The 69,699-nt window shown below is 40.0% G+C and overlaps 6 protein-coding genes and 1 non-coding gene across 16 annotated transcripts; 3 read left to right on the top strand and 4 right to left on the bottom strand.

Annotated features, from left to right (window-relative positions):
* The first annotated feature begins 11,478 nt into the window (after positions 1–11,478).
* LOC122047222 (prostatic spermine-binding protein-like) lies at positions 11,479–13,704 on the top strand. 3 transcript variants are annotated; one of them, XM_042608363.1, is made up of 4 exons: positions 11,479–11,617; positions 11,725–11,843; positions 13,097–13,155; positions 13,218–13,704. In XM_042608363.1, exons 2-4 carry the CDS (start codon positions 11,727–11,729, stop codon positions 13,549–13,551), a joined length of 510 nt encoding a protein of 169 aa, XP_042464297.1. In that variant the 5' UTR covers positions 11,479–11,617; positions 11,725–11,726; the 3' UTR covers positions 13,552–13,704. The 3 variants fall into 3 exon arrangements, with proteins under 3 accessions (XP_042464297.1, XP_042464296.1, XP_042464295.1); XM_042608362.1 differs by having other exon boundaries at positions 11,485–11,650; positions 11,703–11,843; XM_042608361.1 differs by having other exon boundaries at positions 11,489–11,650.
* Positions 13,705–14,447: 743 nt separating this feature from the next.
* LOC122047221 (flowering time control protein FCA-like) lies at positions 14,448–30,485 on the bottom strand. 5 transcript variants are annotated; one of them, XM_042608358.1, is made up of 20 exons: positions 30,008–30,485; positions 29,246–29,316; positions 28,907–28,985; positions 21,734–21,816; positions 21,604–21,655; positions 20,801–20,868; positions 20,183–20,249; positions 20,020–20,099; positions 19,888–19,952; positions 19,733–19,795; positions 18,727–18,886; positions 18,577–18,651; positions 17,922–18,488; positions 17,467–17,670; positions 17,219–17,392; positions 17,085–17,120; positions 16,307–16,350; positions 15,078–15,696; positions 14,852–14,949; positions 14,448–14,776 (listed from the first exon to the last, which is right to left on the bottom strand). In XM_042608358.1, exons 1-18 carry the CDS (start codon positions 30,423–30,425, stop codon positions 15,678–15,680), a joined length of 2,325 nt encoding a protein of 774 aa, XP_042464292.1. In that variant the 5' UTR covers positions 30,426–30,485; the 3' UTR covers positions 14,448–14,776; positions 14,852–14,949; positions 15,078–15,677. The 5 variants fall into 5 exon arrangements, with proteins under 5 accessions (XP_042464292.1, XP_042464293.1, XP_042464290.1 ...); XM_042608359.1 differs by having other exon boundaries at positions 14,917–14,949; XM_042608356.1 differs by having other exon boundaries at positions 14,448–14,949; positions 15,078–15,220; positions 15,302–15,696.
* Positions 30,486–31,629: 1,144 nt separating this feature from the next.
* LOC122047220 (ESCRT-related protein CHMP1B-like) lies at positions 31,630–40,506 on the top strand. 3 transcript variants are annotated; one of them, XR_006130496.1, is made up of 3 exons: positions 31,630–32,339; positions 40,172–40,229; positions 40,336–40,506. XR_006130496.1 is itself a non-coding variant. In XM_042608354.1 (3 exons), exon 1 carries the CDS (start codon positions 31,726–31,728, stop codon positions 32,335–32,337), a length of 612 nt encoding a protein of 203 aa, XP_042464288.1. In that variant the 5' UTR covers positions 31,630–31,725; the 3' UTR covers positions 32,338–32,339; positions 40,172–40,197; positions 40,336–40,506. The 3 variants fall into 3 exon arrangements, 2 of the variants coding, with proteins under 2 accessions (XP_042464288.1, XP_042464287.1); XM_042608354.1 differs by having other exon boundaries at positions 40,172–40,197; XM_042608353.1 differs by lacking the exon at positions 40,172–40,229.
* Positions 40,507–41,153: 647 nt separating this feature from the next.
* LOC122047219 (E3 ubiquitin-protein ligase KEG-like) lies at positions 41,154–45,021 on the bottom strand. Of its 2 annotated transcripts, XM_042608352.1 has the most exons (5): positions 44,778–45,021; positions 43,113–43,519; positions 42,932–43,023; positions 42,379–42,852; positions 41,154–42,221 (listed from the first exon to the last, which is right to left on the bottom strand). In XM_042608352.1, exons 2-5 carry the CDS (start codon positions 43,479–43,481, stop codon positions 41,267–41,269), a joined length of 1,890 nt encoding a protein of 629 aa, XP_042464286.1. In that variant the 5' UTR covers positions 43,482–43,519; positions 44,778–45,021; the 3' UTR covers positions 41,154–41,266. The 2 variants fall into 2 exon arrangements, with proteins under 2 accessions (XP_042464286.1, XP_042464285.1); XM_042608351.1 differs by having other exon boundaries at positions 43,113–45,021.
* A 1,040-nt stretch (positions 45,022–46,061) lies between these two features.
* Positions 46,062–47,422, top strand: LOC122047218 (syntaxin-124-like). The gene has a single exon (XM_042608350.1). It carries the CDS (start codon positions 46,474–46,476, stop codon positions 47,398–47,400), a length of 927 nt encoding a protein of 308 aa, XP_042464284.1. The 5' UTR covers positions 46,062–46,473; the 3' UTR covers positions 47,401–47,422.
* A 70-nt stretch (positions 47,423–47,492) lies between these two features.
* Positions 47,493–50,821, bottom strand: LOC122047216 (probable phytol kinase, chloroplastic). Its single transcript, XM_042608349.1, has 6 exons — positions 50,368–50,821; positions 48,460–48,527; positions 48,253–48,384; positions 48,062–48,177; positions 47,854–47,968; positions 47,493–47,782 (listed from the first exon to the last, which is right to left on the bottom strand). The coding sequence occupies exons 1-6, from the start codon at positions 50,713–50,715 to the stop codon at positions 47,596–47,598; spliced, it is 966 nt and encodes a 321-aa protein (XP_042464283.1). The 5' UTR covers positions 50,716–50,821; the 3' UTR covers positions 47,493–47,595.
* Positions 50,822–61,317: 10,496 nt separating this feature from the next.
* LOC122049791 lies at positions 61,318–61,423 on the bottom strand. The gene has a single exon (XR_006131048.1). It is a non-coding gene; the product is annotated as a small nucleolar RNA R71 (small nucleolar RNA).
* Between the last annotated feature and the right edge of the window lie 8,276 nt (positions 61,424–69,699).

Below are 69,699 nucleotides of genomic sequence, written 5' to 3'. Positions count from 1 at the left end.
TCATCTACATCCTCCTCCGAGTCTGATGATGAAGGCGGATCATCATCAAGCGAGATGGCCAACTTCGTGAGGAGAATTATAAGAAGAAGCCGAAGATACAAAGGAAAAGGTAAACCTAATGATCAAAATATCGATAAGACTAATGTTACATGTTATGAGTGTAGCAAGAAAGGTCACTACCGGAGTGAGTGTCCAAAACTCAAGAAGGAGGAACGGGCCAAAAAGAAGGAGGAAAGAGCCAAGAAGAAGAAAGCTCTCAAGGCCACTTGGGATGAATCTTCCTCAAGCTCATCGGAGGAGGAAGAGAAGAAGGAGAAGAGTACTCGGCAATTGGCACTCATGGCAAGGGAGGAGTCCGAGTCCGAGAGTGATGACTCAAGCACTTCAGCCGCAGCTTCATCATCTTCGGATGATGAAGAGGTAACCTCTTCTCACTTAGAAAAATGCTATAAGACTATTACACATTTGTCTACCTTGCTTAAAAAATCAAAAACAGAAAATAAATCATTAAAAGAAGAAGTAGAAAACTTGATGGCCCTTAGGGAAGATGAGGTTGATGACCTACATCTAGAGGTCCTTGAGGATGAGAACAAGGCCTTGAAGGGTGAGGTTGAGAAACTCAAGAAAATGCTTGAAAAATTCTCAACTAGCTCTAAGACCCTAGACATGATTCTAAATGCCCAAAGGGTGGTCTACAACAAGGCTAGATTAGGATACCAACCTAAGGAGTCTAGCTTTATTTCTTTAGTGTCAAGAACCCAATTTCATAGATCGCATGTTTCTAGGGTTCATGAGACTAGGAAGAAGGTAACAAAGGCATGGGTGCCTAAGTCTTTCATTGTAGATGCATTAGGTCCCAAGATTTGGGTACCTAAAACATTTATCTTTCGTGTCTTGTAGGCATTGGTAAAGGGGGAGCGTCTATCAACTTGGTTTGTTGATAGTGGATGCTCCAAGCACATGACCGGGGACAAGTCACTATTTTTTACCATTCAAAATAAAAATAGAGGTAATGTGTCATTTGGTAACAATGGTAATCTTAAGGTTATAGGAGTTGGAGACATTCATATATCCGAAGGCCTCCAAATCAAGAATGTCCTTCTAGTCAAGGGGATGACTTTTAATCTCCTAAGTGTCAGTCAATTGTGTGATACGGGTTACACAATTGAGTTTCATTTGAGTCAATGTCTAGTCAAAAATATTGACACACTTGACACGGTACTAGTAGGCACAAGGGTAGATAACATTTATCAAGTTTCTTTTAAAAGTGCTACTAATGCTCTTGCTAAGTGTTTCATGTCAAAAGAAGAAGAATCGTGGCTTTGACATAGGAGGTTGGCTCATGTGAACATGAAGAATATCCGGAAGCTGGTCAACAAAGGGTTAGTGCGAGGCTTACCAAGCATTAAGTACTAAAAGACCAAATTGTGTGATGCATGTCAGAAGGGTAAGCAAACTAAAGCGCCTCATAAAGGTAAAAGCGCTGTAAGTACAACTACTGCCTTAAACTTATTACATATGGATTTGTTTGATTGCAGTAGTGTTATTTCATTAAATGGAAGTAGATACTGTTTAGTGATTATTGATGACTTTACTAGGTATACATGGACCTTCTTTTTGAAAACTAAGGATCAAACCATAGATATTTTTATTTCCTTTTGTAAAAGAACTGAAAATGAAAAATCAACAACAATTAAAACCATTAGAAGTGATCATGGTGGGGAATTTCAAAATCATAGGTTTTTAGAATTCTGTCAAGAAAAGGGATATAGGCATGAGTTCTCTATTCCAAGGACCCCACAGCAAAATGAGGTTGTGGAGAGAAAGAACCGAGCTTTGCAAGAGGCTGCACGAAGCATGCTCAATGAGTACTCACTACCGAGCTACTTGTGGGCTGAAGCTGTGAATACAGCTTGCTATGTGCAAAACCGAGTCTTGATACATAGGTTTTTAGGAAAAACTCCTCATGAACTTTTGTTTGGGAAACCCCCTACAATTAAACATCTTAGGGTGTTTGGTTGTAAGGTGTTTATCTTGAACACCAAGGATCATCTTGGAAAGTTCACGGCTAAGGCTGATGAAGGGATATTGGTCGGGTACTCTCTCTTCAGCAAAGTCTATCGAGTCTACAACAATAGGACTAAATTGATTGAAGAGTCCTCAGATGTAGCATTTGAAGAAATCCCTAACTTAAATGATCAATCAAGGGATGTAGGAGAAATTCAATTTGAACTTAGAAGGCTAAGTTTGAATGATCGAAACATAGAAAGAGTCGAAGTTGACTCTGATGATGATGAGCAAAGGCAACAAAGAACTCAATCTAATCCTTTGCCTGATATTGAGTCCTTGCCTGTGCCTAGTGAGACCATTCATGAGGCACCACCAACACCAAGACAATCTAGGATAGCCACTAGTCATCCCCAAGACCAAATTGTGGGAGACATCCAACAAGGGGTTAGGACTAGGTCATTCTTTAGAAATGAGTCTAATGAAGTCGCATTGATTTCAAAGATTGAACCAAAATTAGTTGATGAGGCATTGCACGATCCTGACTGGATTATAGCTATGCAAGATGAGTTAGGTCAATTTGAAAGGAGCCAAGTGTGGGACTTAGTTCCTAGACCTAAGAAGACCACCATTATTGGAACTAAATGGGTCTTCAAAAATAAGTTAAATCAAAAGGGAGAAGTTGTAAGAAACAAGGCAAGACTTGTAGCCAAGGGCTATAGTCAAGTCGAAGATCTCGATTATGATGAGACTTATGCTCCCGTGGCCCGATTAGAGTCCATTCATTTGATGCTAGCTTTTGCTGCACATAGAGGTTTCAAGCTCTATCAAATGGATGTTAAATCTGCCTTCTTAAATGGCTTTATTAAATAAGAAGTCTATGTTGAACAACCACCGGGGTTTGTGAATACCGAAGCTCCAAACCACGTGTACAAGCTCAAGAAAGCACTTTATGGGCTTAAACAAGCACCACGAGCTTGGTACGAAAGGTTGTCAACATATTTACTAGAAAAGGGTTTTGTAAGAGGCCAAATAGACCCAACACTATTTCTGCGTAGAGATGGTGAAAACATTTTTGTAGCCCAAGTGTATGTCGATGACATAATTTGTGGCTCAAATAACAAGGACTATTTGAATGAATTTATTTCTCACATGGAAAGTGAGTTTGAGATGAGTCTAGTAGGAGAATTGACATTCTTCCTTGGACTTGAAATCAAACAAACTCGAGATGGAATTTATGTCCATCAGACGAAATACACTCAAAAGATGCTCAAAAAATTCAAAATGAGTGACTCTAAGGAAGTATCCACTCCAATGGCGACAAACACTCGTCTTGACAATGATGAGAGTGGGAAACCAGTTGATCTAACGCAATATAGAAGCATGATCGGTAGTCTTCTATATCTCACAGCTAATCGACCATACTTTTTTTGTGGGCATGTGCGCTAGATATCAAGTTTGTGCTAAGGAATCTCATTTAACTGCAGCTAAGAGAATTCTAAGATATCTCAAGGGCACAATTAGAGTAGGACTGTGGTACCTCGCACGGAGTCTTTTGATTTGATAGGCTATACCGATTCCGATTATGCTGGATGCAAATTGGATCGGAAAAGCACTAGTGGGGGTTGCCAATTTTTAGGTTCATCGTTGATTAGTTGGTCAAGTCGGAAGCAACATTGTGTTGCTCTCTCCACGACCGAGGCTGAATACATTGCCATGGGAGAGAGTGTATCACAATTGTTGTGGATGATTCACACTCTAGAAGATTATGGACTTTCATATAAAGGAGTGCAAGTGTTGTGTGACAACATTAGCACAATAAACCTAACGAAAACTCCAGTCCATCATTCAAGGACCAAACACATTGAAGTGCGTCATCACTTCATTAGAGATCACGTAGCTAGGGGAGACATTGCACTCACATATGTTGAGTCAAAGTCAAACTTAGCCGACATTTTCACCAAACCCCTTTCGAAAAATGAATTTAGTCATTTAAGGAGAGAATTGGAGATGTGTTTGGCTCAATAGGCCATTAGGATTTCATCATGATCAATAAGGACAACTAAAACTACAAGAGAAATTGGAAAATTAATTTGGGCAACTTGGGGACATCTCACACAAACTATAAGGTTTAACAAATTGTTTTTGTTTGCTAAATATGGGGTGAGATGCTAGGATCAACCAAATTATTCAAAATGTATCATGCATCCCTTGAATAATTAGGTTGAAGAGACATAAATTGAGTATGGGGAAGGCCATTACATAATTCATATGTATTTGGCTCCTAGATCTTACTCATATATTCCAACCAAGGAATCTTGGTTGGACCTGTGTCTAGAAATCATCTAACCTGGTTGATGTGTTGATTGATACCCTTGATTGATACCTTCCTGATTTTGATTGAAAATAGGACAAGTTGGTGAAGAAATTTTGACATATTTTGACAAACTTGTAACTACTCATAGCAAGGATATATTTTGAACCGATAGCCTGAGTCAGATTTATTACCTTGGTTCACTATAAATCATAGTTTCAGCAAACAAACAAAACAAACTTCTCTGATTTTGAAACTTTGAGATTCAACACATTTGATATGAAGTGTCTGAAACTTTCGAGCCCTAAATAATTCCAAATCATTAGAGCTCATCATTAGGAAATATTCATTGGTATCACTGAATATAATCTGTGGGCTCTTCAGATCCTAGGTTCTGAACTTGGAAGTTGTTGAACCAAGTTTCAGAGCCTTCGATACGAATTTCAGAGACTGAAATCACTGATTATCAGACACTGATCGGTCCAGGGACCGATTAGGAGAGTTCCACCTCTCTGTTCGATATCTGATCGGTCTGCAGACCGATCAGGGGTTCTGGCACGTATCACTAGTTACTGATCGACCTCTGATCGGTCCGGGGACCGATCAGGAGGTTCCCTGATCGGTCTCCACGACCGATCAGGACACTCCCTGACCGATCAGGACGTTCTCTGATCGGTCAGGATTTCTCCTGTTCGGACAGCTGTCCGATCTTATGATCTGATCACCCTCTTTAACTTCCCTCAATCCTTCGTCCTCTCATTTCACGCCGAAAACCCTAGCCGAACCACTCCTCAGTCCCGACTCTTCTCTCCATCTTCTCCGAAAGCCTCAAATGGCGCCCAGGTAACTTCCTTTCTCCCCGAAATCTGTTCATTTTTGGCACTTTAGTTTCTTTTCACAGTGTATCTCTGTGTGTTGTCTCGGTTCTCGACTCTGTGGTTCCCGTGGACTCCCATTTGCCCCGACCATGTCCCATTTTTGACCTATTTAGGAAGAAATCAGCCGGTGAGGGTACGTCTAAGTCATCTGCTGAGAAATGCAAGTCCCAGGCACCCTCCCGACCTCAACCTTCCTCTTCTTCGAGATTCCCGAACCGACAGTTTGAACAAGTGTTTCAACAGAGGACATTCAAGCTACTCCCATGTCGATCTGTGGATCGAAAGTACATGGATGAGTTTTGTCCCTCTGTATCCGAAACCCTGGCATATTATAAACTTGACTAGTTAGTCTACCTAGAAAGGGACATCAACTATGACCTAGTATCTGAATTCTACAACAATCTTCATCAGACCAGTGATGGTGCTTATAGAACCAGAGTCGCTAAGAGAAATATCGATTTCTCCGTCGTAGAATTCTTTGGGTATCTAGGTTGCCGAATGTGTTCAGGAGATCCTTTTCCCATTTATCCTGATTTACCCGATCCTTTACCTCCTCCATTTGATGTCTCACCTGATTCCATCTATGAGTACTTCTTCGGTCATCCTAGACCAGGTGGACTGGATGAGTTGGATGTTGATTTTCCCACCTTTGCCGCCATACGACTATCTGCCCCTGACTATATTCTTTTTAAGATAGTCACAAACTATCTTCTTCCAATCACATCCAAACCTCTAGCAGAGATCCGACCATACCACTGCCTGATGCTTTATGGTTTGCGTCGGCGTCTCGATTTTGATATCATGTCGAGCATCTATTTTTCGATCATCTCATATACTCAGCCTAGCAGCTCCACTATTTATATGTCTTATGGGCATATAATTACAGATTGGCTCGAGACCCTTCTAATAGATGTGTCTAAGGGTAGGATAGTGAAGATGGTCAGACAGGATTGCAGACTTGGGAAATGGGCATTTTCCAAGTCCGGTATCTTGGGACAGAATGGGATTGTTCGATGGAAGGATGGGAGAGGTCTGGGAGAGTTACCACGGGCACTTCCTCGACAGGTTGTTGCTCCTCCTCCTGCTGCTGATGAGGCCGATCTTGATCTGCGCTGGCAGATCGCTGAGCTAGAGAGCCGCTTTGATCAGCACGATGAGCTGCTGTCTGCTGAGCTCCATGGACTGCGTGTTCGGATCGACCAGCGCTACGATGACTTACGCAGTCAGCAGTTGGTGACGCAGCAGCTGCTTCTGGGCTGGATGGCCAACTACCCACCTCCGCAGCATTTCTCGGGCCATCCACCTTCGAGCTCCAGCATGCCGCCTCAGGGTTACATGCCTCCAGCAGATGATGATGGTGTTCCTCGTTGTGAGGATATTGATTGATACATTCTGTGTGTCACTTTGCCTGTCTGTGTTTTGGATGTTATTTGTTGGATATCTTTGTCTGACCTGGATACTTATGCTACTCATATATTTTTGCTATTCATTTGTCTATTTCTTGCTTTTCTTTATGCTTCAGTTCATATTAATATGTTGTTCCTATGCCATGACTTGATTGTATCTTATCTCTTTCTTACTGTCATATAATACACTTAGAGGGAACTCTAGGTGCATTAAGAAAAAGACAGTATGGGTTAAGGGGGAGTCTTTTGAGTTTTGTCACCTCATTTGCACCTTTTCGGTGTTTGACAAAGGGGGAGAGGATACCTAAGTTTAGAGATGTATGAAGGCTTGATTTTAGGGGAAAAGATAACGGGAAGGATCTTGATTCCCGTTATTGACTTAGTGGTGTATCCATCTTAGGGGGAGGATCTTGATTCCCCTAAAATTATGAAAATAAGAACATTTCTGATCTAAACTTAAATCGTGTTGTCAAACAACAAAAAGGGGGAGATTGTTGATACAGTCTGACCTGGCTGTTGTTTTGATGTTGACACGGATTTAAGTTTGTATCAGATATTAATTAAACTCGGTTTGATTAATGATCAAGGTTGATCAAGTGGAAGGGAAAAGTCCAAGTTGGAAACTTGGCACGCGAAGTCAGAGAGGGCTCGGTAGCTCGTTCTCTGGACCTGACGAAGTCGGAGAGGGCTCGGTAGCTCGTTCTCCGGACTAGGTCAGAGAGGGCTCGGTAGCTCGTTCTCTGGACCTGACGAAGTCGGAGAGGGCTCGGTAGCTCGTTCTCCGGACTAGGTCAGAGAGGGCTCGGTAGCTCGTTCTCTGGACCTGACGAAGTCGGAGAGGGCTCGGTAGCTCGTTCTCTGGACTAGGTCAGAGAGGGCTCGGTAGCTCGTTCTCCGGACTAGGTCAGAGAGGGCTCGGTAGTTTGTTCTCCGGATTAGGTCAGAGAGGGACCTAAGTGGACATTCCATGGTACATTGGATCGGTCGGCAGACCAATCCAGTGATACATAAGACAGTGGATCGGTCGGCAGACCGATCCAGTGAAACTAAGTTTCCATGGATCGGTCTGGTGACCGATCAGGAAACACTCAGTAGCACACTGAGTGTAATCTGATCGGTCTGTAGACCGATCAGGAAACACTCAGTAGCACACTGAGTGCAATCTGATCGGTCTTGGAGACCGATCAGGAGATGATATTGCGAAGAGAAGAAGGCAGGGGATCGGTCGTGGAGACCGATCCACCTGCAGTCTGATCGGTCTCCACGACCGATCAGACAAGCTGCGGACCGATCAGGATATGTCCTGATCGGTCCATGGATCGGTCTGGTGACCGATCCACACACAATCAGATTTGTTCGCTGTTTCTGCGATTCCTCCACTGCATTTGATCTGCCTGATTCATGTGATATAACCCTCTGTGCTGTTAGCTTTTGAGTTTGCAGGATCACAGGTATCATTCCAAGCCTAATTTCAAATTAAGTCCATAAGAGGAATACGACAAATGGCCTTTCTGCTGTGATTCGCGGCGCATGGTGCATTTGAAGCATCAACGGCTACTGGTGTGATCTGGCTGCGATCCGCTTGACTCCTGGTGATTGGTTCGAGCTCAGAAGACACCAGTGAAGACTGTGATTTCATTGGTGTGAGTTCAGAGAACCAGGTAAGGAGGAAGAGGGATTGGCTGCAGCGATGATTCTGTGCAGTTTGACCACGATCTGTGACAGCAGAGAACATGGGCTTAAGAAGCAGTAAAAAGCGAGAGGAAAGAATAAGAAGAAAAAAAAGAAAGTGAAAAAAGAAAAAAAAACGTCCTGTTGATCGTTGAGGTGTGCTAAGTTCTTGAGCTCTCAGGTGAGAAATTGCTATCTGTGAGTTCTCTGTTTCCACTGATCCTCGCGTGGTTGTAAGCGTTAGTTCATTCTTCTTTGCCACCGAGCTCTGTAAGTCTTGTGCTTTAACATATATATTTCTTGAGACTTTGTGGAGAGGTTACTCCACCGAGAAGGAGGATCTTTAGCCGGAATTTATCCGGGGTGCGATCTACCGAAGATCAAGGGGTCGTCCACCTTACGGACACGCCGAGGAGTAGGGGCAAGTTATCCCCGAACCTCGTAAATCCGTGTATTAGTGTGTTTGTTTCCTCTTTGTTTTAGTTTCCTAATTCCGCTGTGCTAACAAGTTTCTTTGTAGAAATTTGTGTTTAAGTTTTTAAGAGGTTATTCACCCCCCTCTAGCCATCTAAGATCCCAACAAGTATGACTCCCGACAAAAACCCGGTCAGCCCTAGATGTGGTCGGATTTCTATGGCTTAGTTCTCACTCCGTATAGGCATGACTCCCAACATAAACCCGACCGACCCTATAGCCAGTCGGACTCCCTCTAAGAGATAGCCTTGTCAGGGAATCACAAGCACCTATCAGAGAATAATGGCTACTCACCAAGGAATATTCCTCTGTTCTGACATATACATGCAATAAAACCTTCCTCTGCTTAGGAGAAGGCGACTTTACGTCCTCCACTATCCGACATATTCTGACACCTGACATTCTCTGACATCTCATTATTGCAGAGGTTATGAGAAATAATATAAAAGGGAAGACCTCTTCATTGGCTAGGTATGAGTATACACACATGCACACACATCTATATTACGGTTCTACTATTCATTTTTTCTTCTCCATTTTCACTCGGCTGCCGTTCTAACTTGAGCATCAGAATGCTTGTGTCAGAGACCCCCTCCCTAGCTTTTGCCTAATGTTACCGTTGCCCCTGTCTATGATGTGCGTAGGTTCACAACTTCTAGCTCCAGGTTCAGTTTCAGACGGGATCAACCACCTTTTTCCTCATCCGTTGCACTGCCAACCTCATTGGAGTTGCAATGCATTTGTTATAACCCTTGAAAGAAGCAGCGGAGGCCACGCACTTGGCAAGGCAGTCCTTCGACCTCTTCGCCGCTGCCGCTCTATCATCATCAATTTAGAAATGTGAATGATAAATAGGTGGAAAGATAGAAGAAGACTTCACTGTGAATGGAAGTTCAAGATCTTTTGATCGGTTTATATTATATCACAAGCATATATATTGTGAATAATTATACAAGAAAAGACTTTCTCTCATACATGAGCCCGTAAGGTCTAGATTACACTGAATCAAGTTGACTCATGTGTGATCACGATCTAAGCGTATCGAATGCCAGACTAGTCTGGATAAAATTTTCCCAAGTGAAGAATGAACTAACGTGTTGCCACATGAGCCTTTTTGCTGATTGCTTAACTGTTAATGTAGAATCTAAAATCAGTAATTGGTTAAATGAAACATCGACGTTTTGAGCTCGGCAAGTAATGGTGATAAATGGTCATTAATAGATCATCCTATATAAAAAGGCTACGACTACATGTAAAATACACACTACAAAAACAAAGACTCATAAGCTTTCCACCTATGTTTCTCTCATCTTCTTCTCTGTCTAGTATTCTTTCCACTTGACAATTTATCCATGATAACAATCAAGTATTTTTTAAGTTTACCACAAATAATTCGTGCTAGGTTGTGATCGTGGTTTCTTACCGTTATATTTTGGGAGATAAACGTCCTACATAACTCTGTAGCACCACTCGAGGGGGACAAATCTATTTAATTTAAGGAAACTGCATTTAATGCAGACCTTAACTTCTATGTTTTTGAGTACTCGTAAATCCACTCAGACTCAAGACTACTTCCCAAGTACTCTACATTGCTTTCCCGACTGGGTACTCAGAAACCCATTTGGGCATGAGTGACACTCGACAGCTTAACCGACTTTGCTTGACTCTGCAACTCGATAGCTCGACCGACTCTAGAACTCAACAACTTGGCCTTGCAAAATAACTCGGTCATATAAGACAGCTCAGCCCTACATCTCTATCTCGGATGATAAGATTGTCCAAACCGCTTCTTCGCTGCACCTTGCTTAAATTCCTTGCTTCTCGATGAGCTTGAGGATCTTAAGGCGGTGCTTGGCAGCTGAGTTTCTTATGCTCCGGAGGAATTAGTGGCTGGAGTAGAGATGTCGACGTCCTCCAGCTCGTCGACGAGGAAGATTTGATCGTAAAATTGAAGCTAAATTTAGATAATAGAATTGAGAGACACTGAAGCTGACAATAAATTCATCTTCATAAAAGGATTTAGAAATGCTTTGTCTTCTGCACACCCGTGAACAAAAGATAAAATAACTCTAAGTCGATTTTTTATGGGTAGGATGAGGATTACCAGATCTCCTAGTCTATTAAAAAGTGAATTAGAGAATAAATCACTTATAATTATGATTGGATCGTGGCCATGGTCCAATCGTAATTGGTTACAATCTCTTTTTGGATTTATCGTCCTCCAAGTTATAGTTTAAATCGGGACATATGATCGGAAGTCGTCCGCAACAATCGGTAATCTGGCCACTTATTCATCGCTAGTGGTCTCCCTACCTCCAACCATTCACCTTGACCCAAAGTATAACCTTGGGTGATGATAAATCTATAGAATCAATTGTGATCAAATTACGATTATGATCTCATCGTAACTATGAATGATCAATTCTTTGATCCACTGTTTTTATGAACCGGAGGATCGGAGATAACTCTCTACTGATGGGAACTGAATTGCTAAAAAAGTACTAGATTTTAATCCGCAAATCTATTATTTATCACCAGAAATAGGAAGCCGCCGACACTTTTAACGAACCCAATCTATCCGTGAGCCCGGCCCCAAACCCCTAAAGTACAGTGGGGATCTTCTCCAACCGACCGGTGCATCGATATCTTAATATACCTATAATAGCCGTTCGATTTTATAAAGGCCGAGAGATCAGACGTCAGTTTGCCACCATATGCTTCGACGGCTTGAACAGGATCATGGCTCCCAACATATCCTAAAACCCTAATCCTCGAAGGAGACTCGGAGATCTGGCGCGGCAGCATCGGATCGGAGGCGTCTCTCTGCTACGCTCCCTCCTCGGTCTCGCGGGATTCTTCGCTTCTCGGTTTGGGCTTTGCCACGATAGAGGGCTGCAGTTGTAGGCTTCTATTTCTCATCCTTTTTTCATCTCGTTGCTGGTTTCTTTGAAGGGTTTTGGTGTGTATTTTGTAGAGATGGAGGTTCTCTGTCGAACCCAGAGCAGCAGAGCTGATTTATGCTCCGTAGTGCTGTTGTTCGTCGCCGAGGCTGCTTTGGTCGCGGAAAAGACTCTCCTTTCGCTTCTACTGGCGGTAAAAAAAAAAAAGGGGGCTTTTCTTCAGCTTGATGTCCTCCATCCAATTTCCTTTGTTATTTATTTCATTGCGACTGCTAAAAGTAGAGAATTTGGAGATGTTCTTTTGTCATGGGGTGACTCTTTGTCGTTTCGGATCCTGCTGCAAGGGTGTTCTTGAGTTTTTCCCCTTTCTTATCTGCTTCATTGTTATATCTACACTTTTTATCTGCTTCATTGTTATATCTACACTTTTGTTCGCTTTTAAATTTGGTTTTTCACCATAAATGGATATCAAACTCCATTGCAACTGCATTTGCAGTTCTTGACAAAGTAGAGCTGTGTTTGAACTATTGCTGATTGCTTATCTTGAGTCTCTGGCTGCACTGCTTTCACAGTCGTTCATCTATCTTTTGTTTTTGGAATGACATTAGATTGTGTAGATTAATTTATGCAGTTTGCGAATGCCCTCCAGGACTAAAACCTTCCATGCTTCTTCGGTTTACAAGTCAACAATTTCTTATCTTCAATTAGCATCTAGTGCTTTTTACTCGATTCTGCATAATTTATATTTCATGAACTCATTGATTTAATGTGCAAGCTTGATTTTTTTTTATGTTAGATACACCATCCAGTGTGAAAAAATAAGAATGACATCATTACTCTTATGAACAAACTTTCTGGTGATTTGTGAATTAACATATGTTTGTCACAGGCTTGGTTTTTCAGATGTTCTTAATATCATGAGCTTATGGAAGGTTGAATTAACTCTGTTCAGATCATACCAATCTCTAGTTCTTGTGACTTAAGTTCTACTTCAATTGGCTCCATGGTGCTCCAATAGTTTGTTAGAGGAAAAAATATGAGAAAAGAAAATTCACCCTATCAGGTTCGACAATTAGTAAACATACTTGACAATAAAGGTTAGGATCGGCAAGGATTTAGGCCTAGTGTAAGATTTGTTCTTAATTGCTTCACAAACAAGATATTAGATCATGGAAGTTAACCTTCCATGCATGATGTTTATGTTCCTTTACCCTGTTTACTCTTCTACAGAGGATGTTTGCGAAGAATGTTTATGCTCTAGTTTATGTGAAGAAAGAAACCTTTTCATTTGCTTGATGCTCTCAGTTATGCGAGGCATAAAATACAAGAAGATCGTCTTTCGATTTATATTCACTGTTCGATACAAGCAGTTCATCTTTGAAATAGATCAAATTGTTTGTTCAAATACTAAATGCATTCCATGTTTATATACTTTTATTGTTTCAGATTGGCTCTGTATCAAGTCAAACTGGTCAGCTTGTTGAAGGTCCTGATGCAATTCACAGGTAAGATAATGTTACCTTAAGCTCGAAGCAGTAGGATGATTAATCCATCGTCATGTTTGAAGGCTACATGAAAAGAGCAAGTATGAATCTGTGCCAAAGAACAAAGATGATGGAGAATCTGATGAGGATGATGATGAGGATGACGATGACCAAGATGGTGAAGATCAGGAGGACGATGGAGGTGAAGGTGATCCTTCTGGGGATGAAAATGACAACGAAGGAGACGAAAAAGATGACCCAGAAGCCAATGGCGAAGGTGGAAGCGAAGAGGACGATGATGATAATGACGACGATGATGATGACGATGACGAGGAACAGGAAGAGGACGATGAGGATGACGAAGACGATGAAGAGGACGAGGAGCTTCCACAGCCACCGGCAAAGAAGAGAAAGTGAAGCTGTGTGTCGATCTCAAGATTCTAATTTAGCTAGTGTTTGATTAGGACCAACTTGCCTTTGCTACTTTTGCTATGCTTTAATCTGAAATCAGTAGTTTGTTAAGAAAGATCAAATGATTAGTGATAATCTATTTATTTACTCTTTAGTTTATTCTATTCTCTATACGTTTAATCTCAGTATCATTAGACAGTGAAGACTAACAAGTATTGCTAAGTATTGTTAAAGTTCTAATTAACTTTATTTATATAAATCTATGGAGATAAATTTAAAAATTAGAGATAAAACAAATACATAAATCCGGCACCAATTGAAAAATAGGTTATGATTGTATAGAGTTCAAAGGTGTTCAATAAATTCTATAGTTAGATGAGTTAATTCAGGTAAAAGGAGTAAAATGAGACCAAAAAAAATTGTAGTTAATACAATAAAAGGTCTAATTGATTTGAATATTACTAATGATATAACCCTCATAGAGCTCAATAGAGGGGTAATATGCATGTAGCTGAGACAAACATAGCTTGAGGATGATGACAATTGTTATTAAAACAAAATGATATTATTACAATAGTTATGCTGTTTTGATAAAATAAATTGTCTTCATCTACAAAGCAAAGTCATGACAAATGACCAAGCAACTAATCTATACAGAGGACTCAGGAAGGCAAAACTATGTAAACTCTTATGACAATAAAGTTTTTTGGATACACAAACTGTCTTAGTTTAATCACCAAGTGCATCTTAGGGAATATAGCGATTATCCACTACTTAAGCTCATAACTGATATCTTTGGTTCTTCAATCTGGTTTAACAGAGTTCTGGTCATGACACATTCCTCATCACATCCTCCTGAAGGTATGTACTAGTCACTATTCAAAGGCTAAGCATATTCGCCTTTTGCCACAATGAGGGCTTCCATGTCGCTTACCATGCTTTTGTGCACAAGTGCACAATGATCCTTCAACATTATATACGTCAGGTTGTTTCAAATACACAATTCAAAACTCCTGTTGTGCTGGTAGAAAACCATCCGATGTGTGGAACTAATACTCAAGGCGAGAAGGTTCAACCAAATGACCAGGTGTGGTTATCTCAGTTATTGCTGTGGTGTGCTGCAACTCGCTACTAAAGTTTCAGGACAGCTTTCAACTAACACCTAATGGCAGTCGGTCGCCTTCGTTGCCTCATCTCCTCTCGTCTATACTTCATCACCGTTCCTTAGCTACTGCTGATGGCATTGATGATGATGATGATACAGATGAGATTTTGGACAATGATGAGGATGATTACGATAACCTACCTCCAATTCGTATATTAACAAAAGCACAGTTCTAAAACCCATCCAAAGTCCAGAGAAATGTGTACCTTGCTGAGTTAGCTGACCAGGAAACCTTGTATCTACAGAAGCAAGGGAAGGAAGAACTTAGAAGGCGAAGAGAAATAATGCTTCACCATGATACGTTGCTTCCCAAGAGGTTATGCAAGTGTCAGATATGACTATCCCATTAACTTTTGATGCTGATTACCTGGTACACAATTCCGCTGTGTATTAGGTCATGATCAGTTGCCCGTGAGACCGATTTTAGATTCACATGGATGGGATCATGATGTTGGATTCGATGGAATCAATTTGGAGGGTTCTCAAGAGTTAGGAAGAAACTTCCAAGACCTGTTTCAAGAGAAAAAGAACTGCTTCAGTCTATACGGAAGAATAGTTTAGGTCATTGATTTGTAAGAAGAGAAGGAACACCATGTCTCTTATTGTTGATTTGTAAGAATAGTTTAGGTCAATGTACTGAAGGCCATTCATGAGGTTGAGGCACATTCCCTATAGAAGGCAGTGAAATGTGACAGCAATGAGTCGGTCCGTGTTACCGACATGTGAGAGCAAAGAGCATCGCCAACTATCAACATAGACGACCTAAGAAATAAAAGTTTACTCAAAAGGGGGGATATAAATCCAACACTACTTGCTTTTACAAAATGCTAATAGTAGTACACTGCAAAGTTTGAGGAGAAATATAGGCATTAAACAGCAAGAACAGTCATTTGATAGCCAGCCGATAATGGTTACATGTTTAGAAACACTCGATCTGAAGCCTTTTAAAGCTCTTTTATACTCGGCCTCATGGTTGGATCAAGTACCTAAAAGAACTCAAACATCAAAATCAGTATATAAGCTGAAAAATAGGATCATGAACAAAAAATCATCAACTTGAATTGAGTCCATATATGACACATGGAGTGCTGAGAATTTCTTAATTTCATGGAATAAATTCATCACATCAATAGGAAACTAAGCGGGATAAGCTACAGAGATTAAACTCTTAGTTGTGATAATTCTACTTTGTCTTCCCCTTTGATCATTCCACTCTCATAACTTCAGAATCAACCTAAAACGGAGCCATTGTTAATGTGATACCAAACAGTAATTTCAGGACCATCATAAATTATTAGTTGAACTTGAATTGGATTATATAAAGGATTGCATTACAGAAATAGGATGAAATTCGTAGGAATTCTTAGTAGTTAATATCACAGCAGCTCTATGGGCAAACATATGAACTAATCTAGACTAACCAAAATATATCTTAAAGAACACATCTCAGACTAGTGAATGAAACCAAAAAATATTGTTGGTTGACTAATATCTATTGAGAAGACTAAAAATAACATTCATCATTACACCGAGAAAAATTTGCAGAGATATGTTAACAATAGAGTTGTACAATGTAAGAATGAGAATTTAAAAAACCTGCAGGTTTGTATTTTGAAGTCCAATCTTGTGCTTGAAATCCCCTACACAAACATGAGAAATGATAATGCACAATAGTAATTGGAATATAATAATGCAAAGAAATGGCATGAGAAACCATATTCATGTCCTAAAAAAGAATAGCTGTGAGTACAATGCCCCCATTTATTACAATAAGAATCAGCAACCAGCACTACAAAAATACTCTCAGTAATCATCTATTTTTAAAAATAATAATAATCAAATTGAAGTTCATTTTTCTTATGCAGTTGATTGGGCACCAGTGTGAGGGAAAAAAAACACTGATAGTTAGTACCCTTTAATCTCATCACACCAAAGAACACTGAAAAAAAAAATAGAGGCAGTTGGGCATGCTAGCTAGGCCAGGAAAGAATACTCTATCTATGCCAGCAACTCATAGGATATGATACTATAATAATAGTCCTCTGTCCTGTAAATCATTATGCTTTATAGAATAACAACCAGCTACTAAGGATGACAGGTGTGATAATTTTTTCTTTCAAACAAGAGGATAATAATATAGATAGAAGATGGTTTCTGAAGTGGCACAATGAGAAGTATATTTGTCATTTTGTTGTCAATATTTTTCAAACAAAAACACTAAATGTGAAATGTTGTTGCCTTTTAAGATTCTAATATATATTTCAGAACATTTGCACAATATGGGTTGCAAAATGGAAGATAATTAGTAAAAGCATTGGGATCAAATTTCTATTTGTAAGTATCTCAATAAAATTTGCTATGCTGCCGAACTTACTTGCATATGTGGTTGGACTCCACCAGAAGCTTGATACTGAGTAGAAAAAAGTAAAGTTAAATATTGGAGGGAAGGTTGTAGGATACAGTAAAAATATGTTCACTGACAGGGGGTTGAAGAAGTTGCAATTGCACCTGTTGCCTCAGCATTTGAGGTTGTACTTGTTGGGCTGGCAAAACTTGTGCTGGAAGCAACTGGAAAGAAAGTTTTTGTTGTTGCTGTTGTTGCTGCTGCTGCTGCTGCAACAGAAGCAATTTCTGCTGTTGTTGCTGTTGCTCAAATAGAATCAATTCTTCAGGCTTCTCCCACTGGCACAGTAATAGTTTGGTTATTTGCAGCTATCTTGGAATTCAAATATATTATTATGTTGCCTGAATAATACCTTACTCTCTTGAGTAACATTATTATAGTAATACTTAAATCCATCTGGAGATGTATGCTCTGTCCAATTGCAGGTTATAGAAACTGTAGGTGAAGCATTTACTGCAACTGGAAGAGTTGACACAGTTGTAGTGATGACTGACGCAGGCACGCTGGCAGCTGTGCTAGGAGGAATTGATGTTGATTGTGATCCACCCCATGCAGACTGGACAATAAATGTTTTAAACTTAAGCATATATGTAAAATTTGTAGTATCACACAGGAATGAAGATAGATAAAACAAATGTACACACTTTTTTAAGTTGTAATTATAGTATAACACAGGAATGAAGAAAGACATAACAGATGTAACACACCTTTTAAATCAATTTAGACACTTCTATTTCATGAAAGACCCTCATTCACTTCTAGGAGGAAAGGAAGTCTAAGTACATAACCCATCGACAGTTGTTTTACCTGCAATTTAGAGGCCTCAGATACTTGCTGCTGCTGTTGCATTTGTTGAAGCTGCTGTTGCAATTGGAAAATTGCTTGTTGAGATGATTGGAAGCTAGATTGTAAAGCTTGTGCCTGTTGTTGGAGCAACATCTGTGGTACTTGTGATGGAAACTGTTGAATAGGTTGCTGAAGCATTTGAGGTGTAACATTAGATGCTGGAAACTGTGAAAGATTAGCAGTAGTGGGCATCGCTTGTGCTTGTAGGCTAAAAGGAGCTTGCAGGACTATAGAAGAGGCTTTTTGTGGATGTAAAGGCTGTGAGGATGTTTGCCCACTCAATCCAGGTAACTGCTGTGATGGTATGTCTTGGTTCGAGGATAAGCCACCGGATTGAGGAAGTTGAAGCTGTCCAAGGTGCTGTGGAGGTTCCTGAAAATTAAACAAATGTATGCGGGAAGCAGGCCCTTGCTGGGACTGCAGCTTGAGAGGCAATGGGAAGTTTCGTGGGTTTATCATTGGCTTCTGCAATGGTGATATTTGCTGGGCACCAAATGAAGGGACTGCTGCCATTGAAGGATTGAATCCCTATAAGTTGCAGCGCTTATATTAAATTCAAAATGCTGAAGTTATTAGTGAATTGTATTATAATAGTCAACTGGAATCACAATAATACCTGCTGTGATGGTGGCACTGAAAGACTTGAGACTGACCCAGTATTCGAAACAGCAGTTGGTCCATAAATACCAGGCTAGACAACAAGACATATTTCATAAGGGAGGGAAAAAAAAACAACAATACCAAGCTAGAAGATTTCAATACTAACATCTGAAGTCATTGCAATGGGGCCACCTTTGACTTGCAAGGTAGCTCCACATCCATATGGATTAGACTGGGAAGCTGGACTGAAGGAATCAGGACTTGGTGACTGCCAAGAATCAACTGTTTTACTCCCATTTCTTGGTTCATCCAGATTAGCTGTTGGCCTGAAACCAAAAGTGGATGGAATTAGCAGCTTACAAAGAATATAAAATGTCATGGTGAAATATTGAAAGGTGTTGAATTTTCAATAAACATGCAACTGAGCAGAATTCTGCTTGCCTTTTTAAAATCAGATTTATACGGGGTTATAGTTTGGAACCATACATATTTCTACAGTTTCAAAATGTTATAAAAGAAGACACTAATCGCCAAGTTATGTTCACATAAATTTAAAAAAAAAAACAGCTCTGAAGAAAAAGTTAAGTAATCCACAGTTAAGCCTTGTGCAATGATAGCTAGTAATGTTAACAAATTGCAAAAAAGAAAACCTGCAGTACTATTTCGATGTATTTCAACTCAGTATTAGAAGAATCTTTACACACATGCATCCTGCAATAGAAATCTTGTGACAATCCTATTTTCACTAAGTTGTTAGTGAGCAGTGTGTATATCATCAGGTTATGCATACACATATATACATTCAGCATACATATAAGTAACTTTCAGTGCTTCTAAGAAATATTACTCTTCCAAGTAGTGCAAAACCTATAGGATGAAACTAATTTACATTCTTCAAAGAATCTAAGACTGATTCATTTAGTAGATTACTTATACATTTTGTAATAACACCATAGATATATGTGATAATCACATGTCGCTTTTGTAAGCTTTTTAAACCCATGAAATTTTGTATGTTATTCAACATATGAAGTCAAAACCAACATGCTAGCATCTGCAATTATTGGGAAAAAAATAACCACCAAAACATGAGAATCATCCACAAGTCAACATTACACTTTATTTTTAACTGAAAATTTAAACATAACAGTTGTATATGCAGTCCATCGTACCTGATAACTAATGTTGCATCAGATCGAGGACTAAGACCAGGTCCACCAAATGCAGGTCCATTCCTGAAATTAACCAAGTGCACTAAAGTAATGTGAAGGAAAAGGTAAGTTTATAGGAAGAAGTAACTCCTCTAAGATTATACAGAAGTGAAAACCTCTGGTCTGCACTCCTAGGCCGCTTAGGATCAGCAAATCGAACAACCAAGGGTTGATCACATCCCTAATGGCCAAGAAAAGAAAAGCTCATCACTATTCTTAGCAAATAAAGCATCTAAAGGAAAAATTACCCTCATCACAAAAGTTCCATTAAGAGCATTCAAAGCTGCAGCTGCCATCTCTCTATTTGAGAATTTAACAAAGCCACAACCTTCATATTGAAAATATATTACAACCAAGAAATAAGTAACCCCATATACGACAAAAAAATTCCACAAATGTGTGTAGAGATACCACGATTTTGATTTAATGCATCTCTCATTATGTAGACATCTTCAACTCGTCCATATGGAGAAAAAATCTGTCAAATATTTGCCAAACAGACTTCAACAAAAAATACAAACATATTAAACACCATTGATTTGGAAAAGTAGTGTATTCCAAAATCTGTCAAATTTTATTTAGTTTGTTTTCCAATTTGGTATAACATTGGAAAGGTCATCTTGATACAAAGTGCCATATTCAATTAATTCACTTCCTATTGCAAAAACTCCATGCTATTAGGAAAAAAAACAATTTATTGATATTCTTAACATTCCCCCTTCTCGTGTGGTTCCCTTCTTGTGTGGATGGCAGACTAGATTTGGCTGGATTTGACCGTCTCAAGCCCAATAATGTTTTAATTGTGGGGTGTATATTAGGAATTAGGATTCAAACACAAAGAAACATGTTATATTTGATAGGATAATAGCTTATCCCCAAAGTTCCATCTATTAGAATGAGATTGGTCTATAATTTATATTATCAACAGAAAATAAAGCATAAAAAATTGGTTTTCTTGGTCTATAAAAGTTTAATGGTGTCATTAAAAATATGAAAGACACCAGATTATAGAAAGCTATACAAGCTTACATCCTCAATCTCCTTTGCAGTAGCTTGCTTGTTCAGCGATGCAACAAATAATTTGTCATCAGCAGCACCTAAGCATTATATTGGTTCATGAAATATAAAATCAGAATATGCAGAAAAAGAACTTTCAGATTTAGTGAACAAGGCAGATAAGACTTTAGAAGCTAGCAAAAGGACTACACTTATCACCTTAACATAGATCACCCACAACAAACAATTCTCCACAAGTCAAGCTTAATAAGTTAAAAGCATAATAGACATTTCCATCCAATAACCATATGCAAGGATTGAAGCCAAGAAGAGTAACTATAGAGTGAATTTTAATTCATTTATCACGGTATAACTTGTTAGAAAATCTTCAGATGCAATGCATGTTCCAGTGCTTTCGGTATGAAAAGTAGCATCTAAAGTAATGCAAAGAAGTGCGAAAAATTGTTCCGCTAGATTCATTGAAATAATAAGTGTTATGTGCAATAATTTGAAGATTCGAACACCAAAAATAGAAAGTTATGCTACTTGCTCAGGTACAGCATTAGAGATTGCATTTATAATGATATGAAGGCCAGTCAAGCCCTCTTAATTATGCATCACCAGAAGAGTTTGGTTGCAAGGTGCCCTAGCGCACTGTCTGCCTATCAATTTAATCGACTAAAAACAGAAATATGAGACAAACGTAATATGCAATATTAAAATACATCAGACAAAATATAACATTCCAAACAATAAAAAAGCAATAGATGTCCATTTCTCAAGAAGTAGAAAACAAAGATTAATCTTGATACTAGTGATGGCAGGTAAGTAAATACCAGGATGATTTCTGTCTCCATCGGCATATCTTACCTGAATAGGTCCTGTTCCCTGAGAAAATCAATCAAAGTCAAGATATGCGAGGAAAAAAATCAGTAAATATACACTAGCAGTGGAAAAAATACTCACTCCAGGTAAAGTATATCGATTATGTAAAGCCCTGATGGCTCTATCGGCCTCATCGGAAGTTGCATATTTAACAAAACAACATCCTGCATAAAAAGGTTTAGTCAAGCTGAAATACAAAATTACTTTATGGACATCGAAATGCAAGACATAACCAAAACAAATAATAATTTAATGATCATAAAAGGTAAACAAAAAGGGTAACCTAGTGCACAAAGCTCCCGCTATGCGGGGTCCCGGGGATAGATCCATTGTACGCAGCCTTACCCTACTTTTTGTAAGAGACTGTTTCTAGCATAATGGTATAATATTATCCACTTTGGATCTAAGCCCTTATGATTTTATTTTTGGACTCTACCCAAAAGGTAAACAAAACAAAAAAAAAAATGTTGAAGGAGAGACTAAAAGGTTCAGTCTTTTTGTATGTTAGAAAAGGTAACAAAATGTTTTCTCAACTTTCCAAACAAGTAAAGGAGGCTCATGATTCCCAACATACTTCACACAAATGAAAAGAATGATAACTAATTCACAATACTGTTAAAATGAGAAACAGAATAGGAAGTTCAGATTATTAATAAGAGAGAGTTCTTGAGTGAGATGTCATCTTGCTCATTGAACTGAGAAAGTTTTGACAGTAAACAAGGTCCTCCCTGCTTTATTTGACAACATCAGATGAAGGTGGAGAAAAGTACCCAAATAAAGCAAAGATTAATACTAAATCGATACAAAACACTAACTTGAAAAAACAGAAGCAATAATACTTGACAAGAGATTAGATAAAAAATCTAACATTAGTAAGAAAAAATAAACCAGGAAAAATATCTCATATAACATACTAACTTGAATGAACAAAAGCAAGAATAATGCTTGACAGAAGACAAGATAACAGAATCTAACATAAGAAATAATTAACCCGGAACAATATCTCAGACTCTAATGCATGAATACAGTTTGTGGATAATACCATGATGTCTAACTCTCACGCATATACTTAAATTCAGCGGGTAATATTGAGAGTAAAAAAATCTTACTTAAGGAATAGTTAACCGGGAACAATATCTCATACACTAAATGTTAATTCAGAGAATTAGATTCCTGAATTCCAATATACTTCCAGACCTACCTTAGATTGAACAAAATTTGCGGATGAGACTCGGATGCCTATAACTTCCACAGATATACTTAAATTCTGCTAATGCATGATCTATTCCTCGTATTTTCACGAAAGAATCAGTTGCAACTAGATGAGGCATCGAATCATCCAGAATCATAGATGGCCAACAAACATGTAACAAATCAATCAAATGGATAACAAATCAAAAACCATATTAAACAACAAGATTGATCACCACACTGTACCTAATAATAACCTTCCATTACATGCATGGGAGCAGGAGCATAGCAACTTCTCTTTGTCAAGCAATATGTTATCCTCATTTCCCAAAATACCCCAACGTAATTCCTAAATGCCAATAGAATCACATGCATACACGGCCATGAAGCAAGGCCAAGTAACAGAAGGGCAAAGAAATTAGTAATCTCAGTAGTCAATAGTGTGAGTAAGTGACACAGGTCTGTCACAAACAACTTATATATGTTTCTTGTCTAAGAATGTCCTCTGTACGAACTATATTTAAAAGCCCCTTTCAATGAACGAGTAGAACCTTGAGAGGACAACAAAATAATGCACTAATATCCATTTAGCAAGATTCTTGCTCAAGAGAAGTCTCTAAACAATGTAAATAATAGTAACAAAATCCAGCAAACATGAATGTGGCGTGCATCAAGTTGCAGAACTTAATGCCATATAATTGCAAGATCTATTAATGCACTAACATCCATTCAGCAAGATTTGTGTTCCAAGAGAAGTCTGTAAACAATGTAAATAATAGTAACAAAATCCAGCAAACATGGAAGCAAGGCCAAGTAACAGAAGGGCAAAGAAATTAGTAATCTCAGTAGTCAATAGTGTGAGTAAGTGACACAGGTCTGTCACAAACAACTTGTATATGTTTCTTGTCTAAGAATGTCCTCTGTACGAACTATATTTAAAAGCCCCTTTCAATGAACGAGTAGAACCTTGAGAGGACAACAAAATAATGCACTAATATCCATTTAGCAAGATTCTTGCTCAAGAGAAGTCTCTAAACAATATAAATAATAGTAACAAAATCCAGCAAACATGAATATGTTGTGCATCAAGTTGCAGAACTTAATGCCATATAATTGCAAGATCTATTAATGCACTAACATCCATTCAGCAAGATTTGTGTTCCAAGAGAAGTCTGTAAACAATGTAAATAATAGTAACAAAATCCAGCAAACATGAATGTGGTGTGCATCAAGTTCCAGAACTTAATGCCATAGAATTGTATGATCTATTTTTCATGCATACTCAGAACATATAGGGAAAATTACACTACTAATCCAAATCGGAGAGCAGACAATTTATGTGTTCCGCTTATTGAACAAGGTCTACAATCGGTCCATACCCTGAATGTTTAAGGCACCCTCGAGGTGATCTCATAGTTCTTATGGGGAGAGATGATATCCATGGATTTCCTTTCCTTTCAACAGATTAGTGCATCAAGGTATTTACAAGGGCCAACCTAATCCTATTCCCTAAGTATTCCAGATGAGGGAATCATAGCTGAAATATCCAGTTGATAAAAAAAAAAGACAGCTCGGTGCACAAAGCTCCCGCTATGCGGGGTCCCGGGGAAGGATTCATTGTACGCAGCCTTACCTTACTTTTTACAAGAGGTTGTTTCCAGGATTCAAACTCGTGACCTTTTTTTGTCGCAAAGCAACAACTTTACCATTGCGCCAAGCTCCCCTTCAAATATCCAGTTGATACCCAAACAAAAAATGCATATTTTTAGTTGATCCTCAATATTTGAAAAAGAAAAACTAGGGATTTCTATTAGCAGAGCCAATGGAACGGAAGGAACAGCCTCTATGGCAGCCACTTGGTGCCATGGGGAATGACAATTGTGTCCCTCTTAACCAAAGTGTTTTATATTTTGCATTAAATTTTCTTGAGTTGCGTCTTTACAACCTCCATTTGTCAACCTCTTTCACTGTCCATGAGTGATCCAGCTTGGCACACCACTATCTCACCAACCTCTTACTATGTTCCTTCCTCTGTCTCCTCTTCATCAGCCATCCACCATGACTCTGGACTTCCAGGGTGGGCCTTATCCTAACATGAACTGATTGTTAGCCAGGCTGTTGCACCTCCACGCATAAATAAGATAGATGTTAACAAACTTAGATCATCACTTATCAAGTATGGTTCTCCACAGACACAGCACAAAAATTCTTGCACACAAAGCACGTCAGAAAAACAAAGAACCAAGCTCAAAAGCACCCAATTTAAAATTCATGCAGGTTTCAATGGGGAGAAATGAGATCAAATAGACATCTGACTAGAATAAAAAGGTTTGAGATTCAAGAAGCTCAAACGTGTGGCTAGAAAAGCTTACCGACATATTTTCCCAAAGTTTCCTCAGATAATTAATGTAGTATTTCAATGATTTTAATGGAAATAAAAATGAAATGCAAAATCATCTCAACTTTTCTCATGAAGAGTTAACCAGAGACGTTGATAACGTGATGCTGGCCGAAAATATAGTTACCAGATCCACATTACAGCACAAACAGAACAAGTTGAGCATGTAGTGGGAATCTGGCACCACATAAATAGCCATGCTGCCAGAAAATGGTAGAAGACTATCAGTGAGAAATAGCAAATTTTCCATAACCGATTCAAAGCCATCCCAGAGCCATGAATGTTTACTCAACAAGCATGTATCTAATTGTAAAATAGCAAACACATAGATGAATAAGATAATAAAATGATTTTAGAAAAAGGAAATTATAAGTGTTGTCGATAGAGAATGATATAGAAAATGGGGAAAAAAAGTTTCTTGCAGACTCAAAGTAGGAAGGACCAAACAGAAAAAATATCAACAAAGAGAGCATCACTATCATCCCACAATGACCATAGAATTTTAGTTAAACAATTGAACACAGAGTGCATAACCGTATATGTGCAGCATCAACCACCATTTGCCACAGCAACAAAATAAGACTCAAGAAATAAGATGACAAATGACAAACAGACATTCAATTTAATTCAATAATAGCTCTCAGCCAATTATACATGGACTATGGCAAATTAATTTGTGTGATGCAATCACCTACGGATGCCAAATAGAAATTTGAGTGTATCTGTATATGGTAAGTGAACAAAGAACAACTTCAGAAACAATATGCAGAAACTAGTGTTATAAATCCCCTGCTTATAAGTTATCAGTGATAATCATCAATACCACAAACTATATCAAGAGAATACTATAAAGGAAATGAGACTGTTGACCATATACTAGAAAGAGAAGCAAAATGAAGCAGCCAGATAAAAGCAGAATAAAAGAGGAAAGGTTCAGGCAGTGGCATCCAGCAAATAGCTCAATTTTAGCAATTTCAAATTATACACAGCAAAAATGTGCCCCATCACCATGATAGCATGCATCGTAGTGAAGATATATCAGAACTTGGTATGAAAAAAAATTCTGGCATCAGCAGAGTTCTCAAACTGACGCAGGATACGCAAAGCATAGATAATATGATGCTAAAATTCAAGATAAAGTCAGAGCAATAGTGCACAAGGATTACCAATGAAAAACTGCATTGCAACCATGTATATCGAAATATTTTAATAGAATGCCACCGTGTAAGCAACCGTGCAGCCATATTATCAGCACATTAAAAAAAGAAAAGGAAAGGACACATCAGAGTTAAATTCATAGCTTGAACAGAGAGATAGCCACAAGCCAAAGTTCATTGGGTCTCTTTTCCTTGTGAACTATATGGTATGCATTTAGGAATCGATCAATAACTTTGTATTTAAGAATCCATCATAGCCACATGCTCCACAGAGTTTGCATTTAAGAACCTTAATAACATTTAGCACCACCATAGCCAATCTCAGAAATTATTTTAAAAAAGATGCACTTACAATAGAGGAAGAACAAGAAACACAAGAACAAATCTAACCATCTATCAATAGACAACATCGATAATTCACTTTTTTTATCATAACTTTTTACATCCACCAATTGTTGAAGCAGTTGGCACCAATGATCAAACCTAAATTTCGATGAATGACAAATGGATTTAAGTTATGTGTAGGTGATATAACCTTTCTACTAAGTGTGCAGGACTTGACGGGTTTGGAGGAGCTGACACCAGGCTGAAATCCAGCTAGGTCTATTAGACCTGATAGTTGGTGTAAAAGTCTATATAGGTCAAGGAGTGACCCGATATCTGGCGGAAAGTCCGACTGGGTTCGCGGGACCTGATAGCTAGTTGAGTCCAATTGGGTTTGTGGATTTGACAACTGACGAGAAGACCTAGTAGATCAAAGACAAGTCAAGCAATTCTGCATGGTAAGTAAGTCACTAGAGGAGAGTGTTCAATGAGGACAAGTCCCAATTAGGGACTTTAGGCGTTGGTCCAGTTTAGGTCCATTTTGAATATCTAAACTGAGACAATGACTAGATCCTAGTTTCAGAAAGACAGGATCTAGTTAATAATGTTCTTTTATTATTGTGCTAACTTCGTTTTGCTTTTGGACTAATGCATTTTGCAGGACGAAAGTAGCAAAAATCAGCCTCGGATGAACAATATTCGAGGCGCCTCAGAGGTACTTTGAGATGCCTCGGATCGGCGCTTGGAGGCGCCCTCGACCCGTCGGAGGTGCCTTGGAGTGCGCTAGAGGCGACTTAGTGGTCACTAGAGGCGCCCTCGCGCAAATAGAAATTGCATACTTTGGAGGTGATGAGCAACCGAAGGTTATGCTAGCAGATTTGCATTGGAGGTGCCTCCGAGGAGGGTTGGAGGCGCCCTCAACAACCTTTAAAAGAAGTGGTCGGCCAGGGATCATGATAACTTGAACACAACTCTTCTACATGATCATTCGACATTCTGGCTGCTCCAACCTCATGTTGCTATGACACTGCTACGCCCGACTAATATAGACAGACCAACGCCAACACACGAGCGCTTTCATTTCGACATCTTCGTGTTGGTAACGACTTTTACTTGCAAAAGGGAAGTGTAGGAGTGTTACACTTTCCCATTCGCTTCTTTGTATTTGATTGCTCTTCCGGTGGTTCCGAAAGAGAATTTAGTGAATTACCTATTGATAAGTCTGAGTGACCTGGGTCTTGGAGTAGAAGTCACTGGAGGCTCCGAATTAAGTAACCGATCGCGTACTTGTGCTTTTCATTTATGTTTTTGTTTAATTCCGCTATGCACTTTGTTTTTTTGTAAAGAAGAAGAAAATGATAAGTTTTCAAAATATACGTGATTCAACCCCCCCCCCCTCACGTGCGCACCGATCCTACACCAATGACAAGTGAAGGCAAAAAAACCATCAAAACACACCTTAGGGATTAAAACTTAAGCGAATCATTTTCTTGTTCATGCTAATAATCAGAGAACAAGAAAAGGAACTTCTTGCAACACTAGGGAAATGGCTTCTGTTTTCACATGACAATGCACAACCAAGCCAAGAATGCTAGTTTCAACAAAACAACTATAATCAATCAATGATACCGAAAGACCATATCAATGAGTTGGATCAAAGATCACCTGGACATATCCATATCCAATGACAGAGTGCACAAAGAAGCTTAGAAGACCATTCAAACATGAACAAAATTATTCCAGGTTTGACAATAATCAATATGTTTCTTAGCATATTTTTAAAGCATGCATAGGATGCATAATCACATCAGACTGTAACTTAGAATACAACAATGCCAGAGAACCAAAGACTGACATCATCTCAAAATTAAATAAACCTACAACCAATGACTTGCATATTGCAACTCATGAAATGCACTACTTCATCAGGGTACCAACTGATACAGCAGTGTCAGAGTACTTGACAGAAAAACTCAAGAGTTAATAAACCATTGATGATCTTGGAATTTCCTTCATCTCGATGTAGAAAATAACAAAATTGAAACCAGCCACAAGAGGGTAATAATTGGCAACTGTTCCAAAATCAAATGATAGGAGAGACAGCCAGATTGTTCTCTGCTTACCCTCAGGAACCTGAGAAAGATAATTGATCAAAAATATAAAGGCAAATAAATATGAACACACCTTGTTGCTCGCCTGTTTTTCTATCCTTGATAAAGGCTACTTCAATGACATCTCCGTGCTCCTCAAACAAGGGGCGAATCTAATAAACAAAAATGTATATGCACAAATGAAAAATACTGAAACCATATTTACACACAAAATATATTGAACTTGCAAACCAGAAAGTATGTTTAAGATCATCTAATAGTTTAATGTTAATTATAAACATCATCTACTACCGAATGGAAGACCCAAAGAGAGAAATGGATAATGTGATTGAGGAAAAATGATATGGAACTTTACATATATAAACAACGGAGGGAAAAACCCAATCAGTTAATAAAAGCAATAGTGACTTACATCTAATTCAGTTGCTGTCCTTGGAACTGCTCCAATAAAAAGCTTTGCAATTTTATTTCCACCAGCACGTTCTACATAATATTTATAAAAAAAATTTACAATGATCACCTTTAGCATTCAGAGATCAAACTGCCTTTAGTTTTAAATTCAACCAACGACAGTTTGCATATTCCAGTGAACATATCAAGCTACCAAATTTTTGCATGACAAGGCCCTCACCAGCCTATCAGGTTTTGTAGGTGGGCTGATTATACTTTATAATAGGATAATGAAGGTGCTGCTTCAGCACCACATGTAGGAGCACAAGACAACCCTCGTGCGCTGGGGGCGAGCGTATTCGCCTTGTGCCACCACAAGACAACCCTCGCCACATTAAGAATTAAAGAAGCTTCTCCGTGTATTAAATGTTACAACAATAAGAAACATGGCAATCTATCTGTGTAATGTAGCTATGATCCCATCATAATTTTCCCACTCCCGTTCCTATAATTTGTAAGGAAACCAGAAGCCAAACGTTCAACTTTTTGAGGTCCAAGGTCAGGTACCATCCCCTTAAGTCAAAGTCAATTAACCCCAGAGATAGAGAGGCAAAACTCCAATGGACAAACAAGCACAATGGTCAAATAGAGCTGCAACATGCCAATGAGTCCCAACTAAGGAAACACTCCTAAATACTGAAGCAAACATTTTTTACGAACCCTAACTCGGCAACGCCAAGCACAAAGTGACGCGCAAACGAGAAAAATTAAGATTTTGAGCTACCTGGAGAACTTCCTCGACCGTAGAACCCGCGCCTGGGGCCACCCACGGGCGGCGACGGGCCGAACTCCCCAGCATCTCCGTCACGGAAGCCGGAAGTGGGAGGCAGCGGCGGGAAGTCCTGCGGCGCACGGTAGGGGTGGAATCGGCCTCCAGAGCTACTATTTCCTCCGAATACATCTTCGCCCCTGCCTCCATGGCCGCCCCTAAGGTAGCGCGGTTGCCGTTCGGTGGTGCTGTCGGAGGACCAGCGAGAAGACACCCGCCGACCGCTGCCATCGCCGAAGTGGTCCCCAGGACGGTCGTCGAAGCGGTCTCCGCGGTGCCTTTCCATGGATACGACTATGGTTTGCACCTCTTTGACGACGACGACGACGACGACAGTGAGGAAAGATTCGAAGAGATCGAACCGCCTTTCCATGTATCCGGCAAGCACAGGGCTTATATAGTGACACTCTCATCCTCAACTGCCTGATTTGAGAGCCAATAGTCCGTTGTGCCGCGCTACAAAATTGTCCTCCAAATATCCACAATTTAATCCTTAATTATAAAATACTTTTAGAATTTTTTTTTTAAATGAGGATACAGTTAAAGGATGCTAGGCTTCTACACTGATATCGTATTTTCTAATTTACCCTGATAATCGATGGAAAACTTCCGTGAGGTCGAGGGCGGTCACCTGAAGGATAGTCAATGAGGTTAATTGGAATTATCATTTTTTAAAGTACAGTTATGACCCCCATAGGGCATAGTACAGATGCTGGACGCATGATATCTCTGGAGTAATCGTCAGGAGTCGATTTTTAAGCACTGATGATTTAGGATTTATCCCACCATACACATATGTATGTATACCTATATTTATCTCCCTTTATATCTATGTGACCGGTACTAAGGAGCCGCTAAGGTAACAAATCTATTTTATTTTTTTTTAAGTGCAGTTATAGCACAGATATTATCATTTTTTTTAAGTGCAGTTATAGTGTGCCCTCTCAGAGCGATTACAACTCGACGTATCCGAGCATGCTCTTCCTCATGGCTTGACCACTTACATTAATGGCTAGTAGTCACCAATGATTTACCTCTTCCGTGTTGACCTAGGAACAGATTGACAAGGGCGCTAGGGCGAGCGAATCGCCTTAAGTGTAGTTATGGCACGCCACACGTTTTCCGATTTGCTCGGGTGACCGGTTGAAAATTTCCGCGGGACTGGGTCAGTTACCTTAGGCATAGTCAATGAGGCTAACTGAACTTATAATTAAGTGCGGTTATGATATTTTTGGACATAGCGCAAACGGTGATCGCATGATATTTTTAATTATCTGAATGTATCCTTACTATACGTCTATAACTTGTGCACGTATATAATATTCTATATATATTTAAATTAAACAATATCAAACCCTTATTTAAAAATTTTAGTAAATTACCTTTTTTTAAAAAGTTGATTATTATCCTACTAACCCTTGTTTTTTTTTAAAAAAAATACAAATAATTGAATACCAAACAAAAATAATTCTACATAATTTGAACAATATATAATAAATTTTGGCAAACAATAAAGAGGCCCAACTAAATACATTAGGCCCACGAATCTACTAATATAAGCCCTCAAAATATACTTCTCATTTTATAAAAAAGGGCAAAAAACACTTTTTCAACTCTCAACGTTGACGGAACCCTAACCTCGATCTCGTTCCTCCTCCGTCGACGCCGAGGCCATGGGGAGTTCAGGGAAGCTGATGAACCAGATCATGGAGCTCAAGTTCACGTCCAAGAGCCTGCAGCGGCAGTCGCGCAAGTGCGAAAAAGAGGAGAAATCGGAGAAGCTCAAGGTGAAGAAGGCGATCGAGAAGGGAAACATGGACGGAGCCCGGATTTACGCTGAGAACGCCATCCGGAAGCGGAACGAGCAGATGAACTATCTCCGCCTCGCCTCTCGCCTCGACGCCGTCGTCGCCCGCCTCGATACCCAGGCCAAGATGCAGGTGATCGGGAAGTCCATGGGTTCCATCGTCAAGTCCCTTGAGTCTTCTCTCGCCTCCGGAAACCTGCAGAAGATGTCTGAGACGATGGATCAATTCGAGCGCCAGTTTGTCAACATGGAGGTCCAGGCGGAGTTCATGGAAGGCGCCATGGCTGGATCCACCAGCCTCTCCACGCCGGAGGGCGAAGTTAATAGCCTGATGCAGCAAGTTGCTGATGATTACGGTCTTGAGGTTTCAGTTGGGTTGCCACAGGCTGCGGCGCATGCCATTCCGGCGAAGGAAACTGAGAAGGTAAACGAGGATGATCTCTCCAGACGCCTCGCAGACCTCAAGGCGAGGGGCTAAAGGTAAACATCTTTCCTCTACTATTCTGGTTTCTCTTACTTCCTGGTTGCAGCAAATATCAACACAAGGTGACAAAAAGGGAGATTTCCTGATGCACATATTGTTTCAACATTTCTATTACTCGATGTCGTCGTGAAAAAAAAAAACTTCCATTGATCTTTGGGCCTTTGACCAGTGAATAATTGATATCTAAACCTGGAGAACATTTCAACCACCATCTCTTTCTTTCTTTTTGCTTTTCTTACCGAGTATGCTGTAAATTAAATTGATTGAACTTATGTGCAACTACAAAAACAACTCGTGTTAGTGCCAACTATTAGGTTTGATTCAACTTATATATGCTATGCTTATAGTTATAGCATATAATTGTGGATGACATTAGGTTTTTTAACATTTAACTGACTAATCATATTTCAAGAATTGTTTTGTTATTTTGAGCCATTACATTGAATAATTAAACTGCAATTCTACTGTTATGATCCAAGTTTACAAATCATGTTCTGGTTCTAGGTGGGGAAGTGAGTTTGACAACTTTGAAAATAACACTTTGTTTTGATGGGTTTTTTTGGTAAGATTAACACATAGGATGTGTTTGAAGATTCTTGTAAGAAACCTAATCGAACAATGGGACATTTCACTCAAAAGGCTGATCTGTTGTGTCTCTGAATGAGTTTAATTTTTTTCGGTTTACCTGGTTTCTGGTTTTCTTGGTTTCTGGTTTACCTAGTTTCTTGTTTTGGTTTAAATATTTTTGGGTGTTTGTTGGTCTAGGTCAAAAAGGATATCATTGTTCCTCTTCTCAGTTTTTAGCATTCACCTGTAACCACAAGATCCCCACCTAGTGGGATAAGACTTGGTTGTTGTTGTTCTTGTTGTAACCACAAGATCTTAGCCCCAGCTCTGTTTAGATCTTATGTTGGCCTTGTGCCATGTTGCCTATGGAGCCCGCATAGGTCTTATAAGAACAAGGTCACAGTTACCTTTCAATGCTAGGATTTACTTGGAAAAGGACTGAGGAAGCTGATAGCAAAAACTAGAAGAAGAAGAAAGCAGGTCTGTGTATCCTAGAAAGGGTCTTTAAGTTGCCATAAGAAAAGAAGGAAATAGCATAGACAAATATAGAACATACTGCCAAGGTTTAAAATTTCGACACGTGCCGAGGTTTCGGTCTCAGACTGGAATGATACGGGTTCGGTATCGTATCGTGCCGTGTCGATATCAGTTTCGGTATTTTTTTTTTTTATTTATCTATAGTAATTATAAGATAAATATGTTTATGGTGTATATAAAAATAAGTTGTATATTGATTTATTATAAGTTCTCAATTATTGAATACTTTAATATTGTTAGAAAAAATAATTAAAAATAGTTTTATTTAAATAGAATTGATATATCAATAATTCAAATTAAAATGGAAGTATCTATAATAATAATTATAACAATAATAATATTAATAATAATAAGTATATAAATTAATACAAGATATTACTTTATATTAATAATAATTATATAAATTAACTATTTATTCATATAATTAATTATTAATTAAATAATATATATTTTAAACAGTAAAAAATATAAAAAAACAAAAAAATATATCAGAATATAAATATAATTTATTAGAATTTTTTAAAAAAAAATTTGGATTTTTTAAAATTTTTCAGAATTTTTAAAGATTTTTTTTAAAAAAATAAATGAAATTTAAAATAATAAAAAATATATTAGAATATAAATAAGAATTATTATATTTTTTAAATTTTTAAATGAAATTTAAAACATTATTTTTTTAGAATATTAATTAATAAAATTTACTAAATTTATTTTAATTTTAAATATATTTCTTTTATATATTTTATTAAGATAATTTAATTAGGATTTATAAAAGTCTCTTCGAAATATCACACATCCTCCTTAGGAATTATTTAAATTAATTAAATAAAATAAATAATTATTGAAAAAGAAAAAAAAACATATAGATGTGAGATCGCTCGCGATTTCGCGGGGGCCGTCCGGTGGCGCCGAAAGCGTCGCCGGACGCCTCCGGCAGCGCCGGAAGGGTCGCAGAAGCATTCGGTGACGCCGGTAGGGTCGCTGGACGCTTTCGGCGACGCCGCCGCCAGAGGCCGGAGGCATCCCGCATCTCCTCCGGCGCTGACGGAGGTGTCTCACGTCTCCTCCAGCGCCGCCGAGATGGGGACACCTCCTGTGCTGGTTTCAGCCGCCCAACGGAACGATAAAAACCGTCGGTGCCGGGTGGCACGGAACGACATTTCATACCTTGCACACTATATTAAAGAACTTACATAAAGAAATTGCATAAGACAATCCAGAAAGAACGTAAGGAAATTACATAAGACAATGCAGGAACACTCACCGAGAAACACTTGCACACATGTAGACTAGGTTGCTATCATTGTCCAGTATCTATCTTCTGGAAGGCGTAGTGTGAGGTCCTTATAGACCGACTCCGTGGAAGACAACATGCGTGTAGATAAGAAGGAATCTGGTAAGTGCGTGGTAGAGTCATCAGCTTTTTGAGTATTGGCTAAGTCACCAAGGATGAGAAGGAATCTTCCTACATATGCCTTGTGAGTTGTGAGGCTCGGTTAGAGTTCCATCATATTAGTGAGGTTGACGTCTTATGTAGAAGTGACAAATGGAGGAGTTTCGGGTAGTGAAGTCACCGGTCCTTGTTTGCTAGTAGTATACCATTCGTCACTTTTCTTTTGGTATCATTTATACAGATTTGGATGCAAAGTTGTACATTTGAATGGAAGAAAAATAGTATTCATTTTTTTAGGCCAGTAGAGTTTTTCAATATAAGTTTCTCCCACTAACAAGAATTCATAGGAGTCATAGTGTTGGTCCCATAACCATGAACTTCCTTGAACTGAGTCTTTCCAATGTTTCAATTGTTCGTCTAAAGTTGTACTGAGTAGTCATTTTGTATTGGGATCATAAAATGTTTCAACAAATGTTTCATGGCGGCCATTGACTTCATTAATATCCATTCATATTAGTTGTCCGACTGGTTCAATTTTATAGGCTATCCATTCTAGAGAAGTGCTTTCAAAATGACAGATAACTAAAATTTCAACTTTCAAGGTTTTTTTAGAACATGGCATAGTTTTTAGGGAAACAATTGAGTAGACTCAGTATCCTTTCAAGATTCTATTTAGAAGACCATAATCCATGAGCATAAAAGGAGTGATTTGTCTACCCTTAAAATTATGTTACTCAAATTCTTCAAAATTAATGTTAGCTTTGCGAATCGAATAAATCAATTGATATCGACACCTTAGCATTGAGGAAAAGTTTTGCGGCATTTCCTTTTATTAGCAAATTTGGCTTCATACATTATGTTGACTCCCTTTGTGTTATTTTTGTGGAACCATTCGTGTGCTTCGCATATGTCTTTGAAGCTTTGGACAGTAGTATTGGCAATCAAACTCCTGATGGAGGATGTCATATCCAATGGTAAATTAGTCATTGTTTCAACAAGTTTCTCCTTGCCTTTGCTCGCCTTTGCTTGTAGTATTTCTAATGATGGATAGTCCAAGGGGTGTTGTCTAGGAGACATTTCAAGTGGGATATCTTGGACATCATTTAGAATTCTACCATAGGGTGATTTATAAGGAGTATAAGTAAGTATTGTGTTGTTAGTGGTACTGAGGTTATCTGGCTGGTTGGTAAGGCCATCAATTTTGATAGTATGACTAATAAAGTAATTCGGACCACTTTTGGTTCGAATTGAATCAAGAGCGTCATCTAAAAAGTAGAACCCCAATAGGAAGGGTTTTCATGTCCCAAGATGATAGTCTTCACCTAGTCTCAAGTTGAATAGACTCCTGCTTGTACGCCTGAATAGACTGCATAGCCAGAATTTTTTTTTCCCACTATTTTTGAACCATGGCTAGAAAATAATTGGATAAAGCATTGATAATTGCACTTATAATTTTCTGTGCTATGACGGTTCCAGTTCTGTTGTTAAAGTGAAATTGTTCGTTTGTTTGAGTAAACTGTTAAGCTCTTGGTTTCCGAACCTCATAGTTTGTTTTGAAAAAGGTGTTACTTTTCTCTATTGATCCATAGGACAAGTAGAAGTTATTTGTCTGTAAAAGCAAAGTACGATTAAGTTAATAGACGAGAAAGTGTGTCTGGAATAATTTATTCCTTTAATATGCTCCCAAATAATTCTTAAACCTTTGTTTATGAGGGTATCAGGTAAATTTTAGCCATCTTTTCGTGCTCAGGCTTTTTATCATATTTTTGGTTTGCTGACCATATTTTATAATAGTCTCACAATCTGTTCTAATTATTATTTCTTATTTTCTTGAAATGAACAACATAAAAAAGTTCAAACAATATATGACAGCTAATAGTTCATAATCCAATTAAGTTAGGTGTCCTTTTTCTTTAAATAAAGATTCAGAATTTTTATGCTCATATTTGGAGGTTTTTCGAAATAATGCCCCTACCCATCCTACGTCACAATCATCTGTTTCTATTAGGAGTCAAGTGGTAATGTGAGGACTTGTAGTTTAGTAACCATAGATTTAATTTGTTTTATGAGTTTTATATCTTGTTGATTAAAGTATTGTTGTCCCGTTATTGATGTCTTGTTATATAATGGGTTATTTATTTTTCTATATCCCTGAGATAGATTCTTGCATAGTTTAATAGTCCTCATATTATATAATGGCCCATTATGCACGACCCTATCTCAAGGATATAGGAAAAATAAGTGACACATTATATAACAAGACATCAATAACAGGAAAAAAATACTTTAATCAACAAGATATAGAACTCATAAAACAAATTAAATCTATGGTCACTAAATTATCAGTCCTCACATTACTACTTGGCTCTAACTATCTTATAATAGAAACAGATGGTTGTGACGGAGGATGGGGAGGGGCATTATTTTGAAAAATCTCAAAATATGAACTTAAAACTTTAATCTTTACATTGATATACTTTAGGAAAATTTAAGGAAAAAGGATAACTTCATTGGATTATGAACTATTGGCTGTCATATATTGTTTGGACTCCTTTATGTTGTTCATTTGTGGAAAATAAGAAATAATAATCAGGACCGATTGTGAGACTATTGCAAAAATATGGTCAACAAACCAAAAGTATGAGCATGAAAAGGTGACTAAAATTTACTGATATCTCATAAACAAAGGTTTAAGAATTACTTGGAAATATATTAAAAGAATAAATAATTCCCTAGTAGACACTTTCTTGTCTATTAACTTAATCTTACATTGATTTTACAGACAAATAACTTCTACTTGGTCTTGTCGATTGATAGAGAAAAGTAAGGCCTTTTTTCAAATCAAACTATGAGGTTTGGAAACCAAGAACTTCAACAATTTATTTGAACAATTTCACTTTGACAACAAATTACATCCAACAATGCTTAATCGACAATATTTGGAACATCCCTACTATTCCAGGCACAGCTAATTATAAGATTGCAATTATCAATGCTTTATCCAACTATTTTCTAATCATGGTTCAAAAACTAGCTGGGATTTTTTTTTATTGCTATTCAGTCTATTTAGGCGCACAAGCAGGAGTCTATTTAACTTGGAAGAGGTCAAGACTGTCATCCTAGGACATGAAAACCCTTCCTACAGTGTCTCTACTCTTTAGATGACTCTTGATTCAATTTGAACCAAAAGCAGTCCCAATTACTTTGTTAGTCCTACTATCAAAACTGATGGTCTTACCAATCAGTCAGATAAGCACAATACCTACTTATACTCCTTATAAATCACCTATGGTATAAATCTTGAATGATGTCCTAGATATCCCACTTGAAATGTCTCCTAGAAAATGCCCCTTGGACTATCAATCTTTAGAAATATTACAAGCAAAGGCAAGGAGACACTTGTTGAAATGACTAATTTACCATTGGATACAACATCCTACATGAGGAGTTGTCCAAAGCTTCAGGGAGATATGCAAAGCACTTGAATGGTTCCACAAAAATAACACAAAGGGAGTTCAACATAATGTATGAAGCTGAATTTGCTAATAAAAGGAAATGCCTCAATGCTCAAATCCTACTCAGCTAGGGTGCCGGTGTCAATTGATTTATTTGATTTGCAAAGCTAACATTAATTTTGAAGAATTTTAGCAACATAATTTCAGGGGTAGACAGATCACTCCTTTTATGTTCATGGATTATTGTCTTCTAAATAGAATCTCGATCAAGGATACTAAGTCTACTCAATTGTTTCCCTATAAACTAGGTATTATTTTGAAAATAGCCTTGGAAATTGAAATTTTAGTTATCTGTCATTTTGAAAGCTCTTCTCTAGAATGGATAGCCTATAAAATTGAACTAGCCGGACATCTAATTTGAATGGATATTGTTTGCTAAAACATTTTGTGATCCTGATACAGAATGACTATTTGGTACAACTTTAGACGAGCAATTGAAATATTAGAGAGTCATGGTTATGGGACCAATACTATGATCCCATGAATTCCTATTAGTGGGAGAAATTTATATTGAAAAAATCTATTGGCATAAAGAAATGGGTACTATGTTTCTTTACTTTAGATGTACAACTTTGTATCCAAGTGTGTATGAATAGTACCAAAAGAAAAGTGATGAATGACATACTACTAGCAAATTGGGACCAGTGGCTTCGCTACTCGAAACTCCTCCATCTATCACTTCTACTGAAAACGCCAACCTCACTAATATGATGGAACTCTAATTGGGCCCCACAAGGCGTATATAGTAAAATTCCTTCTCATCTTTGGTAACTTAGTCAGCACTCAAAAGGCTAATGACTCACCAAACATTTACCATATTCCTTATCCACACACATGTTGTCTTCCACGGAGTCTATCTATATAAGGACCTCGGATTACTCGAGATAGATACCAGAGAGTGGTAGCAACCCAGTGTGCAAGTGTTTCTCTGTGAGTGTTCCTGCATTGTGTTATGTAATTTCCTTACGTTCTTTCTGCATTGCCTTGTGTAAGTTCCCTAATTTTCTTAATGTGGTGTCTTATATTTTTGTCTATGATATTTCCTTCTTTTCTTTTGGCAATTTAAAGTTGAGTCTTGGCGCAATGGTAAAATTATTGCTTTGTGACCAAAAGGTCACGAGTTTGAATCCTGGAAACAGCCTCTTGCAAAAAGCAAGGTAAGGCTGCGTACAATGGATTCTTCTCGGGACTCCGCATAGCGGGAGTTTCGTGCACCGGTTGTCTTTTTTTTTCTTTTTCTTTTGGCAATATAAAGATCCCTTTCTAGGACCGGAAGGCTCTGCCTCCTCCTTCTAGCTTTCGTTATCAGTTTTTCCACGTAAACCCTAGCGTTGAAAGGTAATTGTGTCCTTGTTCTTAAAAGACCGGTACGGACTCCATAGGCAACAATATGGCACAAGGCCAACATAAGACTTAAATAGAATCGGGGCTAAGATCTTGTGGTTACGGGTGAGGCTCACTCAAATAAAAATTGAGAAGAGGAACAATGGTATCTTTTTTTGACCTAGATCAACAAACACCCAAAAATATTTAAACCCAAACAGAGAAGGCACCTGTTCAAACAGCCTCTATCGGTGGAATTCGGAGGGGGAATCCACTGAAAGATTCATTGAAATCTTTGCTAAACATGGCTTTGTCCTGTAATTTTTGTTTTTGCAGCTTAAGCATCTTTATGTAATTACCTTCTGTTTTTTTGGCATGCCTGAATGATCTCTAGATCTTTACCTTGCTTGAAGTTGTTGCTTGTTTACCAATCACATATCATCTAAATCCAACCTCTCTTTGATACATTCCTTCAAAATAACAACTTGTGCAGATTCTTCTCCAAACCAAGAAAAAGAGGTATCTTGTTCATAGTTATAAATCCCTATTTTGTAAGTTCTAGTTCTTTTAAAATCAAGGCCTTCATTAATGTTTCTGTACTGTGAGTTCACAAATGAACCCACCACCCTTACTAATTTCTTCAAATTCAATTTTCAGGCTCTGATACTACACGGTGAAGACTCAATAATTTGCAATATGCTGGTGAACTACTTGTAATAAGCTTATTCGTAAATATCGTTACGCTGTGATATAACTTCATTACTATCTAAACTCGAAGATTTGTAATATATTTCATGATTGTGTGAGCTTCATTTACTTGCAGCAAAATCTGTGTTGTTTGACCATCCTAAATGATTCTAGCAGTTTTTGACATGTTACGGAGAACAAGTATGCATGATAATAGAAAAAAAACATCATTTATACTGTTCGATGTGATAATAGAAAAAAAAACATCTTTTATATTGTTTGATGTAATAAAAGGTGATTATATTTAGTTACGCTGTGATATAACTTCATTACTATCCAAACTCGAAGATTTGTGTTATATTTCTTGATTGTGTGAGCTTCATTTACTTGCAGCAAAATTTGTGTTGTTTGACCATCCTAAGAGGCTAGCGGTTTTTAACATGTTAAGGAGAACTAGTTTGCATGACATCATTTATACTGTTTGATGTGATAATAGAAAAAAAACATTTTTATTTCGTTTCTAGATTATATAAGTAAGGTAAATTATAGAGTCAATTTATAATTAATTTTTAAGTTGGTTAAAAATGAGAGGATTCACAGGATCAGTTTATAATTGATTTTTAAGTTGGCTAAAGATGGGAGGATTTTTTTTTTTCAACTAGACTAGTGGCTCGATCAGTTTAGCCCTAAATCAATCCTTGAAACACTTTCCAAAGATCTGCTATACATGAAATTAAGTATCCAAAGGCAAAGAGATGCATAATAAGTACCAAGAAATGCACAAGCAATTAGAGTTTAAACCAACATTAGATGAAAATAATCTATGAACTGTATTTATATACATTTATTTATGTCTTCCCTAGTCGACCGACAAGTTGATCTTGAAGAAGTTGGATTGTTCTTATCGAGTAGCATTAGTTCCGTCTCCAAAGAATATATTTGAGACTAAAGGAGGAACCCATGCTGGATTAGCAATATTAGGTTCCTCTATCTGCTGTTGGTCCGCAACTTGCCCTGAGAGATCAACAAATGTACCAGTCTTCTTCCCCCGTGACTTGCCTGTGCTTTTTATGATGACCGTCCCCAGTTTCAGTGCTGCCAACAACCCGAAGGTGATAGCTAATGGCCTCACGGCCCAATGAAAGTCTTCGAGATGCTGATATTTCTTCACTAACCCCTCACATTTCTTGAAGTTTACTACTTCCACTTCCGAAGGGTCGGCAAAGTAGCTGTTAGCTTCTCCAAAGCTAAACCTGCCTGGGAATTTAACTACTACGCATCCATTTGGACGAATTTCAGATATTCTACCGATTGCCCATTCTAATCCAGGATTGCACGGCCACTCGAACCTCGGTGTGGAGATGCTTGATTTCACTTTCAGAAATTGGCCAATACAATATGATTCTGCGATTTGAAGTTCCGAATAATGGCCATTCCAAAGAGTTTCTATCCCGATGAAACCAACAGTTACCTTTCCATCACGCTCTATGCTATGAAGGATGCCCACCGGCGAGCCCTTCTTGTCCTCATTACTCGTCCGTACCCAATCACCAACAACAAAGCCGTAGGTCACCCGCTCTACCGTAGAACTGTGCACTCTCAAAGGATTGTGAAGTCCGTGGACCCGAACAAGAATGTAGCCATCACTATGCTCCTCGCTTTCCTTCCCAACAATGATACCCTCTGGGATCTCCATGCTCTCTGAATTGCACGAGTTCCTTGGCTTCCGAGAGCGGACAATATCGCCAACCTGAAGTTGGTCCTTCAAGAGTGCCCAACCGGTGAAACTAACACGACTTGTTTTTTCAGCCGTCTGATAGCCAACATTGCTTTCGCTATAATCACCATCCGGGAAACTGAAAAAAATAATAAAAGTAGAGGTTACATATTCAGTAGTCACATTGCGAGTGAAAAAGTTCTCTCTATATTGTACTGAAAAAAGCATGCTCTTAAGTAAAAAAAAAGAGAAGAAGAAATAACAATAGAGGGGAATCAAATAGTCGCGGAGAATACCTTTCAAATATGCGGAGAATATCTTTCACCAAAGGACGATCTCTGAAATCATATTCGAAGCATCCATGAAGAATACCTTCCAATTCAGGAGGTAGCCCGCTTGGAATTTTTGGCTTTTCTTTCCTTCGTACCACTAGTTGGTAGATTTCATCAGGAGACCTACTGCACCAAGGTTGTACTCCGCTTAGCATCTCCACGATGCTACACCCAAGTCCCCATGAATCAGTTTCAAATGAGATGGGACCATTGATGCTTGGTTCCCATTGCTCAGGAGCCATGTAGTTTGGAGTACCAAGTCTCTGAATTAGGTCTGAAGATGGTAATGAAAGTCCATACATTCCGTGTGGAATCCCAAAATCTCCGATCACGGCCTGATCATTCTTGTCAAGAAGGAAATTGCAAGGCTTAAGATTGAGTAGCAGAATCCCATTTCCATGAAGTTTCAGGATGCCTCGAGCCAAATCAACAATATACCTGTAATTTTGAGCAAATGAAAGGAACTCCCAAACTTAAAAGTCATTGAGAAAACAATACTCTTTCCCAAACAATATACCTTTTGACATGTGATAGTGAAATTCTTCCGCCTTTTTGACGAGCCATCTTGTCACCAATTGATCCCTCGTAATATTTCATGATAATGCAAACCTGTAATCATAAAACATGCTGCTGGTGATCTCACGATAGCTACGGAAAACTACTGAAGTTCACAGTTCAAACACTTCCATATGACTTACTCTTCCATTCTGAATCGTAACACCTTCAAGATGGCAAACAGTATCCATCCCTCGACACTTTGTGTACAGTTCCTCAAACTTGGCCAAACAGATCGGTATTTGATCGTCCTTGATAGGATATAGCATTTTCACTGCAACTTCATGATAATGATCGTAATCATTACTGTGTTGGTGCTGAGTAGCTATCCAGACATCACCGTATGGGCCACGCCCTATCCTATGCTTAAGTTTTATGACACTTGGATCGATCCATATGTTATTCTGAGCTGTCATAGATATATCTACAGGCCGTAGCTCATATTGATCTCTTTCGAGTAGTATGTACTCAGATGATTCAGAAGGTTCTGATGAAGCAGCTAGTCCAGACATTTTCTTATCCAAATAAACCAAAAATATATATTTTCGACCTGACCACATGACCATATATTCCAGAGAAATTCTCAAATAAATGCAAAATGTAAAACATGTGACAACAAGCCTATCTAACAATAATCATGAATAACTAAAAGTTTGCACTATTGCATCCCGAAGTACAATAATTGCAAAATTTAATCACTACAAACTACTGATTAGGAAGAGAGAATCATTAACATTGCAGAACTATAGATAGAACTTGAATGAAGAGTTCAATGTGTGTTCAAAGAAATACATGAAGTTCCAAAGACACTTAAATCTAGATCAGTCAGTAACAGAAGCTCAACCGTTTGGAAAACACTGTTAAATGGGTTTTATAATACAAATTGAATATAGAAGAGCGGTAAAATTTTAAAAGTTTTTACCTGGTCAGCACAATCAAAAAGTTTTATAGGTGATATAAGCAACAATAGGGCATCAGCCGATACACCATCTCAGCCAATGCCAGAAAGCTATCCAATTGTTAACTAGTAAAAGAAAACATATAATGCAAGCATGTTATGTGCAGGATCACTAATAAACATGCTATGAGTATCCAAAGGAATAAACCGTAATGGGTGAGACCCTGCTTCGTTAATTCTTCCAAAATCAGATCATGTCAATGTTAATGAAATATAGAATATTGATGCAGCAACCAAATTTTTAGCCTATGGTCTGGCCTCAGATAAACACCAAATCACACAATTTCTAATTTAATAATTACTTTGAAGTAGATGCAAAGGGACATGGTTGTTTGTCTTGACTACACCAACAAACACTGAAATATCCAGTTTTTCTTGGAATTCAATCCTGTGCTTTGACACCACTTCCACCCTTCTCCTCAAAAGGAAAAACTTAATAATATTTAATCAAGATATCACTCCCACTCCCTAATCAAAGTCACCATACTTTGGCCAATAGTAGTCAAAGTTTGTCCTTGCAACAACCAACAAAACTAAGAAAACCTATTAGAACACAACAATTTCCTAACACATGGTAACTTGATGTCAATGGACAAACTATTCCCAATCAAACTACAACCGGTTGTCCACTAAACTCTACACTAGAAAAATGAAATAAAGGGATACAGACCCTATCAAAATCAGAACTTTAGGTCAAAAGTAATTCAATCCACTAAATAAACCTCTTTCCATCGAAAAAGAACTTCAAACACAAGAACAACATATTGATGCATCCAACTCAAGGGTAAAAATTGACAGATACAAGCAAAAAAAAACGAAATTTTACAGATACCCGAACCAATTGTCTTACCTGAAGATTCCCCAAACCCCTACCGAGTGATGTCGACGAATTGATAAAAGAAAATAGATTATATGGAAAATAGCAGGACGATTCAAAAAGGAGAACAAGAAGAATCGGCCAACGATAGCCGATCCTGGAGGAGGAAAGGAGAGGATTTGGGAGAATCCAAGAAGAAGTCTTGCAGGAGAAGGCAGAGAGAGAAGTAGCGTTTTACGGAAAACTGCAACTGCAATATCAAGGCGAGGTGGAGAAAGCACAGAGCATCACTTGTTCCAGATTTTATCTGAACAAGATTGCACTGTTGCTACTTACAATTTAAATTTTGAGGGTAATTGATTTCGAGCAATGTGTATGAACGGTCTGAGATTGAGTTGTATCACAAAGTGCAGAAAAGCACGACAATTTACGGATTTGATACATGGGTGAAGATTTAAATTACACGCACTTGGTCTTTTTACCGTGAATACCAATCTTTGATTGGAGATATTGTGAGCTTTCAAATATAGAAAGGGGTTGAATTTTGAGTAAGACATTAAATTATTATTTTTTATTTGGATTTTATAAGATAGGATCCTTTACGGGAGGAGGATTTTGTAGGAATTCATTGATTTTGTTTTTGGTGTAATTATTATGGCTACAAAATAAATAAAATAAAAAAGTGTTAATTTGAAGAGCAATTTATTACTCAACGTATTTAAAGAGACTAATTTTAAAAATTCATTTACAAATAAAACAAAAAATGCATATATATTTAAGTTTCCTTTAAAAAAAAGAAAGAATTATATTTTGTATCTGTTTTCCCTTCAACTAAGCAACTAAAACAATATTTATTCGTTTGATGATGATAGCAATTAGGAAATGCGAAGAACTATATATATATATATATAGTTAAAAAATTTTAAAAAAGGGAGATCTGCCAAGTCAAAATTTGTTCACAAAGCTTTCTCTACGGGACTTTTCTACATTTTCTGAAAAATGTTCTCGTATTTTTTTCCCATGATAAGAATGCTTTAAATAAACTATTCGTATTTGACTATATTTGTGCTGAGAGGCATGTACAATCAGATATGACAATATCAATTTATGAATTTTGATTGAGTAGACTTTTGAATGAATTCGATTAGAAAATTAATATTAGTTTTTTAAAATATCACTTCTTTGTGTTCTTTAAAGTCTAATGGCTAAAAGTGATTACTATTAGATAAAATTTCCCAAATTATTATATATACTTCTCTTTTTTTAATGAGAAAATATGTTGAAATTCCAAGCGTTATATTGTAATATGTTGAAGTGCCAAGGGGCGGTCCATAAATCTGAGAGCGCACCACTTAAACCGACCGTCGGTTGGATTGGGTTGGGTTCAACGAGACGATCCGACCGAAGATTCACCAAATCCAACCGCGAGATTTAAGATTTCCCTGAGAGGATCACGACCGCCAAGGAAGGCAGTCCAACGACAATTTTGAAAATCTCGCTATTTTTGGATGGTTGATGTTTATGGATCATCGAGGCATTCTCTTCTTCCTCTGTTTCAATTCCTCACCTGAATTCTTCTTCTTGGCCTCGTTCGTGTCGATTCCGGATCGAGGCCTCTCATTCCATTTATCTCTCCGGTCGCTCTTGTGTTCCAATCCATTGTCGGCCGCCCGGCCGGATTAAGTAGACGTTGGAGCTGAGGAAGCGTGCGAAGTGAGTTTGAGCGAAGATGAACGACCTTCTGTCGACGACGTCCTTCAAGAAGTACACGAACCTGCGGGAGCAGGTGCAGATGGACCAGGTGGAAGCGGGCATGGAGGCGGCGGAGGCGGGTGCCAACCTGACCTCGTTCTTCCAGGAAGTGGAGGGCGTCAAGAAGGACCTGCGTGGCCTGGAGGCACTGTACCGGCGACTGCAGGAGGCCAACGAGGAGAGCAAGACGGCGCACAGCGCGAAGGCCATGAAGGAGGTGCGCGCGCGGATGGACGCGGACACCGGGCAAGTGCTCCGGGCGGCCAAGGCGGTGAAAGCGAAGCTGGAGGCGCTGGAGAAGTCGAACGCGCAGCACCGGTTGGTGCCCGGCTGCGGGCCGGGGTCCTCCGCCGACCGGACGCGGACGTCGGTGGTCGTCGGGCTCGGTTCCAAGCTCAAGGACCTGATGGACAGCTTCCAGGGCCTGCGCGCCCGCATCGCCGCCGAGTACAAGGAAACCGTCGGGCGGCGGTACTTCACCGTGACGGGGCAGCAGCCCGACGAGGAGACGGTGGAGAACCTCATCTCCTCCGGCGCGAGCGAGACGTTCCTGCAGAAGGCGATCCAGGAGCAGGGCCGCGGGCAGGTGATGGACACCATCTCGGAGATCCAGGAGCGGCACGACGCCGTCAAGGAGATCGAGCGCAGCCTGCTCGACCTGCACCAAGTCTTCCTCGACATGGCGGCGCTGGTGGAGGCGCAGGGCCACCAGCTCAACGACATCGAGAGCCACGTCGCCCACGCCAGCTCCTTCGTCCGGAGGGGCACGGTGGAACTCGAGACGGCCAGGGAATACCAGCAGAGCTCCCGCAAGTGGGTCTGCATCGGCATCATCGCGGCCGTCGTCCTCATCATCATCCTCTTGCTCCCGCTTCTGCCCACCATTCTTACCCTGCTTAGATAGATCCATAGACAATGATTTAAACCAAGCCAGCTCTGTTTAACATACTGTATATTTAACTCAATTTTGAGCAAATGATCTATATAATTAAATCATTTGACATTGTAAACTAAAAATATTAATATATTTTAACTAAAATTCAAATTTTTCTTTACAATCTCATCTAGCCATGTTCAAACACACAGATTACGGATGAGTTCATGGTCCAAAAAGAAGGAGAGCAGACAACATGCTTGTTAGCGGAACAGAGATATTGTCGTCGACGACATGGCTAATGGGAAGAGACTCCACCACTGTGGCTGCTAGAGAGATCAATGCGACTCTCGCTACCATCTCCGGCTGATCAAAATGGAAGTATCCGAAAGCTGAGAAGTAGTAGAGCATCCTACAATTTGGAAGTCAGATGTCAATAACTGGAAGATCTGTAAAATGTGTTAGGAGTCGATATCGACCAACCCGACAGAGATGAGGAAGCCAAATGCAAACATGGAAATGCTTCCGGCCCAGCTTTTCTCCTGATTATAAGGAAGCTTGGTCGTGCCGTACCTTCTGCCGACTATATCGGCAAACCCTGCAGATAGAAGTGATGCATAAGCTTGTTTGGACACCAATCTGATGGGAAACTGAAGAGTTGAAGAGGAACTAAGGAGGACCGGGGAATTACCATCACCGCCGCTCATCATTGCCAACGATACAATTCCAACGGGAGAATCACGCCAAAACACAAGAACACAGAGCAACAGTATGATGACGAAATACAGTGGGCCTCGGAGCAATTCTCTGCAAAGAATTGCCTGTGAATGAGGTGGAGGTTGCAATCAACGACAAGAACAATATACAATGTCAGTAGGTTACTCTGGTTTTCCTTCCCTCGAGATGGACTTAACTAGACTTTCATCAGTGAAAATTCTGAGGCCGTAGCTTAATAGCCTAATGCAGTTCAAAAAAGGAACAACTGCAGCAAAATATCGTGCTGCTGCTGATGTGCTGTGTCGATCAATTTCAAGCCATCAGACTTGTCATGAAAATTTAAGATATTAGGGAAATGAGACCGGGTTTTACCTGAAAAATGGCCAAGTGGACATGTATAGGAGCCCAGACAATACATGAACGATCTTCCTGCTCAAGCTCTGTGACAGTTACAAGAATCAGATACTTTCTGACATGAACAAGTATGGTTTTAACACAGGTGCCTATTTTACTAGGTTGCAGAAACAATTTCTCTCTCATTTCTTGCTCATCCAGTGTCTTGTAGCATTAGTTTCTGTGAGATAAATTGCAAGTTCGATTCTTTTTCTTCTGTTCAAGCTGGAAAAGTTAACATGATAATAAACAGTTGACAAATAGCCGTGGTGAAATTCAGTATTTATGTCAAAAGATGGTTTTAGCTAGGAAACAGAAATCCAAGTATCGGTCATGAAGGTAGAAGTTGAAAGTTACTTGAACCAAACATGGCATCTTTTTATCAGTCAGAATCATAGAGAAAACAAGAAGTTTCACAGACAAAGCTGCACCGATAAGGCGATAACAAGCCTCAGAGTCTCCATACAAATTCAAATCAAGTCAATTGCAATATAATTATCCAAACTCTATCTGTTGAAATTCTGCAAACTGAATTGCTCACAACTCAAATTCTTAGAAAATAAAACCAAATCAAACTAACATGAAGATATAATTCACATTGATCCAGATTAGCAATACTATTATTCTTTGTAAAACAACATTCGCATATTTGAAAGTAATATTATTATATAATAGAAGTATCAAATTAGTTAAAAACTATAAACCTCATTTTCGATTCAATTCCATTCCATTAGTCTTGAATTAAAGAATAAAAACAAAGAAAAACTGCATTTATATCTGCCCGAGCTAAATTGAACTAAACAGACAAATAGATGAATTGACTTGACAAATAGGAATGTTGTTTCAATTCAATCAAAAATGAACACTCCATTCCTAGGGAGTTAAACTGTGGTGTAGCAAGAAAAGAAAAATAAGTAATTTTAAATATATCTCAGGTCCAAACTAAATATTAGCCAACTCCACCTAATGGGATAAGACTTTGTCGTCGTCGTTGTTGTTCGAAAGAAGATTGCGTATAAGGCGCCACCATGTAAATGCCCTTAGTTCTTAAAATGAGGCAACATGAGCACATCAGGAAAAATGCTGATTTTCCAAAGAATGATTACATATATAGAAAGATTCAAATCACTAAAATTTACCTATCTTGCATATTCACTCTTCTATTTGTCAACTTATGAAACAGGTTCTTAACAAAACACACTTATAAGATAGGCTAATAACTTGAACATTTCTTGAAAATGTTTATTCTGCAAAAGATCCTTCCAATAGTAACTTGCAAAATATAGAGACAAATTTAGGCCATTGGTCATGACCATCCATAGACTACCAAAGGAACTACCTAGCATTCACTTATTCACGTGGAAAAGCTATTTGCAAGCAAGTTTGAATTCAGAAGCTGAGGAGGTTGCTAAAATTAACTAGATCAAAAGAGCTTCTTACAAATAGGGGGAAAAAAATAGTCCCATGAAACAGAAAGAAACTACTAAACCTGAACTTACAGTCTGAGCAATGTTATTTCAACAAAGAGTTCTATCATGTCAATGCTGTCTGACTAGATTTGAGCTTATAAGCACGCATCATGCTCAAAAACTTATTCCTAAGAGAAAGATGGGAGGATAGATCTGTTGTTTTATGATGAAAAGTCAGTCCTAGCCCACAGCATAAATGAAAATTCCAAAATCCAAGGGAACTGCAAGACATATGTAGGGCAATGAACAAGATATGAAATATAAAGAATTTGACAATCTTTCATGAGGTGAACAAAACGGACAACTAATTTCAGAATTAACACACAAAGATCAAGCAATCGAGTACTTAAGCAACGATCACAGGAAGAGAGTTTCTAGCTACAATCCGAAACAATTTGCGCGAAAAGGAGCGAGTGACCTTTTGGATGAGGTTCCGCTCTGTTAGGGCATCGATGGAGCGCACGAGGGAGTAAGCGCCGGAGAAGGAGAAGATCGTGGCAGCGGCGTCCTGAAGCAGCGCTCGGGCGACCGCTCGGCCTCGAAGGCGCAGGTGAGTGGGGGAGGAGAGCGGCGGCGGGGAGGCGACGAGAGTGAAGCTTCTGGGGAAAGGGGATGGCCAAGCGGAGTTGGAAAGGGCCAAGGGAAGCCCAGCCGGGGAAAGGGTCCATACACGCCGCATCCTCCCGGCCATGGAGGAGGAGGAGGAGGAGGAGGAGGAGGAGGAAAATACGGCGGTGGCGGCGCTCCGGAACGCTGCTCCTCCCATGCGGCGCGGCCGGGCAGTTCGTCGAACACTGGAGCTACAAGAACAGCGGAGCAGCGGGCGCTGGGGCCGAAGCGGCACGCACGCATCGCAAAGCCTCAATCATAGGGCCAGGCTATTCCCAAATCAACAATCAACGGTCTAAAATTCGTGCTTCAAAAATATTTCTTCCTTACAGACAGCCACCAAAAAGATTTATCCAAAAAATGGAAAACAAGTCCACACCATAATAGATATACCACATTCATTTTCTAATACCCTAAAAAAATTAAACATGACTTAAATTAAATAAATATATTTGTTCATCATAAAATCTTTTATTGTAAAAAATAAAAATAGTATTATAATTTAATTCATTTTTTTAGGAATTGATCTAAAATATGTATTTAATTTTATTAATCCACAGTTTAAATAATCCTAAAAAAATATAGTACTAAATTAATTAATTATATATATATATATATATATATATATATATATTTTCGTTTTATCATAAGGAGATATATATACTCTTTTTATCTCTCCTTATATTTCTTTTATTTAGTGTTACCAAGTCATATGCTTTTATTGGTGTCATGTAGTTATGTAGTTGATCCTATCCGAAAGTCGAATAGATGAAAAGTTAGAGATGTCACTGTACCACTGATTGTATATAGACTTCGCTCGAACATGCAACACAGATGATGTTAGTGCCGAGCCAGGGAAGGGGTCCCCGGCGCTGTCCCTCCGACGCTCAAGTCAGTTACTGATGACGAAATATAAGGCGGAGCAATAAGAAGACTGTTGCATAAATAGTGAATATCACATGTATCGCGTACCTCTGCCGATACTTGGACTCCCGTTTATATAGAGTTCCTGTAGCGCATGTGCATGATCCCCGAGGCGAGCACGCTTCCCCAAGTTTTCCTTGAAAAGCCTTGTCAGTAAAATGTCCTTAACACAGTACCTTAACGGGCCGAGCATATCTCTGAAGTGATAGTGGAAGCTTCCGTCGTACGATCTTTTGGCGGTCCATGCCCAGTGTCGGCGGTACCAACTCCCAAAAGGATGTCGATGGATATTAGAGGGAGCATACTGCTAGGCCGAGCGAGTTGGTGGCTCGGTCGAAATTTCGCCGCTATGGTGTCCCGTCCGGTCGGCCAGAACCTCGCTATTCCTTAGTGTGTGTCCATTCGACCGAAGGTCCACTTTGCCACTGCCGAGACCTGTTGCCAGGTCGAGCGGGGTAGCCGCTCGGCCGAAGTTGAACTCTGCCCATATCAAGCTCTACTGTCTGGCAGAGCGGGGTAGCCGCTCGACTCGGCTTCTGCACATCGTCTCCTCTGAGCGTCGGTCGTTTGTCTTCTCCCCTTATCGAATGGGGCAGTAGATCGGAATCTTTTCCCTCTGGTCGGGGCATGGTTCGCCCGATCGGCCGTGGATATCCGAGCGTTAACCGCCTTGACTTTGACCTCTATCGTGGTCGCGGGGCGGGACCCCTCATCATCACCGCATCACATGCCTCCCCCTTAAGTCTAGTCAAAGGAGGTTGCAAGTCCGACTGACTGGACAAAATTGTCTATGAAGCTCGCCACTCAATCGACTGCTACACTCCTTGGTTCCTAATCGGGATAACGTGCCGCAATGGTCGACTCCGTGACTGCTCTCTGTCGGTCATCCTGTTGAATTTTGTCGTTCAACCGTAGGTCTGCTCCTTCAATCCGATCGGCACAATGAAAGTTTATACTTGTGAAATCTTTTCTTGGGCTATTTTGGGAGAGCACGAGTCAAGCTTATGTCACCCATATTTCTGGTAAATCGTGCAAATCTCTTCGCATTAAGGCTAAACGCGCCCCCATGCCTTCATTAAATGTCGACCCGTGGTGATGCGCCACGTGTCCTGCCCACTACCGCCGCACGCCTGACGTGATAGGCGGATATCCGCTGGTGATGTGATGTTTGACAGTTCAAATTCAACGGTCAGATCTCGGCCTGAGTTTCTGCGACATAGATTGAACGGCTCTGGTGGGGCGACCTCCAGGTTTATGAACCCGGGTTTGTCGCTGCCTTTGCGCACTCTCGCCTTTGTGCTCCGACGACTTCATCTCTGTTCTTTGGGTGATTTCATCTCTGTTCTCCGGCTATACTCCTCTTTTCCTACTCCTCTGACAACCTTTTTTCCAGTAAGCTTCCTTCTAATCGACTTTGTCTTCAAGTTTTTCGGCGTTTCTGTTTCGGGGATACTCTGCTAGTCGTCTTCTCCTTCGCATCCTTTCACTGTGCTTTTTGTGATGGCGAGTTCCTCACAGCCTCCCACCGGCATCCCTAGGCTCTGGTACACCTATATTGAGTCCTGGTTTGATGCAGGCGACGCTGAGAGTTTGACAGCCGCATTCGAGTTTCCACCTGATTATCAAGTTTTTCTTCCCTCTCATTCCGATCGACCAAATTCTCCGTCGCCCGACTGTCTCACCTTCTTTAGAGATCAATTTACCGCTGGTTTGTGGTTTCCCATTCATTCCTTTTTCCCCGCCGTTTGTAAATACTTTCACATCTCTCTTCACTAGTTAGTGTCGAACTCCTTTCAGCTGCTGTGCGGGGTCGTCGTTCTTTTCCGCTTGCACGACATTCCTCTTACCCCTCGGATCTTCCACTATTTATATTATCCAAAATTGTTCGAGCCGGGGACTTTCCTTTTCCAAGCCCGAGTGGGCTTGATTTTCTTTGACAAAATGCCGACCTCCAACAAGCATTGGAGGGAATATTTCTTTTTTGTACGTCTTTCCGAGCGGCCAGACTTCCCGACCCACTGGCAACTCGAAGTGGTGCCTCGGCCTCCCTTGAAACAGTACAAGAGACGATCAGACTATCTCAATGCCACTTTCATGCTGGCCGGTCAGAAGTATGACATCCACAAATTTCTGTTAGAGGGCGCCCTCTACATTTTTTAGCCTGAGTCTGATCCGCACCCGACTTCCGTCCAGCCTAGTTATGCAACTTCTTCAATTCTTCTTTTGATTCTAACTGAATTTTCTTTCTCTTTTGCAGCCGAAGTTATGCTACATGCACATTTGGCTGGCAAGGTGAAGCTTGCGGATGTCGCGATCAATGAAGGTGCTACAGAGGAGCTGCAGATCCGTGGCCTGCAGCCGGTTGGCTCCCAAGAAGATCCCCAAGAGAGCGAGGCGACTCCAGCCTTAGCGAGTGGTAGCTCACAACCTCCTTCTGAATGACTTCCTGTTGTTGAAGTTGAGGGGGCTTTGAGCTCAACCTGTAACGCCCGAAAATTCTCAAAACTGTTTTAGAAATATAGTATGATTTTTCTGGAATTTTTAGATATTTTTCCGGAATTTTCCGAGTAGCGGAAGTAGCAAAAATAAATATAAACGAAAACGGCCTAAGCGGGAATTGAACCCGAGACCTATGGTTTAAGGGATAATGTTAGTAACCAGTGAACCCAGCAGGGCCGTGCTGAGAGAAAGGAGAAACATCCATATTTATATTAGAGTTGGACCGGAATTACCACTTAATATAAATAGAAGGTTTAAGTGGGTTTGGTTTATTTTGCTTGGTTCGGCAAACTCCTCCCTCTCCAAACCCTCAACGCCGACGCCACCTCTCCCTCCTCCCCTCTCGGCGCCCAAGCCCCAAGGGCTCTCGGCTCATCTTCCGGCGACGACTCCAACACGAAAGAGGTTCTTCTCCGCGAGAGGAACGCGAAGACGTGAGCGGGTCGTCGAGAAGGTCATCTCCACCGGAATTCTAGCGAATAGAATTGTAAGGAATTTAGCGTACGAGGTAAGAAACCCCTCACCTGCGGTATAATAGCTCCGTTTGGTTTCCTACGCATTAGTTTTAGCTATATACAGGTTTTTTCGGCACATAGGGTATGTTTAAACCCTCCTCGAGGATTAGGGATCTAGTTGAACACCTCTAGACGGGCCGGACACGTTGTTCTCCTTTAGTTGGAGATTCTAGACGTTGTCGGGTGCCTAGAGGTGATCTCCCTATTAGAGGAGAGAGTTGGAGCACACCAAGTGTTCGGTAAAATGTTAGTATAGCTAAATACCACCTCAGTTATGTTTAATAGCTCAGTTAAATGCATTAGAGGCATTTAAACCAGCACATTAGTTTAGTTCAGTTTTATGGGACTACGGTCCAATGGGTGGGCTCCCACAGTCGCCTCTAGGTTCAGATAACCTAGCTCTAGGTTCAGATAACCTAGAAACAGCATGTTATATCAGTTAGCTATAGATATCAGTATTTTATTTTCAATGGCACTGTACTGGATTAGATATCCATTGGGTTGGACTCCCACAGTCGTCCCTAGGTTCAGATAGCCTAGACAACCCTGCTAAATTCGGGACTTGCAACCCCGGGTCTAGTAGGGATGCGCGCATAGCAAGTACAGTTGCCGGGCCCAACAACATGTTTAGTATTTTCACCTATTATGTATTAGTTTTCAAAACTCAAAATTAGTTATGTTAGTTGAGTTTGAATTCAGTACCAGTTTAGCTTCAGTTTAACTCTTCCTTGCTTATACATTATGATAGCTCATGTTCAGTTCTTGATTGCTATGCTTGTATGATCATATGCCATGTTTATATGTTTAGCCTAGTCAGTTTATTTCAAATAGCATGCTTTGAAAATCATATTGCATCGTCGCATGTTTTTGTGAGGTAGATGGTTTCTTACTAAGCTTGTTAGCTTACAGATACTACTTTTCTTATACTGCAGATAAAGGTAAAGGAAAAGTGGACCAGTAGCGGAGGCTGGAGGTCAATGCAGATGAGGATGTGTGTGTATGGAACTGGAATAAAAGATCTTAGGAAACTCTAGCAAGTGGTTTAAACATTTGAACCTTTCAGTGTTTTAGTATGTTGCATTTTAGTATGTTAGTTGCCATGAATTAACTAACCATGCACTTGATTATGCTAGAACACTTCTTTTATGATGTTAGAATGTTAATTGTCAGTGGTAGAGTGATTGCTAGACATTCTAGAACTTGTAATATGATTGAGGAACGAAACAGTGCTGAAATCAGAGCTTAACTGCAGAAATCAGAAACCCCAATCGATCGGTGGATCGATTGGGGGGTTCCAATCGATCAGCTGATCGATTGGGCAAATTGCTCCGCGAACAGTAGGTTTTTGGATCGATCAGCCGATCGATCCAGAAATCTCTGTCGCGAACAGAGAGCTCTGGGATCGATCACTGGATCGATTGACCAGTCTGGATCGATCAGCCGATCGATCCAAATTATTGCCCGAGCACAGTAGCGTGCTGGATCGATCACTGGATCGATCCAACTCTGGCTCCGCGTGCAGCAGCCGGCCGGATCGATCACTGGATCGATCCGATGTTCCAATCGATCAATGGATCGATCGGGAGGTCTGTTATCAGCGAGAAAATGTCTGGGTTCAGTTCTTTGACCATGGGAAAGGTAAACAAGTCATGAATAGTTCATTTACCTACCTTAGCACATGTAGAACCCAGAAAGGATGATAGTTAGAAAAATTTTAATTAGTACAGCTTCCGCACAGTATAGTTTAGCATAATTGTAGCGATCCGGCTCACAGCTTAGTAGTAGAAGTTGGGTCGTTACAGAGTGGTATCAGAGTAGTGTTCCATACTTCCTACACACACATCAGCATTGTACCTGCAGCTTCCAAGTAAGAATACCTCTACTCTCCTTATTGTTATTGCTTTCTAGTTACAGTTCATGTTTATATGCCTACTTCCTGCTAGTATGAGATAGTCTTTGAACATGATATCAGTAATTATATAACTGTGATAGTATTAGTTATACATATGTTCTCTGTGTCTTTAGAAATGGCACGAGGACGCCCAGCTAGAAGGACACTAGCTACTGAGCCCCAGCAAGAGGCAGGCAGTTCAGTGCCTCCTCCAGACCTTATAGCATTAGTGGCTCAGTTACAGCAGCAGCTAGTTGAACAGCAACAGGAAATAGCCACCTTAAAGGCTAATCAGCAGAGTACCCCCACAGTCACCCCGGAACCGAATCTGACGACTCCAGAAGTCTTAGAGGTTCCACCAGCTCATCCTACAGCGCCAACACCAGCACCAGTACCAGCACCAGCAGTCTCAGCAGCTGAGCCAAGAAAGGAAGCCTATCTGATCCAGTGGCAGCGAGTCAAGCCAGAGAACTTCTCAGGCACTAGTGAACCATGAGATGCACAAGCATGGTTCAAAATACTGGAGAGCACGATGGAGCTTTTGGACTGGCCGGAGCACGAGAAGGTGAAGTGTGCCTCCTTCTGCCTGACAGGAGACGCACGCATGTGGTGGGAAAGAATCAGAACGAAGCGCCCAGTGAACCAGATGACATGGGCTGACTTTGAGAAGGAATTCTTTGAGGAGTTCTTTCATATGCGGGTTACAAACCGTCACTATGACGAGTTTACTGAGTTTCGTCAGGGCAACCTATCAGTTGAGGAAGCCGTGAAGAAATTCAACAGGTTGGCTCGTCTGTGCCCAGAGCTAGTCAGCACAGAAAAGGAACGGATCAGGTTGATGCTCAAGATGCTGAGGCCAGAGATAGCAGTGAACGTGGCTGGTGGCATACATAGGCCACAAACTACAGAGGAGTTAGTGAGCAGTGCCTTGACCACAGAGCATTACCAGAACAGCATGAAGCAGCAGAGGCAAGTCTCCTCAGAGTCCAAGGGCCAAGGAAACTCTCACACTAAAAAACAGCAAGGCCACAACTCTAACTGGAAAGGGAACTCCAACAGCAAGCGCAAATCAGGGAGTGACTCAAAAGGAGGACCATCTAGCAAGCGACCCAGTTATCCAAAGTGTGCCACTTGCGGGAAATTCCACCCAGGGGTTTGTCGCAAGGGCACACGAGGATGCTTTGAATGTGGACAAGAAGGGCACATGGCCAAGCAGTGCCCGAACTTCCTCAGCCATCCAGTATGCAGGCCAGCCAGCTCAGTTACATCAGATGCAGGCCGCTCTAGAAGGTCCACTTATCAGCCAGGGCAGATTAGAAGCCCCTCCAGCTATGGCGAATGCGAGGATCTACTCGCTCACCAGAGAGGACGTAGCAAATGCCTCGACAGTTGTCACAGGTCAGATTAGCATTTTTCAGTATAGTGCTACTGTTCTATTTGATACTGGGGCAACCCATTCATATATAGCCAGGATGTTCTCTGAGAAATTAGAAATACCCCCAGAGGTACTCAGTGGTCAGTTTCTGACAACATTACCTTCGGGAGAAGTTATGGCATCAACGCACTGGCTCAGAGCAGTGCCAGTCATTATAGCAGACCGGGAACTCTTTTGTGATCTGGTCCTGCTGGAAATGACTGACTACGACGTCATCCTTGGAATGGACTTCCTGATCAGATACGGTGCTTCCATAGAGTGCCGTAAACAGAAAGTCGTATTCCAACCCGAAGCAGAAGCACAGTTCGAGTACATCGGAGAACCAAAGAGAAAAGCCAGAAAATTTCTCTCAGCTATGAAGGCACAGAAGTTGATGGATTCGGGATGTACGGGGTACCTAGCACAAGTAGTCAATACCAGCCAGGACAAGGACCAACAGCTAACAGGGGTCCGAGTTGTATGTGACTACCCAGCAGTCTTCCCTGAAGAGTTACCAGGCCTAGCACCAGTCAGGGAGATTGAACTTGAGATAGAGCTCTTCCCCGACACCAATCCTATTTCCAAAGCACCTTACCGCATGGCTCCAGCAGAACTGAAGGAACTTCATGAGCAACTACAGGAGCTGCTTGACAAGGGCTTCATACGCCCTAGTCACTCACCCTAGGGAGCGCCTGTACTGTTCGTGAAGAAGAAGGATGGAAGCATGCGACTATGCATAGACTACAGAGCACTGAATCAGGTCACGATCAAGAACAGGTATCCTCTTCCCAGAATAGATGACCTGTTCGACCAGTTAAAGGGAGCAGCAGTGTTCTCTAAGATTGACCTCAGATCAGGATATCACCAAGTCAGAGTCAAGGAGGGTGATATACCGAAGACAGCATTCAGGACCAGATACGGACATTACGAGTTCGTAGTCATGCCTTTTGGCGTGACAAATGCTCCAGCTACATTCATGGACCTCATGAACAGAGTATTCAGGGGGTATTTAGATCAGTTTGTTATTGTGTTTATCGATGACTGATGTGCGTAGATTATATACTCTTTTATGCATGTTTTTACGCACATTTACATACTTTGAGCATGCTTGATCTATGTATTTTTATACTTCCAGCTTTCCTTTTAGCATATTTACTCTTTTGGTTCGGAGATCTGCTTTTTATGCATTTACTGTACGCAGGAGTCGATTTGGTGAAGAATTTACATCTTTGGGCAAGCCTTGGAGGAAACAAAGGGAGAAAGCACCAGGCCGTGTACCTCACATGGCCCTGCACTGGTATGGAGCTCGGGCCGTGTGGAGTTTGGCACCAACAGAAGAGGAAGATGACATGGTCGTGTGAACCTCGCACGGCCGTGTCAAGATTTGGCAGAAGCCTTACATGGCCGTGTGGATCTACACTGCCGTGTGAGACTTCCAGAGACCACACGGCCGTGTAGCATTTTCAGAGAGCAGAGGGGTCCTGGCCGTGTGGAGTCACACGGCCGTGCAGCTTTGGCAGAGAGGGAACTGGACATGGCCGTGTGAATCTCACACGGCCGTGTCACGGGGCCGTGTGGCGCCCGAATCCCTCCTCTATTTAAATCCTCCTTCATGATTTGAAAGGGGATCTCTCCCCCTTTGGGAGAAAGCAAGATTTGGTGGTTTCCTCCCATTCTTGGGAGGATTTCTGGGCGATTCTAAGGGAGATCTCGACGATTTCGACTCCAGTGCGAGGATTGGATCCGAAGACAAGGCTTCTTCGTAGATAAGTTTTCTCTTTCCCCCTCTTCTTGTTTTCTTGGATTGGGGATTCAAGGAATGCTTGTAATCTCTATTTCTTCGGATTTTCTTCCTCGATTCATGGAGTAGATCTTGTGTTCTAGGATTAAGGGAGTATTTGTATGATGGATTAATGTAATCTCTTATGGATTTGCCATTTTCTTGTTTCAATGACATTATCTTGCTTGTATCAATTAGATCTTGAATGATTGATGGTGATTTGTGCTTAATTCTCATTCTTGATTGATTGTTTGGATTTCTTATGGACTTTGTAAAGATAAACTCTCACTCGATCATCCGAGGGATCCACGTGATAGGTGCAAGCCCGTGTAAGGACGTTTGAGAGAAAATCTTGAAGAGGAAATAGGGATATTCAAGAGAGTAGGATGGATTTTATGATTAGCTTCTTGTATCTTGATAGATTAATGAGTCGTGGGCTTCTACGTTGATATCCGAGGAAGGCATAGTAATAGGTGCACTTCTGTGTAAGGACAACATAGATACATGTCTAATTAATCCTATTTAGATACATTTCTCAGTCCTTAGCCGGTTGTCTATTACAAGAGGGAATCGACAACTTTCTACATGTTTGGCAATTGAGGGATAAGAATTGGTGAACCATTTACATTCAAGAAATCTTACAAAGAAACCGAAACTCCTAGAATCTTCCTTTATCATAACCCAAAACACTGAACTCTTGTTTGTTGATCTTTAATATTAGATTTGTTTACCTTTACTTTGCTTTTGAAACGATTGGATAGTTGTTTAGCTAATTCGCATTGAGACATTTCTAGTGCTTATTCCAGTCCCTTTGGATACGATAATCTTTTATATTACTTGCGACGTTTCCGTACACTTGCGGAGAGCGAACAAGTTTTTGGCGCCGTTGCCGGGGACTGCGCTATAACATTAGGAATTATCAATTGAGTTAGACTAAACATAATTTTTCTTTTTTTTTTCTTTTGATTTGCATAGTTATAACTAATTGTTAGAATTTTGTTTTCGTAAGTTTTTCCTTTCTTGAATAACATTCTTGACAACTCTTTTTGTTGGAATTCTAATTCTAATTCTAACTTTGCATTCTTGATTTCTAGTACTCTAATCTAACTTTTCTCTATTTTCTCTTTTGATCTTGTTTCTTTCTTCTTTTCTTTTGTAAACATATCTTGCAATTTTTAGCATATGAATTATTCTAGACATCTTTCTTTTTTCTTTTATCTTTTCTTTCTTGTTTTCATTATGCACTTTCTTTCTTGCAATTTAAATTCTGCATTTGCTTTCTTGCTTTTCATATTGCATTTTATTTCTTGTTTTTGATTCTTGATAATTTTCTTTTTCTTCTTGAATATCCATGAGCACTAACATGTCAAGCAGGACCATGAGAAATTTTTCTACACCCTTTTCTGCAAGATTTTTATCTCCCATTGTGCAACCTCAAATTGAAGTAGAAAGTTTCCAACTAGACCCAGAGATAATTTTCATGATACAAGGTCACAAATTTGGAGGAGAAGTATCAGAAAGTCCTTATCTGCATCTTGAAACATTTTTAGAGATTTGTGATTTGGTGAAATGTGAAGGAGTATCAGCAAATGCAGTTCGATTGATGACATTTCCTTTCAGTATCAAGGATAAAGCAAGGACTTGGCTATATTCTCTCTGTCCTCAAAGCATCACAAGTTGGGAACAATTGGAGAAGCAATTTCTGAATCATTTTTCCCCTCCAAGTAGAACGGTGTATATGAGAAATTGCATAACAAATTTTTCTCAGGCATATGGAGAATCATTATTTGAAGCATGGGATAGATTCAAGAGCCTTCAAAGACAGTGCCCTCATCATGGTTTTGAAAAATGGCTGATTTTGCACGTATTCTATGGGGGAATTTCTTTCTCAGACAAGACTTTATTGGATTCATCAGCTGGAGGTTCTTTTATGGACAAAAGTGTAGATGAAGCTTATTCGTTAATTGATCAAGTGACATTGAACCTCCATGAATGGTCGAACAAAAGTTTGATGGAATTTCCCTCAGATATTCAAGAAGTGCAAGCCATAAATGTAAGAGAGCCTGTCAAACAAAATGAAATTCGACCACCTAAAAATGTTGAAATTCACAAGTCACAGAGTGAGGAGTTCAAACATTTGGGGGCAAAGCTTGATAGTATTGTTTCAAAATGGTTTAAAGAAGATCCCCCTCCTACACAGTCAAGAAAAGTGTGATGATGTTGGGTTGAGAAGTGAAAAAAATCATGAAGAACTTCTGAAGAACGACATGTTTAGAATTGAGGAGAAGAATAATAGAAGATCACAAGAACTCAGTTCCATTTCTCTGGGAAGTTCCCAAAGGCCAGAAGTGCCTTTCCCTCAACGATTAATCACACCAACATTAGATAAGCAAGTTGGACCTCCTCCAAAAGCTCAAAGGGAATTTGGGAAAAAGGGAGTTCAGTCTTTCCCAGGACCTTCACTAAGGGTTCCTTTTCCACAAAGGTTAGTGGGGGTCAATGAAAATAAAGACTTCGGCAAATCCTGTGACACTAATATGGTTGAGTGTAGATTTTTGAATATATATGAAGATGAAGATTTTTCAGATGAGGATTTTATTGATAATGTAGTGGTAAATAAGTTTTCAGATCTATCTCAAAATTTTATAAGGTGTTATAGTGACATCGAATTTTCAGATGATGAATGTGATGTGGTAGATCAACTTAAAACTGCAAATGAAGTTATTGATCCTCTTGTTATTGATTCTCCTATTGAGGACATAGATGTTGGTTTATTTTTTGATGTATGTGTTGATGATGATGATATGGAAGAATGTGTAGGGAGCTGTGTTGTGGAAGCAGCATCTCAAGGATCACCACCTTTGTCAAGACAACCCTTAGAGGTTTTAAGAATTGATCATGTTGTGGAACAATGTGTAGGGACTTATACAGAGCTAGTAGAGTCTCGAGAATCACCATCATTGATATCATCAACACCTAAGCTAGAGCCAGAACCATCATTTGATTCAGAGGAAGTCACATCTACATGTTTAGAAATTTCAGGTATTTCTCAACAAAGTAAGGTTAGTATTTCTTGTGATCTTTTGGAAAACTTTATGGAGGTACCTATAATTGACTTTGTTGGATGTGATTCAGTTTTTATTACTTATTCATCTTATCTTGATATGGTTCTAGCTCTATACTATATAACATGCTTGTGGGAGATTTGTTTTTCTTTTGGATGTGCAGATTTCACATGGGCCAATAATTGGAAGCTCAATCTGAACCGTCTTCGACCGCCTGAAAAAATTTCCAAGAAGACGAAGATGGAGAGAGTTATACTTTACTTTGTAGCTCCTTTGATGAAAGCTCCCTCCATAATAAGAGACCTTGGTAGGAGGGTTCTAAAATATCTTACCCCTCCAAGAGCAAGATTTAGATGAATCTAATGAGGTGGTCGAGCTAATGACCTTAAACAAGCGCTTCTTGGGAGGCAACCCAAGTTCATTTTCCTTATTTTCTTTTATGTCTTTAGTTCTCTCTTTATAATAAACATGTATCCTCTACTTAATTTTTCTTGTCTACCTTATTGTTGTAGAATTCAAAGTTGTGGAGGAATGTGAGTATTGGATGGAGGAGTATCTTTAAAAACATGAACGTCAACCATTTGGAGCTCATCACTTGGTAACTTCTTTTAAAATCTCCTCCACATTGTTTTTAGTTTTCATTGGGACAATGAAAAGTTTAAGTCTGGGGGGTGTCATGTATTGTTTAGTTTGGTTTTCAGTTTTTAGTTTTTGATTAGTTTTTCATGTTGGTTCTTATTTTCATTGCTTGTTGCTTTATTTTGCTTGTTTTTGAAATAATCATGGCAAAAAATTTTTTTTTTGAGAACATCAAATCTTCACTTATATGCTTTCTTGGATTCAAGTGAAATGTTAGCACGATTATTGTCTCGATTCATGATGTTCGCATGATGCTACTAGTAAACTTTGTGTAGTTCTTTTTTCTATCTTGGGAAGCATTAATAAGCTAAGAATCTTATGGTGATGAGTTTTAGTTTTGGTTCAACCTTAAGGATTTTATCTTCACTACACTTGTGCTTGATGCTTGAATAGTTGATGTCATTGAAATAGTCATGATTCATCTTGTTTGCTTAGTACTTGGTTTCCATGGTGATCTCTCAACTTTCATTTTGGTTACTGGATGAGGCTCAAATCATTAAAGCTCATTTGGAAAAATCAAAATATCCCAACATGTGTGCTAAAAGTACATTTGTGAATAAGTTTTGCACAATGCAAACACTTATAAAAAAGAAAAAAAGAAAAAAAATGAACAATAAGGGATATAAAAAACAGTTGTCATGAGTGGAATCTAGCAAGTCACCCCTTTGAGACCGAGTTAGGTTACTGGGGAAATGACTGTTTAGTTTCTCTTGAGATTGAGCACACCTTTGAGACCTTGGGTTAGTTGAGAAATATGAACCAAGTGAATGGTAAGTAAGTGCCTATCACTGGTTACTTGTCTTTCACTGGAAACATTAGGAATTCAAATTTGATGACGACTTGACTAGGACATGGATTGAAACTTGAAAGGTGTTGAGTTACTTTTACACTGCGCACAAGATTCTTATGCTTGAACCATACTTTACTTGTTTCCATGATCAAGCTTGTTAATGAAACTTTTTGATAGAGTTAGGAAAGTGCACTGGGTTTTATGAATGTGTTATAGAACATATGAATTTAGATTGCAGCATTTTGCTTGAGGACAAGCAAAGGTTTAAGTCTGGGGGTGTGATGTGCGTAGATTATATACTCTTTTATGCATGTTTTTACGCACATTTACATACTTTGAGCATGCTTGATCTATGCATTTTTATACTTCCAGCTTTCCTTTTAGCATATTTACTCTTTTGGTTCGGAGATCTGCTTTTTGTGCATTTACTGTACGCAGGAGTCGATTTGGTGAAGAATTTACATCTTTGGGCAAGCCTTGGAGGAAACAAAGGGAGAAAGCACCAGGCCGTGTACCTCACACGGCCATGCACTGGGATGGAGCTCGGGCCGTGTGGAGTTTGGCACCAACAGAAGAGGAAGATGACATGGCCGTGTGAACCTCGCACGGCCGTGTCAAGATTTGAAGCCAACCAGAGCAGAAGCCTTACATGGCCGTGTGGATCTACACGGCCGTGTGAGACTTCCAGAGACCAAGCAGGCTGTGGCCGTGTGCACCACACGGCCGTGTAGCATTTCCAGAGAGCAGAGGGGTTCTGGCCGTGTGGAGTCACACGGCCGTGCAGCTTTGGCAGAGAGGGAACTGCAGCTTTGGCAGAGAGGGAACTGGACATGGCCGTGTGAATCTCACACGGCCGTGTGGCGCCCGAATCCCTCCTCTATTTAAACCCTCCTTCATGATTTGAAAGGGATCTCTCCCCTTTGGGAGAAAGCAAGATTTGGTGGTTTCCTCCCATTCTTGGGAGGATTGGCGATTCTAAGGGAGATCTCGACGATTCGACTTCGGAGCGAGGATTGGATCCAAGACAAGGCTTCTTCAGAGATAAGTTTTCTCTTTCCCCCTCTTCTTGTTTTCTTGGATTGGGGATTCAAGGAATGCTTGTAATCTCTATTTCTTCTGATTTTCTTCCTCGATTCATGGAGTAGATCTTGTGTTCTAGGATTAAGGGAGTATTTGTATGATGGATTGATGTAATCTCTTATGGATTTGCCATTTTCTTGTTTCAATGACATTATCTTGCTTGTATCAATTAGATCTTGAATGATTGATGGTGATTTGTGCTTAATTCTCATTCTTGATTGATTGTTTGGATTTCTTATGGACTTTGTAAAGATAAACTCTCACTCGATCATCCGAGGGATCCACGTGATAGGTGCAAGCCCGTGTAAGGACGTTTGAGAGAAAATCTTGAAGAGGAAATAGGGATATTCAAGAGAGTAGGATGAATTTTATGATTAGCTTCTTGTATCTTGATAGATTAATGAGTCGTGGGCTTCTACATTGATATCCGAGGAAGGCATAGTAATAGGTGCACTTCTGTGTAAGGACAACATAGGTACATGTCTAATTAATCCTATTTAGATACATTTCTCAATCCTTAGCCGGTTGCCTATTGCAAGAGGGAACCGGCAACTTTCTACATGTTTGGCAATTGAGGGATAAGAATTGGTGAACCATTTACATTCAAGAAATCTTACAAAGAAATCGAAACTCCTAGAATCTTCCTTTATCATAACCCAAAACACTGAACTCTTGTTTGTTGATCTTTAATATTAGATTTGTTTACCTTTACTTTGCTTTTGAAACGATTGGATAGTTGTTTAGCTAATTCGCATTGAGACATTTCTAGTGCTTATTCCAGTCCCTGTGGATACGATAATCTTTTATATTACTTGCGACGTTTCCGTACACTTGCGGAGAGCGAACAATGACATTCTTATCTACTCAGGAACTCAGGAAGAACACTCAGAGCACCTGAAACTAGTATTGCAGACCCTTCAGCAGAACTAGCTATACGCCAAATTCACGAAATATGAATTTTGGCTAGATCAGGTGTCCTTCATGGGTCACATCATCTCAAAGGATGGTATTATGGTAGATCCCAGCAAGATAGAAGCAGTAAGTAACTGGAAGAGACTTAAGAACGCCAGCGAGATCAGGAGCTTTCTGGGATTAGCAGGATATTACAGAAAGTTTGTAGAGGACTTCTCCAGGATAGCCTCCCCACTGACAGCTCTCACCAGGAAGAACAAGAAATTTCAGTGCGAGAACAGCTTCAGCGAACTCAAGAGGAGATTGACTAGTGCACCTATTCTGACACTGCCAGAAAATACAGACAGCTTCGATATATATAGTGACGCCTCTAAATTGGGATTGGGAGCAGTGCTGATGCAAGATGGCAAGGTAATCGCCTATGCCTCCAGACAACTCAAGGATTATGAGAAGAACTACCCTACTCATGATCTTGAGCTTGCAGCAGTAGTGTTCGCTCTCAAAATTTGGAGACATTACTTGTATGGAGCTCAGTGCAGAGTGTATACAGATCATCAGAGTCTGAAGTACTTCTTCACTCAGAAGGATCTGAATATGCGACAGCGCAGGTGGCTAGAGCTGGTCAAAGATTATGACATAGACATCCTCTACCACCCAGGGAAAGCCAATAGGGTAGCAGATGCACTTAGCAGAAAATCCAGTGCTACCTTATTATCTCATACAGCCATGTCACCGGCCCTACAGAAGGAGATCGTAGATTTCGGTCTTGAACTCATCGTTGGACAGCTCTCTACTATGACCTTAGAGTCCACCTTGCTTGGTGATATTCGGTCAGCTCAGGAGCAGGACCCTGAAATTCAGAAAATCAAGCAAGGGCTAGCAGAATCAGGAAGTGGAGAATTCAGAGTGTCCGATAGCGGGGTGTTGTATTTTGGTGACAGACTCTGTGTTCCAGATCAGGAGGAGCTACGGAGACAGATTTTAGATGAGGCTCAAAGGACTCCCTATGCGATGCATCCAGGTTCCACCAAAATGTATCAAGACCTGAAGAACCGTTTTTGGTGGCCCGGGATGAAGCGAGACATCGCCAGATATGTTAGCATCTGCCTCACCTGTCAGAGGGTCAAGGCAGAACATCAGTGACCAAGAGGAGTTCTGCAGCCTATACAGATTCCAGAATGGAAGTGGGAGGATATCTCTATGGATTTCATAGTGGGACTACCCAGAACCATGAATGGTTTTGACGCCATCTGGGTAATAGTCGACAGGTTGACTAAATCAGCCCACTTCTTAGCTATCAAGATATCCTACTCCATGGAGCAGCTAGCTCAGTTGTATCTCAAGGAGATTGTCAGGCTGCATGGAGTCCCACGAACCATTATATCGGACAGAGACAGCAGATTTACATCACACTTCTGGAAGTGTGTACAGTCAGCTATGGGTACCCAGTTAAAATTCAGCACAGCCTTCCATCCTCAGACAGATGGTCAGACGGAGCGAGTAAATCAGGTACTCGAAGATATGCTCCGAGCTTGTGCCCTAGATTTCAAGGGAAGTTGGTGCAAATATCTGAGTCTAGCAGAATTTGTGTACAACAACAGTTATCAGGCCACTATCGGCATGGCACCTTATGAGACACTCTATGGGCGGAGGTGCAGATCACCAATCTGCTGGTATGAGAGTGGTGAACAGAAGGAACTAGAGCTTCAGACAGATCTAGTAGCAGATACCACAGCAGCCATACAGCAGATTCGCCAGAGGATAGAGACAGCACAGAGCCGTCAGAAGAGCTATGCTGATACACGACGCAGACCCCTAGAGTTTTCAGTTGGGGATACAGTTTTCCTCAGAGTAGCTCCCCTGAAGGGAGTCGTGCGTTTTGGGAAGAAGGGCAAGCTAGCTCCTAGATATGTGGGACCATACCTTATCACGGAAAGAGTGGGTAAGGTAGCATATGAGCTAGAGCTACCTCAGGAGATGTCAGCTGTCCACAACGTATTTCATGTCTCCATGCTGAAGAAGCATATTCCAGACGCCACCCAGGTGATTGAGCCCCAGTTGGTACAGGTCTGTGATGATCTCAGCTATGACAGTCGGCCTATTCAGATAATAGACCGAGCAGTAAAGAAATTACGGAACAAGGAAGTACCATTAGTCAAAGTCAGCTGGCAAAATCACACAGTAGCAGAGGCGACTTGGGAGACAGAGGCCAGCATGAGACAGAAGTACCCAGAATTGTTCTAAGTTCGAGGATGAACTTTTTATAAGGTATGGGGGATTGTAACGCCCGAAAATTCTCAAAACTGTTTTAGAAATATAGTATGATTTTTCTGGAATTTTTAGATATTTTTCCGGAATTTTCCGAGTAGCGGAAGTAGCAAAAATAAATATAAACGAAAACGGCCTAAGCGGGAATCGAACCCGAGACCTATGGTTTAAGGGATAATGTTAGTAACCAGTGAACCCAGCAGGGCCGTGCTGAGAGAAAGGAGAAACATCTATATTTATATTAGAGTTGGACCGGAATTACCACTTAATATAAATAGAAGGTTTAAGTGGGTTTGGTTTATTTTGCTTAGTTCGCAAACTCCTCCCTCTCCAAACCCTCAACGCCGACGCCACCTCTCCCTCCTCCCCTCTTGGCGCCCAAGCCCCAAGGGCTCTCGGCTCATCTTCCGGCGACGACTCCAACACGAAAGAGGTTCTTCTCCGCGAGAGGAACGCGAAGACGTGAGCGGGTCGTCGAGAAGGTCATCTCCACCGGAATTCTAGCGAATAGAATTGTAAGGAATTTAGCGTACGAGGTAAGAAACCCCTCACCTGCGGTATAATAGCTCCGTTTGGTTTCCTACGCATTAGTTTTAGCTATATACAGGTTTTTTCGGCACATAGGGTATGTTTAAACCCTCCTCGAGGATTAGGGATCTAGTTGAACACCTCTAGACGGGCCGGACACGTTGTTCTCCTTTAGTTGGAGATTCTAGACGTTGTCGGGTGCCTAGAGGTGATCTCCCTATTAGAGGAGAGAGTTGGAGCACACCAAGTGTTCGGTAAAATGTTAGTGTAGCTAAATACCACCTCAGTTATGTTTAATAGCTCAGTTAAATGCATTAGAGACATTTAAACCAGCACATTAGTTTAGTTCAGTTTTATGGGACTACGGTCCAATGGGTGGGCTCCCACAGTCGCCTCTAGGTTCAGATAACCTAGCTCTAGGTTCAGATAACCTAGAAACAGCATGTTATATCAGTTAGCTATAGATATCAGTATTTTATTTTCAATGGCACTGTACTGGATTAGATATCCATTGGGTTGGACTCCCACAGTCGTCCCTAGGTTCAGATAGCCTAGACAACCCTGCTAAATTCGGGACTTGCAACCCCGGGTCTAGTAGGGATGCGCGCACAGCAAGTACAGTTGCCGGGCCCAACAGCATGTTTAGTATTTTCACCTATTATGTATTAGTTTTCAAAACTCAAAATTAGTTATGTTAGTTGAGTTTGAATTCAGTACCAGTTTAGCTTCAGTTTAACTCTTCCTTGCTTATACATTATGATAGCTCATGTTCAGTTCTTGATTGCTATGCTTGTATGATCATATGCCATGTTTATATGTTTAGCCTAGTCAGTTTA

This window comes from Zingiber officinale, chromosome 2B (genome assembly GCF_018446385.1).
Source record: "Zingiber officinale cultivar Zhangliang chromosome 2B, Zo_v1.1, whole genome shotgun sequence".
Classification (NCBI taxonomy): domain Eukaryota; kingdom Viridiplantae; phylum Streptophyta; class Magnoliopsida; order Zingiberales; family Zingiberaceae; genus Zingiber; species Zingiber officinale.
This window is presented reverse-complemented; position numbering and strand designations above follow the sequence as displayed.

What these genes read in the sequence shown, in the direction of transcription:
- LOC122047218 (XM_042608350.1), top strand. Translation starts at nt 46,474, where the DNA reads ATGAACGACCTTCTGTCGACGACGTCCTTCAAGAAGTACACGAACCTG.
- LOC122047216 (XM_042608349.1), bottom strand. Translation starts at nt 50,715, where the DNA reads ATGGGAGGAGCAGCGTTCCGGAGCGCCGCCACCGCCGTATTTTCCTCC. An exon ending in TCCACTTGGCCATTTTTCAG is followed by an intron (nt 48,385 to 48,459) that starts GTAAAACCCGGT and finishes TGATCGACACAG; the next exon opens with CACATCAGCAGCAGCACGAT. An exon ending in TCGAGGGAAGGAAAACCAGA is followed by an intron (nt 48,178 to 48,252) that starts GTAACCTACTGA and finishes AATTCTTTGCAG; the next exon opens with AGAATTGCTCCGAGGCCCAC.
- LOC122047219 (XM_042608351.1), bottom strand. Translation starts at nt 43,535, where the DNA reads ATGGTCATGTGGTCAGGTCGAAAATATATATTTTTGGTTTATTTGGAT. An exon ending in TTACGATTCAGAATGGAAGA is followed by an intron (nt 43,024 to 43,112) that starts GTAAGTCATATG and finishes TTATGATTACAG; the next exon opens with GTTTGCATTATCATGAAATA. An exon ending in TCACTATCACATGTCAAAAG is followed by an intron (nt 42,853 to 42,931) that starts GTATATTGTTTG and finishes TCAAAATTACAG; the next exon opens with GTATATTGTTGATTTGGCTC.
- LOC122047221 (XM_042608355.1), bottom strand. Translation starts at nt 30,425, where the DNA reads ATGGAAAGGCGGTTCGATCTCTTCGAATCTTTCCTCACTGTCGTCGTC. An exon ending in ATCGATATACTTTACCTGGA is followed by an intron (nt 21,656 to 21,733) that starts GTGAGTATTTTT and finishes TGATTTTCTCAG; the next exon opens with GGAACAGGACCTATTCAGGT. An exon ending in CTGCAAAGGAGATTGAGGAT is followed by an intron (nt 20,250 to 20,800) that starts GTAAGCTTGTAT and finishes AATATTTGACAG; the next exon opens with ATTTTTTCTCCATATGGACG.
- LOC122047220 (XM_042608353.1), top strand. Translation starts at nt 31,726, where the DNA reads ATGGGGAGTTCAGGGAAGCTGATGAACCAGATCATGGAGCTCAAGTTC.
- LOC122047222 (XM_042608363.1), top strand. Translation starts at nt 11,727, where the DNA reads ATGGAGGTTCTCTGTCGAACCCAGAGCAGCAGAGCTGATTTATGCTCC. An exon ending in TCCTTTCGCTTCTACTGGCG is followed by an intron (nt 11,844 to 13,096) that starts GTAAAAAAAAAA and finishes TTATTGTTTCAG; the next exon opens with ATTGGCTCTGTATCAAGTCA. An exon ending in GGTCCTGATGCAATTCACAG is followed by an intron (nt 13,156 to 13,217) that starts GTAAGATAATGT and finishes TCATGTTTGAAG; the next exon opens with GCTACATGAAAAGAGCAAGT.